Source organism: Mercenaria mercenaria, unplaced genomic scaffold (assembly GCF_021730395.1).
Source record: "Mercenaria mercenaria strain notata unplaced genomic scaffold, MADL_Memer_1 contig_4798, whole genome shotgun sequence".
In the NCBI taxonomy this organism is placed as follows: Eukaryota; Metazoa; Mollusca; class Bivalvia; order Venerida; family Veneridae; genus Mercenaria; species Mercenaria mercenaria.
The window spans coordinates 1-69,088 of NW_026463054.1; the positions used below are offsets into that span (position 1 = coordinate 1).

The 69,088-nt window shown below is 33.9% G+C and overlaps 1 protein-coding gene and 1 long non-coding RNA gene across 2 annotated transcripts; one reads left to right on the plus strand and one right to left on the minus strand.

Annotated features, from left to right (window-relative positions):
* Positions 1 to 1,492: 1,492 nt before the first annotated feature.
* On the minus strand, positions 1,493 to 9,414 carry LOC128554176 (uncharacterized; the record flags this gene model as incomplete). The annotated part of the gene is made up of 3 exons (XM_053535425.1): positions 9,113 to 9,414; positions 2,035 to 2,124; positions 1,493 to 1,588 (listed from the first exon to the last, which is right to left on the minus strand). Coding segments are annotated over exons 1-3 (363 nt in total), but the record flags the coding sequence as incomplete, so codon positions are not given.
* A 39,772-nt stretch (positions 9,415 to 49,186) lies between these two features.
* Positions 49,187 to 51,761, plus strand: LOC128554177 (uncharacterized). The gene is made up of 5 exons (XR_008369541.1): positions 49,187 to 49,261; positions 50,065 to 50,124; positions 50,938 to 50,997; positions 51,337 to 51,392; positions 51,622 to 51,761. It is a non-coding gene; the product is annotated as an uncharacterized LOC128554177 (long non-coding RNA).
* Positions 51,762 to 69,088: the final 17,327 nt, after the last annotated feature.

Sequence of the window (69,088 nt, forward strand, 5' to 3'; positions counted from 1 at the left end):
GAAAGTTGTTGTGTAACGTCATTTATCTCGAAGACATATAATAAATGCTGGAACCAGCTATGATTCATCATGCATATAAGTGCCATCACATGTGTACATTTTTAAAATTTCAGAATTACTATCTTGATGATTAAAATAAATGTTGTCAAATAAACTAATTCCCAATAATACTTTAAACAATATTCAAAATCGTATGAAATTTTCAATTCTCTTAAAACGTAGGCAAATATTTCAAAACCAAGCAAACGAACCTTTACATTTTATTTTATTTTTCAAACATTTATTTATTTTCAACTATGGAAAGCTGTAAATTTTGTATCACGTGAATCACAACAAGAGCTATACGTGCACATGTTACAACGATCATGCATGCACTATCAAGTAAGAAACAACCATTATGACAACCTTTTGGGGGTGGGGGGTGGGGTTAATCATCGCCATTTGGCGACTTTTCAACTTTGATGGTGTAGGAATACCACATGTGCTCTTCCGTGCATTACTTCATCATGAGCGGGCACCTTAACCACTCGGACATGGAGGCCCCTATGGTGTAGGAAAAAATCAAAGGAAAATAGATCCTATTTTTCTCACTCTTTTTGCAAGTTCATGTAGAACGAATGCTTTAATCGCATTTTTTCACTGCTGAACTACATTCTGTGTGAAATGAGTACTCTAACGATGGCGCGTTTTTTTTCCATTTTTTCGTTAATTCATGATATAATCATCATGGAAAACATGTGTACGAATTAGTAATGTCCTATAAAGATATTTAAATTAAACTACAAAGAAACTGGTGTCGTATTTTATATGAAACAAAAAACGGATTTGAATTACTGACTTTTTACCTCTTTAAAGAGTAATGTGGCTTATTTCGGACATGCCTCTTACTATATACACAGATGTGTTACATCACATTCCATTATGTGGATGTTTTGACTTAGACATAAATCAATTTTGTGTATATTTGTTTTATGAAATATGACAGTGCAATACATCACCAGTAATCATGTCATTGAATATACAAGTAAAATCTTACCGCGTTTGTCTTATTTTCTACAACGTGGCAGGAAGAATAAATGCTTATATTACTAGGCTTTAAATGTTTTAGCCATTCTTTGAACATATTTTATAAGGTAAGTTTAAAAATCTAACAGCCATGGAGAAAGGAAATTAGAGGAGAAGTTCTCAATTACTAGGATGACAAACAAAAGTTTAGTGTTATATATTGCACAAAATACAGATCTAGCATGTCAAAGTATAGTATTCGGAATATGTATTTTAAGTTTGCAGGTAAAATATATTTGTTATTTAAATAAAGTAAAGGTCCCCCATTATGATAACTGTTACGATTTAATGAAAAATGAAATGGTACAATAAGATACTAAGAAGTTACAACTGAATTAATACAGTATTTAGATGAGGCGTGTTTAAAGTCCTTTAAAGTATATTTTGACCGTAATCTGCTTTTTCCACAAAAGGGTCTTTAACCTACCGTCTCTCCGTAACTACTATTTTCTCGATCCCAGGACTTAGATTCTTCTGGTTTTAACGTGTTGTTGTAAACACGAACAGGTTCTGCTTCAACTATCTGAAATCCGAAAAAAAAATAAAGTAGTGTACATTAGTGGAAATTTAGCCTTCCGAAGGACAGCATCACTACTTAACGTCTTAGATGGCATGTTTTAGCGATTTACATAAAAAAATAAGTTAGTTTTAAAGAAAAGTTTGCCGTCTAGAAGTCATAGATCTAAACGTTCTACTTTATGTACCGAAGAAAATAGTAAGCCTCAAAACAAATAATACTGACCTGCATATGTTACGGTAACTGAAGGCACAATATGTGAAACCAAAAGCATGCGTGTGTCAATATACATAAAAAACTTATCACCAAAATATGTTCATAATGCCTTAGCAGAAAACATAACACGAAATAAAACAAATATAAGGGCTGGAAAACAACAGTCAACGACTCACATGTTACCGTCATTTAAAATACCTAGGGTACAAAATAAAATAAGATAAAAAAAAAGTTACCTCATCTCTAAAATGATGTAACACGGTCTGGAACACACTAGAACCGTCACCATCACCAGTGTGCTCAAATATATACGTCGTCGGCGGTATCTGGAAATGTGTTATAGATGGTTTCTTACATTTTATTTGAACACATCTATTTTATATAAAACTTTTGAGGTTTTGTTCTTTTTTGTACATCAATGATCATTGAAACTATACCAACATGCAAAAAAGTAAGCGTTGGAGCAACTGTCAGTAGTTTCTTTGCTTTCTTGAATGTGTTTTCAGCATAGAAAACATTGTGTAAATTATGTTTTGTATGCTGGTGTGTGTATATGTTTATACGAAGTTTGGCAAGTAATGGAAACTTAATAATTAGTAAAAATATATATTCTGTTTAATGTGCCTTGTAAGGATACAATTCAAGCGATTTTTTTTGTTATCCGGTGTCACTGGCACCAGACCAGAAAGAAAATGCCTCTGTACATATTATACCCTATCCCTAGGTATTCTATAAGAATCATGGTCATGAAGGGGAAAATATACTAACCCGTTTCAATCCCGCATTTCATATCTAAAGCACGCAGTTCGGTAAATGTGTACTATGGATATCAAACAAGTGGTAATTTATCTTCAAATGTGTACCGGTCACATTTCTTCAATACTTCTTATCTTAAAAAAAACAACGCGTAGTTTATAGTTTTTTTCAACCTTACACAAAATACTTGCTTGACCATTCCGTTTGGCTGTTGCGAAAATGTATGTCAATCGTCATTTTACTACACGTGTTCGCTAATATGTGAAAATGCAGCATAAATGTGCAAAATGAATAAAATAATCAGAACAGATGTAGACCAATGTATGATTTCAAATTAAAAATCAGATACAAGATGAATTTCATTCATTTCGAGTTTTAGTGTAAAATTGTGATTTTTTTTAAATTCTATTTTGTTTGTTTACGTTTCGCCTAACATGTGCACACTGCCGTGACCTCTAGACAGGATGTTCATTAGGGAAGGTCACGCAAGTTTTGTCTGTAACGTTGACGAAAGCAAAAAATATGTTGACAATCTCAACAATATGGAATATTGAGACAGTGCACGTTGGAAGATAAATTATCGCTTGTTCAATATACTAGGTACCCATTCACCGAACCGGCGCTTAAATTGAGAAATGTACGATTGAAACGGGTTAGTATATTTTCCCGTTCATGACCATGGTTCTTATAGAATACCTAGGGGTAAGGTATAACATGTACAGAGGCATTTTCGTTCTGTTCTGGTGCCAGTGTATGGTGTTATGTATTGTTAGCAAATTTTGTTGTTAAATTCTCTTGAAATTGCTGCACAATTTAGAGTACATTTCCATTGTTGCTTTGTTGACATTAACTTTACAAGTACAAGGCCTTAACTAGGAGTCCACCCATTGAAGAGCTGTTTCACAGACACCATACTGTGCTTTTAGGACACCTAGCAGAATTTGGTGGCCGACAGTGTCATATGATACACTTGAGTCCATTGCAATAAGGGTCGTGACTTCCTGTTTCTCCGTTCCACTAAGAGGAAAATTAACCAGCCGAAGCAGCGTAGATTCACAGCAGTGATATGTCCTATATGTAGATTGTTTCTTAGGCAAAAGACTGGTTTGATTTACATGTTTGTTTAATCTGTAAGAAACAGCATTCTAAATAAGTTAAGATACGACCGATAAGTTACTCATAAAACGATAATTGGAAAGCTCTAGCCAAAGACCTGCTTTCGAAGCAAAGGTCTAGAAACAGTTTTGTGTTTGTATTTTGTATAATGAGAGATTCAGCAATTTAGTGCTACTAGGGACAGTTCGTCTACACCTGATTTCAGAATACGTGTTGCAAAATATCCACCTCTGAAGACGTAGTATTCAATTCACTGATGAACATTTTCACTTTATCTTCAGCCAATTCAGCAAACTTGTCTAATGTCATACATCCCTTACTTGAGTTTCAAAGTTTTGGTATTCACTTAGGGATGTACGTATTTTTGAGATATTTTGTCATGAATAAATCATCAAAAGTTTTGGCCAATGAATTATCAGACTCTCCTTGAACAGTAGGCTTTAGTACCTATTAGTTCAGAAACTAATCCATGCAGAGTCCTGGATTCACCTCTTGCATTCTCTAACTTTTTGTTTGTTTCTCTCTTAACGTTTGTTTTAAAAATTGTATTCGTTACTTACTGCTTTACACGACTCAAACTGATCTGTTATACCGTAACGCCTCCAAGTACTCTCAGACTTTCTGACTTGGTGTTTTAAATGTTGCAAAGTTTCATTGAACCATGGTTTTGGTGCTCTCTGAATTATAGTTTTCTGTTTCAGAGGAGCGTGTTTATTCAGAACATCTTCCATTTCCGACTCAAACTCATTCACAAACGTGTTGATATTCTGTGAATCAACGTTTGTTGTACTAAGGTCACTGAAAAACTCTGATTTTTTAAGTTTCTAAATGATACTCTCCTACTAGTATTAGTCTGTTTTTTAACATCTAGAAGAACCTTAACAACACAGTGATGAGATAAATTGTTCCAGGCTCACATTTCTGTACATGAACGCCATAAAATGACTCGGTTATGACTTGATCCAAGCTATGTATTAGCTACATGCGACATACAAACTCCTACCTATGACATACAAACACCTAATGACTTACTAAATCCAACGTTTGACATTACAAACTCGATTGTAGAATTTACTAACCCCTCAGCAGAACATAATGAATACTACGTAGAATTTGCCAGCTTCCTCGTTCTAATTCTTATGTAGAATTTATTAGCTCACGGGAAATAGCGTTGGGTATTATATAATCACCACTTGGATATGGTGCCTGCTTTGTCTTTTGACACTTCCTGTGATATGCAGGTTCCATAACCTCAGACCCACCTTCTAAATTCCATTTTGTTTAGTTATGCCCATTGTTTTCTCGTTTTGGGCAAACCCATTACTTTATCTGGGGACCAAACGCCGCTTTTCATGGAATTACACGCCACAACCCGTGTATCGTTGAAGGTTCCATGTTCACCGTCGTTTGAATACATCTGCGGATGTCTCTAAATTGCTTTTTGTACTTTTAGCATGTGTAAATGTTGAGTTCTGCTCATCCCGGGGCTAGAGGGCGTGGAAGGTAGCATGCATTTCCACTACTGTCCATGAACAGGGTCAATCGAACCGAACCTGCAACATTTTTGTTTTTGTTGTGTTGAACGACCTGTGAAGTTTCCACTTTTTCTATTCTAATTCACAGCTGTGAGGGAAATGTATAGGCTTGAAAACATTTGCGTATTTCTCTAAATTGTATTGTTGGAACTTGAAACATGTGCACATTTTTTCGTTCTGGTTAACTCGCGGCTGCAGGGTGTGGACGAAGGCATGCATTTCATCTACAATCCATGTACGTGCTCAATAGCAAAGTTCGTATGAATTAAAAAATACGCACTTTTGATCAATTGAATGCCACAACAAAACGTGTTTAAAACTTCACAGGAAGAAAAACATTTGATGTAAATACATGTATGAAACTTAAGTTTTAGTTTCCTATAGTCTATATACAGAAGAAAATCTTAAATGTGGTCATCGCGTTTTAGAAATTTTTATGACATATTTGTTTTACTATCTTTATAGTCTGTATTTAAAAGATTTATTACATACGAAAGATCACTGTTATAAATATATGTTTAAGGAGACGTCACGACTGAGATAGTTTAGCATTATTACAATACACAGTCGGTACTGAAGTTGTGTTTCCAATACATGTGCTAATTAGATAAATCCTCAATATCTATGTGAAAACAAGGGATGTGTTTTGTATGATTGCAACACTGTGAGTTGCTCTAATTACTGACAAATGACTGAAACAATAGGAATTCGTACGAGAGATGGATAGACAAAACAACAGTGAGGTAACAATGTAGGGATAATACACGTTTTTTTGTGTATTAACGTCTGCAGAAGCCCGCGGGATTGTTTGTGACCGAGACCGAAGGTCGAGGTCACAAACATATCCCAAGGGCTTCTGCAGATGTTAATACACAAAACAAACGTGTATTGTCGCTATTCTTGCATAAAAATATATTTCACGGCGATTTATGTATTGTTTTCATACGTGATGACTTGACGATTCCGGTACATTTTTTATTTACCATTCCAGTTGTTCTTGGGAACGTTAAACATGTTTTAAATATCCGTATCCAGGGCCCGGAAATAAACAACGCTATCAAAAGCACCTCCTGAAGGTTTTTAAGCGATTTTTTATCTCTCATTATTACAAACATAAAATTACCAATAATTGTTCGTATCATTTCACAATTTGGTGGACTCGATCACAATTTCAAGAATAATAACTTTGCATTCGAGTTATATTGAGTACGGACACGCAGTTGGAGTACGGATAAGTACGAACGTAGTGTCAAGTTTCCAAGCTGTTTATATAAATTCTTCGAGAAATTAGATAAACACATACCGACTGATACTTACCAAAATCATAAATATTATACCTAAAAACGAACAATAGCACAAGTTACACGCGATACTTATTTATTCACAGTTATTTACAATAACTGAACAGACGCTTTGCAAAGGGAGTGAACTGTAAGAGAAGCTAGGGCGTACATTGATGGGGTAGTACGTTTGGGGTTGGAAACAGATACAGCTAAACATACTATGGATTACATTGTATTTATAATGCTACAAGATGAGGTTGTTAAGGAAGAAACAAGACGCAGATGCCAAATATCAGTGTGCGTAAAAATACATACATATATCCCTGGCAAAGCATTTCAAAAATAAAAATCGGGTATTAACAGCACGTGAATTGCCTTGTTTGCACACGATTTTTCTCCCGTTAATACATGGGCGGATCCAGTGAAAAAAGTAGTTTTTATGCAAGAATATATTCTTTTATTGTTTAAATGTATGAGTTGTAAGCTACAATAAAGAATACCCATTTTATGAAAATCAATCTGGAAGTTAGAAATAACAGAAAAAAATTAATTAGGTCATGAGTCATCATATACCTGTCAAAATTTGTCATTAGTTTTCGCGAGCTGTCAAACTTATTTTTATCTCTCTATTCTGCAAATGCATTGTTTTTGAAAGTATCTTGGACGGATATTGTAATGTGCAACTTACTTTATATTCCACATTAATATTTGTGCTTGAAATTGCTTTGTTGAGCTCACCGACGTCACATATGAATGTCTATTGTTTTAGTTTATTGTCTGTTATAAAGGTATCAAATCTCAGTATTAAGATATAAGAATTGTTCCTTTCTGGTAGACAAAGGAAACTATTTGGTTGAATCATGATATAACGGTTTTTGGAAAGAACTGAATATTCTTTGGTTTTTTGTTATTCACCGGAAATTCAAAAAGTGACATCACCTTAATCGAGTTTCTATTTACCGTCAAAAGATATCAGGGTATTTCTACAATATGAACCAAAGTGTAGGTTCTAACTTGTGTATAAACAGAAGCAACAACAACAGTGCTGTATTTAGAAGCTTTTCTGTTACAAAATCCATATGCGCAATATAAAAATGCACGTTCTGTTGAATAGATGTGTCAGTTTTACATGAAAAACCAAAACTGAAAAGAGATCTTCAACCTATTGAAATGTGCATTCTTTCGAAATTTTTTACAATGATTATGTCTACTCTTTGCCAAATCAATATCTAAAATATAGATCATAAGCTTTAAATTGTTTTGAATGCATTATCGGCTTTTGACAAAGAGGTCAAATAATTACACCAAGTGCCACCAATAATATAACACCGTTTCAAAAGATTCATTCTACCGCTTTATAAATCTTGCATAATACAATTATATCTGTTTACTGGTTTGTAATTCATGTTTTCCAAAGGATCTCTTTACCGATTTTATTTATTTATGTAATGTGTAAGATGTTGCACACATCATTTATTTTCTTCATTTCATCTTAAACAGTGGATCTGACTTTATTCCGATGCACTTTTACTTCTCCTTGTAAATCCTTCCATATGCATGTATTCGACAACTTTTCCAAAATCAGATGAGTTTCTCCAATAATCTAATTACTGTTTTTTTTCTACTATGAAGGAATATTTGTATAAAGAACAACATTGAAATCAAGAAATAATTGTTACAAAATTGTATACAACATGCTTTAAAATTACCAAATCATGATTTCAGGGTTATACTTGGTCTTAAGTATTAAGAACACCCTTTATCTAATCTCATTCATTTTTATAATTCAAAATTGTTGTGCCGGCGCCTGAACCAAATTTAAAGTTGATATTCGATTTAAAATGAATAGAATATACGGCGGGTTTGTATGAGGAAGCGTATAATTATTTATTCACACATTTTTGATAACCTTTATTCATTTTGTGATATCTTTAATTCATTTTGTGATAAGTTACATGTAAATGTACCTTGTTATATCTTGAACTATGGTTTATGTAATTATTTCACAAATTATCTTAAACGTATTTTGTGATATCCTTGTATCCCAGATTGATTCAAAGATACCATGAAATACTTCAATGATATAACAAAATAGATTATTCGAGTTTGTATCTCTAAATATGAATATCATTTTTCACATCCTTAATTCGATGTTAAGATATCATACAAATAACATTTTATAGTATCCGTAACTCATTTTAATATATTATCTCAAAATGTGTGCAATGTTATAATATTCTTAATTCGATTAATTTATTTTAGCCTTAAGTATACAATAGTATCATTGTAGGACTTCTACTTAATAATAAGAGATATCGTAAAATGAATTTATGATATCCGCAAATGCTTTAATGATATAAAAACAGAACTTGTGATATCAATAGTAATAAACAGTGAATAAATAGGAGAATGACACTCCATAGGTTTGTTTCAATGTTTTATATTATATACATATGTATAATTTCATCTAATATAAAATTCTCGGGAATATTTTCAATTTTCATGCTGCCAGTAGTTATTGTTATTATAAGCAGCGCGCTACTTTTATGAAATGCTGTAAAGACTCGACAACGATGATATCACTATGTCAGACTTGATATGCAATATTATAAGAAATGACCTACCTTAAACAGCAAACTTAAATCGTATTTCCGAAATTGATGAACGATCGTTTCTGTAAAATCCTGTTTAACCTTGAATGTAAATTTGTTGATATTCTTAACGGACCCTGCTGTTTTCACACAGGAAAGCAAGAACAAAACAACAAAAATATCTCTTTGACAATTGTATTTTAAATTCATAACTTTCCTTCTATTTGCCTTGCGTTCAAATTACCTTATGCGTTTACATTCTTTATATTTACCATTATATATACCTATTTAAAGAGTAGTTAAAATACTCTTTCAGGATTGAATGATAAGTATGTAAACAGACCCGATATAAGGTTATAGGCAATCACACACATATATATATAAAATTTATGTTGTAAAATAGACAATATATCATAAAACAAAAACAAATATTTATCTAATCTCATTCATTTTTCTAATGCAAAATTGTTGTGACGGCGCCTGAACAGACAAGTATTGCACATGTTGGATTAAATTTACATAGCACATGACTTTAACATAAGTATGATAATATCACAGAAAGTTACTTGATATTCAATCTGACTAAAGGTTGAAAACGTGCTATTGACGTTCTGACGTAGCTTCCGCTAGCCAATCAGATCCTTGCTAGTGGAAGTAGAAGTTTAAATAATCTATATTTAGCCTGGGTTTTCGTGTTTATAATTCATCATGACTGCGCCCTCTTGTTTTGAGAGAGGTATCATATGTCACGGTACGGACTTAAGTCACGTAAAGGGAAAATATGTGTCAGGCAGCCGGTTAGCTCAGTCGGTAGAGCACTCGCCCTTTAGGCACAGGGTCACGGGTCCGAGTCCCGGACTGATTGCACATTTATCTCACCCTGTGACATTCGACGCTATTTTGAGGGTTCAGCCAAATCCTTGTTGAAAGGATTCGTCTGATTGATTCAAATAAAAATAGATTTGCGGAAATAAAAATAGCAGTATTGGAAATCCAAATACACAGAAAGATGAATGTGAATGGGTCATCGTCAGATCTTCGTTTAGAAGATCAAGTACGTTCGTCAGATTGCTTGACATTGAACAAGTCATACTAAGATTCATGCACTAGACTTAAGAAATAAGTATTATATGCCAGAAGAATAAAAATGACCAGATAAAATGACTAGATTGACACATTTTCAAACTGCATAAAATGTTTCTTCACAACTTTTTAAAAATGATTAAACGATTCTGTATAGATCTAAAATTTGACTTGACAGAGGTTGTAATGCTAAAATACATCCAACTGATAATTATATATCATTTCAAATACATCAAATAATTTAAATTGACGCCTTGACGCTAAGTCCGACGTAGATAACGAGTATAACATAGCCGTTTATCATATTCAGTTTATCTGCACACCAGCAGCGCTATACAATAGGCAGAGGGAATCCCCAAGAACCGAGTTATCTTGTTGCCTGGTGGGAGAAAAAGGTACAGTGTAGAAAACAACAGTACTAAAATGAAATTCAGATTTATGTTTTGAACGTGTGCCGCTAACGTGTTAAAGGTCCGTCGATTATTTCGAATATCAATAACTCTGATATGATAAATGCCACTCCAACAATATGAAATGTTTAAAACGTACACCGTCGGCACCATAATAAGTCGTCGTAGAAAACAACCTGCACGAGGTAACGTATGAAGTCTGTCCCACCTATTACGTTTACCTCGTTTCTGAATTATCAGTATCGGTAAAGTGGTCCAAAAACATATTTATATCCCATACATCAATATCTCTAGACCTTTTTTTCATTTTTTCAATATAGTGTGTTTTAAAGAAATAATCTTGGATTTTTCTTTTTTCCCCATAGACCGTAATGCTATATATTTACATTCTCCCCATTCTGGTCCATTGAAATTTTTTACGTTCATTTCGTAAGAACAACAAAAGGAAATGCGCGAAAGATATGCCAACGCTGCTTAGTAATCACGGACCGCTGTTTTTACCACGTCCGCGTATAGTCAGTATAGTCAGGGAGAACGTTCCTTAGATGACGTCGCAGTTGTTCCGTCTGGTGAACAGAATGATCGGGAAGCTTTTTTAACGTTTAATGCAACAAAATGTGTACAATTTATAATATATTATTGTTACAAAGTGAAAGGAAATACAATGTAAATATAAGAAATGAAACGTTTTTTTTCGGTATTCATGCGAAATGAACGACAGAATAGGATCGGTAAATTTAACATGAATCGCTCATGGATTTGCCGATCCTGTTCTGTCGTTCATTTAGCATGAACACCGAAAAAAAACAACATTTCATTTCTTAAATGACGTTACGTCGACTTCCCAATATGGTGGCGCCCGTAACGCAATAAACTAGGGGTCAACTCAAAATTAAAATGCCCGAGTTAATATTTGAAAAGACTGTGTTTGTTATCGTATTGTGTTAACGTTTGGGGGAATTCATGTCAGGCCACCTCAATATGAAAAAAAGGAAAAGAAAAAAAAAAGAAAATAGAAATAAACAAACACAAAAACAAGGAGATTTCTAAAAAGAAAAACAAATGTGCGTGCGAATGTCTCGTTATTTTAATAACATATGGACATTCTTCTTATATTATTTTTTTTTCTGTCGTTGAAAGAAACCTATATATAGGAAGTACTTTTATGGATTTAATGAATAAAAGTGGAAACTAAACTTCACAGTCCGTCAGGATATTCCCTTTTAATCACGTCACATTAATCTGAACGGACAGGCAAGGAAAACATATTTTTAACATAAAAAGGTTAGATGTCTACTACACAAAATATTTGCGCCGGTTAGACTTAAAATAGGTCTATACTTACAAAGGCCATCGTGACCATTTCGAAACAGAAATATTGAGTTTTCCTAAATAATCTTGTTAATATTTTTGTATTTTTATGTTATATTTGGGACCCTGATCTAATAAAGAAATATCAGTTTCAGTAAAATTTTATGTTCCAATGAAACGCCAATTTTAAATCCGTGCCCTAGACCACTGAGTATTCGGAAAACATACAGAAAAAACAAACTTAAACACATTTTCTTTAAGACACCATATGTTGCATGTAAAATCCTTTAGTCACTACTGTGGATAAAAAATGTAGAACGGACCATGGTCTCTTTTTCAAAGGTATCAATTTAACGTTTTATTGTTATTATTAGAATAATATTTAATAGCAACATTGGTTAATCGTATAGATTTATATAGGAAAAACTTTAAAAGTCTTCTTGTTTGAAACCTTAAGACATATGCCTATATATTTGGCATATAGCATTGCCTTGTGGTCCTCTACTAAATTTGTTCAAATTATGTCCCTGGGGTGAAAAGCGGCCTCGCCCCGTGGGTACCAAGTTTTACATACACTTATATAGGAAATAACTTTAGAAAATATTTTGTTCTGAAACTCCATGGCCTAGGCTTTTGATATTTGGTATGTTGCATTGCCTAGTGGTTCTTTACCAAGATTATTCAAATTATGCCCCTGAGGTGAAAAGAGGCCCCACCCAGAGGGTCCCAAGTTTTACATTGACTTATATAGAAAAAAATCTTCTTGTCTGAAAGTGCAAGGCTTAAGTCTTTTATATTTGGTATGTAGCATTGCCTAGTGGTTCTCTAACAAGACTGTTCAAATTATTCCCCTGAGTTGCAAAGAGGCCCCGTCCCGGGTTATATGAGTAGTATAGGAAAATACTTCAAAAATAATCTGATCGTATTTCCGAGATTGTTTAATTATAATTACCTGATGACCCCAAGTAATTAGATGACACCTGACTGTGACCTTGACCTACTGACCTATTTTCTTGTTTTTTTTTAAGATACAGCCTTGAAATTTGTTTTTTAAGCTACAGCAAAGAGACTTGTTTATTTTTAATAGATTTCAGTACTTGTATTGAAGAATCTTTACCATGACCTACTCACCTAGTTTTTGCTTTTTGAAGCTTTAGCAAAGAAATTTGTTCAAGCAAGCAATTAAACTGAGGTATCCCGATTTCTCTTTTGAATATGTGAATTTTGGTCATCTGCATGGGACCAAAGCCATAACGATCAATTACATTTTTTATGTAAAAATATATGTCATTTGAACTGTGCATCGTACATTAAAACTTGCATTAGCATTATAGTTTCTTGATTGTCATGCATTTTCCAGATAAGAAATAGCAGTATGTCTTATTCCATAAAATTGTGTCAGCAAACGCCACCCTGAAGTAACAGAAATCCAAAAGTCTCGTACACCAGATCGTTCAAATAAACAAATAAATAGTGCATATTCTAAATCGAACGAAAGCTATCTGACTTTTACAGATGATCATGTATTCATGGAAAAACGTTGTCGTATTAACAAACAAAAATATTAACATTACAAGCACTTTGTCAGTGACCAGTAGCGAATATGCTTTTGAGCTAAACATTTTTCCTATTTTAGTGTTAAAAGTACATTGCTAAGTAATTGCATTTGTGAAATGACATCTAAAATTTCCAAGTTCACATTTGTGTGGATCATAGGCATTGGATGATCTCTGAAAACCGTTTAAGAATTTTGTCTGTTTGGTATGGTTAGCAGTTTAGAAAGCGTAGGTGTTGCTCATGAAATATTATCCATTTAAGCTGATTTATCAAAATCTTCTCTGGTCGTCGTTTACAATAATGATAAAATGCAGTTGTAAGAGATGCTTTAAATTTGCAGTAATAGAATCATGAAAAAATGAAAATTTTATAATGCAAGTTCACATCAACTTTTGTGAAATTGATTGTCTGTTGTCTGTTTCTCATAACAGAAGCGGTATGAAAGGATAAATATTCAACGAAGATGTGCACACTTTCCTCCCCCGCTTACACGAACACACGTGCATACACGCACGCATGCAAATACACATACACGCACACACAAATAAACACACACAAACACAACACACTTACAAAGAAAAACACACAAGGACAAAAATAACAAATAAATGAACTAAGTATGAGACCGCCTTTGAACGGTCAATGGCAAAAACACCACTGGGGAGCTTATACCTGTTTATGATGCACAACGCACCTCAATATGTCCCAAAGTCGCAGGACAGCGTAAACAAAAGTAATCCCCACCATGTGAATCTCTAAAATACGAAATGGCAACAGAAGGCATGGCATGTAAAACACAAGATAGCTCGTGTATAATTATATGAAAAGCAAACAACTCTAGTACTCAATGCCTTTGCAGAACAAAGAGTATCAGGAGAAACATCCTTGAGGGTCCGACAAAAAAGGCCAGAAGACAGAAATCAAATCAGTTCAGTCCTGGTGGGATTTCAAAACTAAGTTTTGCTTCAATTCCTACTCTATCGTGTAAATGATAACGCCAAGTCGGAGCAAAAATTAGCGGTCTTAACTGCAGACGTAAATATTATTGTCTGCATAGTCACCCTAAAGTATTGTTTCAATCAGAATAAGCTATGAAAAAAGAAAAGTTCAGATTTTAAGAATAAGGCGACGGAATTTTGGCGTAAATGTCTATTAATTGGTACATAATAGAATGTCAAGAAAATATTATGACTGATTTTATACGTGCATAATTTTATGAAAATAGTTATAATACTTAAACATTGCACATTCCATAACTTTCCCTAAACAACTGATAAGAGAAACGGTCGACAATTGAAAGGCATGAAATGGTATCCCTTTTTAAATAAAGGCATGGTATTGCAGTTTTCATACATTTTGGGTACATATAAAGATCTAGAGACCTTAGCAATAAAACTTTCAATGGTTCGCAAAAAGAAAAACGTGTCTCTTTTTACTTACAGTGACTAATTTCACCAGATTTGCTTGCCCTGTTAACAGAAAGATTTGAAAGAACCCCAGGTAAATCTTTTTGAGTATAAATGAAGCTGCCTAGCAATTTATTGATTTTACAACAATGGTTAAAATTAAAACTAAAATAATAAGAGTATAGGCTTTGTTTTTTTCCTCAGAAAATAAGTGCCAGAATTGTCAAGTAAATCATTTACAATTCGATGAATTTCCCTTAACTACACCTGAATAGTTGCCCTCGAGCCATACTTCAAACAGAAAAATTCTTAAACTTAACTTGTTTTCCGAACAAATAATATCCAATGAAATTAAGTTGGATGTTATTACTTTTGACACATTCATATTTATTTATTACACAATGAAAATGCAGAATGTTAATATATATGTATAACAGTACCGATAGAAAATAGAATTTCCAAAACATATCGAAAAAACTATCCGCAAAAACTTTTTTGTAAGATTCAACTCAAAAGATTTGTAACCATTTACCAATGAGTAACAGAAAATTAAAAGAACCAACTGAAGGGTCGTCCTAGAAAATATTGCACTGCAACTTGTAAAAGTTGTTAGCAAAGCAGTTTTAGTTAATGTACCAGGTGTCTTTTTAGTTTTTCAATTCAAAGATTAGTTTTCTTATTTCTTGATGCAGGTGTAAATATTATCAATATATTTGGGACATTTCAAGCCAAATTTAAGAATTAAATCTATCTTCAAGACAATCCTTTGAAAGCACAGAATGCAGCCAAGAAAATAATACCAGATTCGGTTTGATTGCGTCTGTTCATGAGATGATATGGAAAGTGCAACACCGCTTACGCCCCCTAGCACCGGCTTAAGCGGAACTCTATTACACATGTACGTATTTAATGGACACCATGATCCCAAGGATGAGAAAAATGTCCGTTTTTTAATGGAAATTAGTATAAAATTCATGCTAGCTTTTGTATAACGTTTTTTTTTTCGCATTGCATTGTGTTAATTTGTAGTTGTAAATAATAGCTGCAGTTAATCATTTCCATATCTTTAATTTTTCATCATAAACTTTTCATATCTTTTTCATACTTTAACCTTAGACCTGTAAGTAATTGATTTTTAGAAATAATGGAAGTAATAAGTGACGTATCTTAATCATGTGACGTATGAACTTAGTAGCATATATATTTTGTATCAGTAGCACGTATTATTTATGGGAGCCCACGAAGGTATGGTGTACCCGAAGGAGCAGTTTTATGCCCTGACTTGTGTTTTGCTATGGTGCTTACCATATGTTATATATTTTAGCTTCTTCCACCAGACGACTTTTACCTGGCGATGATGTCACGACCCGGAAGTACAATATCCGAGGTTAACTTGTCTTTAAACATCTGTGTCACGGAACTGTCAGTGTTAGAACTTAATACTTCTTAAAAAATACTGAGCTCAGAATTTTTTCTTTCTTTCTTACAATAAGTTTTCTTTTTCACTTTCATTTATTCATTGGACATTATCATTTTCTGTAAATAAATTTGTAAATATTGTAATGGGTGTTCCGGTACGTCCATCTTGCCATATTTTGGTAATTATTAACTGTTTTCTTCTTTTTTTCTAACAGAAATACTTTGGTATCCCACATGAAATAAAATTCCTTCAACCTAACAATATATGTCCATAACCAGAAGCTGCTAACTGCGGCCCACATCAGTCTTCTCAGTTTTTTTTTATTTACTTTACATAGTCCAGTTTGCAATTTTACCAGTAGATGTAGTCGTGCCTTGTTGTCTATCGCTTTCTCGACTGATTTTCCGAATTTATATATTATACAGTGGTTTATCTTTCATACGGATGTTTGCAATGGCTATACGTGAATCAAAGGTTGGCTGTGCTGCTGTCAGCCTCCTTCATCAATCAAAAGTACGTTTGCCAAATAATTCAACAATATTTTCAGCCGAGGCCAAAGCTATTGATTTAGCTCTAAATTTTATATAAAAAAGTAAAATTTATTATCTTTTCCGACTCGCTTTCTGTTTTACAGTCAATTCATTACCGAAATATGGAAAATCCATTCATTCAAAATATTCTTCTCAGGTTTCATGAACTATCTTTTAAAAAGTTTATTATATTTTTTTTTTTTGATTCCTAGTCATGTTGGTATTAATGGAAAGGAGGATGCTGATATTGCAGCAAAGAAATCCCTTTTATTATCACAATCTAATTTGAACTTACCACATACTGAGTTTAGGCCCAATATACAGAAATATATTCTATCTAAATGGCAATCGTCATGAAACAGTGCTTCATTCAATAAACTTCAACCTAACAATATATGTCCATAACCAGAAGCTGCTAACTGCGGCCCACATCAGTCTTCTCAGTTTTTTTTATTTACTTTACATAGTCCAATTTGCAATTTTACCAGTAGATGTAGTCTTGCCTTGTTGTCTATCGCTTTCTCGACTGATTTTCCGAATTTATTTATTATACAGTGGTTTATCTTTCATACGGATGTTTGCAATGGCTATACATGAATCAAAGGTTGGCTGTGCTGCTGTCAGCCTCCTTCATCAATCAAAAGTACGTTTGCCAAATAATTCAACAATATTTTCAGCGAGGCCAAAGCTATTGATTTAGCTCTAAATTTTATATAAAAAAGTAAAATTCATTATCTTTTCCGACTCGCTTTCTGTTTTACAGTCAATTCATAACCGAAATATGGAAAATCCATTCATTCAAAATATTCTTCTCAGGTTTCATGAACTATCTTTTAAAAAGTTTATTATATTTTTTTTTTGATTCCTAGTCATGTTGGTATTAATGGAAAGGAGGATGCTGATATTGCAGCAAAGAAATCCCTTTTATTATCACAATCTAATTTGAAATTACCACATACTGAGTTTAGGCCCAATATAAAGAAATATATTCTATCTAAATGGCAATCGTCATGAAACAGTGCTTCATTCAATAAACTTCATGATATCAAACATATTCTAGGGGAATGGTACTAAGGGAACAAATCTGTTCGCAGGGAGGAAGTTGTTCTTTTTCGCTGTCGAATAGGTCATACCCGTTTGACTCATTCTTATTTTTTGAATATAGAAGATCAACCCGAATGTGTACAACGTCAAACACCGCTAACTATTAAACATATTCTAATCGACTGTGTGGACTTTGCTATACAGCGCGGTACATATTAATACGTTCAATATTTGAAAAAGTTATTTGAAAACGTTTCAATCGGAAATATTTTTTCGTTTTAAAGCAGATAGGAATATATCAAAAAATCTAACATTTCATATTTTTGTTTACATCTTGCAATATTATTATGTTTGCGGCTGATATTTTAACACACACGTTTATACATTTTTTCATTATTGTTTTTAGATATGCTTTACATTTTTACATGGATGTTTTAGATATGTTTTGGGTATTCTTTACATTTTTACAACAATGTTTATGCTTTTCAATTGGCGTTAGCAATGTGACTTCTTTTCGGCGATATATGACCATTTTGTGTCGATTCGCCGTAAAACCCAACTCACTTACTCACTCACGTTATACATGATTTTGCCGATGGTCAAATTCATACTTGCATTAATGATATCAGAAGAGGTTAAACATGACCAGTCGGTGTGATTTTGTCGTTAAGTATGTTAAAGTTTTCTAGTCATTGTTTTTGCAGATGTTATTGTTATAACAGTATCTTGTCGTTTGAGGAATGCTTGGCTGAAATCAAATCAAATTCGATTTCTTTAACGATTTTTTTTTGTCTGCGAGTTATTCTGCTCAAGGTCAGGTAAGAATATCGCTTCTAGGTTTCGTCAGTTTATCGCTTTCTTAGTCTAGAAGTGATGAGCGATTGAGTGAGTTGGATTTAACGGAGAATCGACACAAGTATTCGACATGGTACAAAGTTAAGGTTGATCGTTTTTGTTCCGAAAATAAGAATGAGTCAAACGTGTATGACCTATTCGACAACTAGAAAGAACAACTCAATCCATGTGAACATATATGCACCATTTGTGCCATTTACACAGAACAGGTTTATAATCATAAAGTTTATTGAACGAAGCCTTATTCTATGACATATGCCAGTACACAAAATTAATTTATCTATAACTGTTTTAAAATCAGTACGTATACATGTTTGGTAATCTAAATTAGAATATACATTTTCAAAGATAGTGCATGAACCTTTAGAAGAACATTTTTGATAAAAGGATTTTCTACATTTCAGTAACGAATTGGCTGTAAAACAGAAAGTGAGTCATAAAGATAATAAACTTTTCTTCAATATATTTTGGTACAAAATTCAGGGCTTAATCAATACTGTTGCGTTATTTTGGCAGACGTAATTTTTATCGTTGAAGCTGGCGGATCTTTAAATTATGTTTAGAACCGTCTGTGTAAATTGGAAAAAAGTCATTGTCAGTTGCCTTGATTTCATTATACTTGGATTTTATTATTTCGGAGTTAGTTTTTCAGACTTTTCAAAGACAGTTTTCATATCAAAGGGAACTGTATGGAACGTAAGGGCTCATGGTGGTGTATCCAGAATTTAATTTTCTTTTGTATCATCAAATTCAGACTTAGTCTCATTCACAGACGGTTTTATGCGAAATCCAAATGAATTGATCTTTTTTACTCATGCACACAGAAGTACTTGAGCTTAAGGTTTAGCAGTATATCACACAACAACAGATTTCTTTTTAGTTAACGAACAACATCTTGACTAACAACTTGTCTGTCCAATACGTGTTTTATTGTTCTGTTCCATAGAGTTGGATACTTAAAATTTTATAAAGAAGTTGTCCTCCTTATTTATAAAGAAATAAAGGTAAACTATAATGTGTCTGTAGGACACAGGGTGTACTCCCTACTTGTACATTTGTCACAAATAGGGGGCAATAATTCAGATGTTTGCAGTGTTAATGGGGTTTAGCCTAAGCAAACATTTAATGAAAAGGAGTCATTATTCTAGGTAATATATTTTTAGCTATGAGCATTATTAAATAAACTTCACTAATTTGGCTATTTAAAGGGCCATAACTCTGTAATAAGTAAAATGATTCTCAAGAAGAATGCTAAGTGTGCAAGGTCACAAAATGATAAGGAATCAAGCAAGATTTCATGAATTTATATCAAATACTTTTGAGCTAGGCACAGTATTAGGTGAAACTATGCGTTTTGTACTATATCAAGGGCCATAACTTTAAAAAGGGGGTGGAGCCAACCAAAAAATAAGAGGTTTGTAAGTTTATATAATAATAAAGGCTCATACAAGGTTTGGCCAATTTATATGAAATACGTTTTGAGCTAGGCGCGTCACAATGTGAAAATGTGCATTTTTGACTATTTCAGGGGCCATAACTCTGAAATTAGGGGTCGGAGCCAGACAAAAAGTAAGAGGTGCGCAAGTTCATATCATGATAAAGAATCATACAAGGTCTAATCAATTTATAAGAAATTCTTTTTGAAAGTTGCATTTTTGACTAGTTCAGGGGCCATAACTCTAAAATTGGGAGCGGAGCCAGACGAAAAATAGAAGCTACGCAGGTTCATGATAAAGATTCATGCAAGGTTTCATCAATTCATATTGAATACTTTTTGAGCTAGGCGCGTCACGAACTTTGGACGGACGGACGGACGGACAAGACCAAATCTATATGCCCCCATCACTCATTGGAGACACAACAATTGTCAAAAATGATGTTTTTCTTATTTATGTTAAGTGTAAAAACTGGAACGTTGTTGCAAATGCATCAGAACGAAGACATGTGCCAGCTTTTTTAAAAATGGTGAGTTTTTAAGGCGCTGGAATGTCTAGAAATGTGACTCCGTCATGTAGTCCCTTTCCGAAATTAAATGCATATATAAGTAAATTCACAATGGTTTTGTAGAAAAATACACAAAATGTATATATGTTTTAGATGTTTAAGTATTTTGTAAACAGTTCTTTCTTTGATTTGATAATATTCCTACCTTTATTCTCCGAATCATAGAGCTAACTCTTAAACATAATTTTATGAACAGATTTACGTTTGTTTGAAGCCAATCTTAAGCATATTGCACTAATAATTACTCTCTCGTCGATTGTAAGTAGAGGCTTCGACATATAGTGTTTTAACAGGAAATGTTCTGAAATGCACTGAGAGTAATTCGAAGACCTTAACATTTGTAACTAAGATTTTTTTGGCTGGAATCTAGCTTGGATCTAATAAAGCCCAAAATCGGCTCCTCTATCAGTCTCTGAAATTACTTTTAAAACGTTCGATGACTTCAAACATTTTGCTTACATACATTTTATATGTGGTATAAAAGTAAGCTGTTTATAAAAATATTTCACGACGAGATTTTGCTTCGTCAACAAGGTATTTTGTACATTCTAGAAAAAACTCATGATCACTGTATTGTTACTGTAATTGATAAAAGTAAACACACTGATATTTTGATTTAGAAAATTTAAAACTATTTTCCGTGGTCGAGGTTTGAACATTATTCATATCTTTCAAACGAGAACATATAAAATTCATCGACATTATGTTACATATGATAAACAATCAGACCCCGGTGGCAAGCATGTCACGATATTATTGATTTTATTAAATATATGCGTAACCAAAAATAGAATCTTGCGGAAGGTCATGTTCTTGATCAAAGGAGTCATAAAGAGTAGAACAAACATGTCCTTTAAATTTTCGATTTTTTTTTCAGTCGAACAAGATGTTCAGTTGTGCTACGCAGTTTGCGAAATCCGCTTTGAAAGTGTGTTTTAGCCCTTGACATTCTAGATATCTAACTAACCTTAAATTAATCATGCGTTTTAGTGTTTTATATAACAAACTAGTAAGAGTAATCGGTTTGTCAAAATTGGGCCTCGTGTTTCCACGGTACTAACTCTAACTTCTCTCCAAGAATCTTTAAGGACACGTCACAGCTGAGATAGTTTAGCATTATTGTAATACCCAGTCGGTATTAAAATTGTGTTTCCAATACACGTGCTCATTGGATAAATCCTCAATATCTATATAAAAATAAGGGATGTGTTTTGTATGATTGCAACACTGTGATTTGGTCTAATTAGTGACGAATAACTGAAACAATAGGAATTCGTACGTGACTCGGATAGACAAAACGACAGTGAGGTAACAATATATTCTTATATTGTTTTTATTCACGAGTTGTAAGCTACAACACAGAATACCCATTTTTAAGAAAATCAAACTGGAAGTTAGAAATAACAGAAAAAAAATTAATTAGGTCATGAGTCATCATATACCTGTCAAAATTTGTCATTAGTTCTCACGAGCTGGCAAAATTATTTTTATCTCACTATTCTGCAAATACATTGTTTTGTAAGTATCTTTGTCGGATATTATAGTGTGTAACTTACTTTACATTCCACTTTAATATTTGTGCTTGAAATTGCTTTGTTCAGCTCACCTAAGTCACGTATGAATTTCAATTATTGTTTTAGTTTATTGTCTGTTATAAAGGTACCAAACCTCAATATTAAGATACAAGAATTGTTCCTTATTGGTAGGCAAAGGAAACTATTTGTTTGAATCATAACATAACGGTTTTTGGACAGAACTGAATATTCTTTGGTTTGTTCACATTCACCGGAAATTCAAAATGTAATATCACCTTAAACACTACAGGTTTCTATGTAATGTTTTGAGGAGGAGCTCTAATGCTTCTTACAATAAGTGTTTTAAACGTTGATTGTAAATTTAGTGTGGACCCGGTGCAGTATCGTATCGTGACATTTCTCAAGAGAGTCAAATGGTTCTGTAAGTAATAATAGGTCATTTGCTATTCTAAAACCTTATTCTTAAGGTTTCTCTCATATTATTTTCATTTTTTTATAATTTACTTACACCATACTCGGCTGATCACATTGTACAAGTCGCATTCTGTTAGCAGTAATTATTAGACTAAATGATAATTTCCATTTGGATAGGGAATTTACAGAACCTTGCCCATTACTTTTCCAGTAAGTCATTTGTAATCTGATCCTTTATTGTGAAAACCAAAAATTCATAGATTATTTTGACGGTTCTCTTTCAACACGTGATCAATGTCTTTCTCTATCTTCTCAAAATCTACACTTTTGTCTCATAACCATGCTTAAATCTGTTTCATGAACTTTGTTTGTGTATGTCATATTTTCTATTTGAGATTCAATAAAGTCTTTGGAAGCATAAGACGCAACCAATTATCAGACTCGGTAAGATTGAAAAGAGCGACTGATTTGATTCAAGGTGCAAGACCCCTCATCTAGCATCAGCTCAACAAAGCGGACTTTTCTCCTCGCAAAAGGTGAGTGTACTCCATGATCCCAAAGGACTAGAACATATAAAAACACTAAGGGGACTTTTTAAAGCCACCATGACACTTTGAGACTGCTGTTGTGATAGGTAATTTCTCAATTTTATTTCATCTTCTTACTTATCACCTAAGCTCATATAAGGAGTGAGCTTAGTAAGGGTCCTCTTTTGTGCCCAAAGGTCAATGTGAGAAAAATTATATTTTATCATAAGGTTATAGTTGTAGTTGATGTTTTTCGATACGCTACTAAATTGCACTGTGTCTTCTTTAACTTATAACTCGTACACCCATTGCTAAACGCTTTATCTTCACTGTCTATTATAAAAAGGCATAGACACGAAAAGGACGTAAAAAGAGGAGGGACCGAGAGTTGATAAAAGCATCAATTAAGGCCTCTAATTAAGATTCGCAGTGGGTTCATACAAAATCAGCCTATGATTTCAAATGAAAATAACAACTTGAGTCGATATCACAGCGACCGCCTCACGTACACTAATTTAGTCTTATTGTTTTCAGTTTGCAATGAAACTCATTCGTTCCCCTGAAAACTGTTACGTTACTTTTGTATGATAGAAAAAGTGGAAACTCCACAGGTCGCTCAACACAACAAAAACGAAAATGTTGCAGGCTCGGTTTGATTGAGCCTGTTCATGGACGGTAGTGAAAATGCATGCTACCGTCCACGCCCTCTAGCCCTCTATGAACGGTAAATGTGAAAACGCTTAATGTACGAGGGGCGTTCAATATGTAATGTTATTCCGTATGTAGTTCCGTAAACGCTGGACATTTTTAGATGCGGTTTTCGGCACATTATAGAGCAATTTATTGGACACACAATGCTATATAAATTATAAAAATCGGCAGGTTCAAAGTAAAATATAGTTATTTTAGTGAGGTGTACTCAGGTATACTGGACCATAATTATAACTTGGGTTTGTCTTGGGCATCGAGAGTCTCAGAAAAATAGAATAGCTTGTAAAATCATAACATTCTATCATTTTTCTACGAGGTACAGCAATTTGTGATGATTTTGCGTTTGTTTTAAACTTTGTATTGCATTTTTAATTTTACAACACAACTAAAAAATCTAAACTCGAGGTTGATTCTGTTTGGAAAGGGTGTTGAGAGCGAATAATCAAAGTTGTAAGAACTAGTTTCGCAATCGAAAATTAAGATACTAGTATCAACTTAAAATACAAGAATTTTTTAAATGATGATTATCGAACCTGACAAAATTGCAGAGGCTTATTGTACTCACCTTATCATTTTTCGAGTAAAAGTATACACACTCAATTTAAAACTTGTATTAATTTTTTTATTTTAGTTTTCATATGTTTTTGTGAAGGTCATAATTTGTTTTATCTGTTTAAACTGAAAATTGAACTATAGTTCTAGTTGTTGAATAGTAGAATCACGGAATTGCATATTACAATCTCAATATTTTGGACATAAAATTGTCCAGTATACCCGAATACATCTCACTTACATGATTATATTTTAACTTCGATTCTACCGATTTTTATAATTTATATAGCATTTTGTTGCCAATAAATTGCTCTGTAATGTGCCGAAAATCGCATCTAAAAATAATAAGCGGTTACAGAACTACATACGGAGTAACATTACATATTGAACGCCCCTCGTACGATTACTCTATAAATAAAAAAACGATAACAAAAACATCAGAAAAGTTGATTCTGTCTTTCTTGGTAATTTAGGGTTAACTTCGTGGTAAGTAAATTTAAAATAGTACAACTATTTTGTCACGGATAATGGTTTCACTACCCGATTCCTCTTTACTCAGAAATTACATAATCCTGTTATTGTTACAAATACTGTGCGCGACTAATACTTTGTGATAACATGCCCTTGTTTTGACAACGTTCAGGTGTATGACGTCATAGCTGTTCTATCTAGGGAACAGAATAGCCTAGAGCTGTTAAATACAACAAACCATGTGCAATTTATAAAAAAAAATTTCTATGTAAATTGAAGGGAAATGTAATGTAAATACAAGTTATTAATATCATGCGAAATGAACGATGTAATAGGTTCAGCAAATCAATCATTAATCACTAACATTATATACTTAGTGTTTTTGTATCAACCTGTTTTGCCTTTGTAAACGGCAGATTAATTGCCTCGTCATAAGAGTTAAACATACTGGTACTGATGATAAACTAGGACAAATGATAAAGTCGACCACCTTGGAAATATTCGATTGCATCTGGTTATTTATTAAATTGATAACACCATCTAATAGTTTCCACTTACAACACCAACTGGTGTAAGCAAAAAACAAAATTGGTAAAAATTCTGTATGTATTTATCCAAAAACACTGTCGAAACATGAAGGTTTGACATTGGGTAATTTTCATTACTTGATCAGAAATGACTGTTGTAGCTTTTTGGAAAAAGTTTCAATATAATAGTACGAAGAACATTTTGTAAATGACAAAGTGTTTGAATTTATCATCACTCAACGTTCATAGAGTCCCCATTTTACAAACCCCTTTCAGGGCCTCATTTTGTGTGAGTTTGCTAACTAAATATAAATTTAAATTACGTAAAGTTTTCAGCAAATGTTAAGCTTTATTTTGATACAGACCATTTATTACAATTTGCAGAAATAAAAAAAATAATAGTTAGAAAACCTCATTTTCTTTTCGGGTTTATCATAACTACCAGCAGACAACATATATGCAAAGAGACACCAAACTGAAACAATATATGTAAAAATAACATAAAACAAATAAACATTTTCAACAAAAATGTATAACGAACTGAAAAATCAGTATTTATATTTACACTAGATAAGAGTGCAATTTGATCGAATGTTTATACATATGACATTTTCATAAATTTACACTCACTAGTACTTGGATTTAGATAATTATAACTCATAACACAATATTTACATTCGCCCTATTCTTTTCCATTGAAACAATGACGTTCATTTCGTATGAACAAAAGGGAAAGGCGCGAAAAGTACGTCAACGCTGCTTAGTGATAACGGGACGTCCGCGTATAGTAAGGGAGAACGTTCGTATAAAAAGCTTTGAAGGTCAACTTGAGTGTTGGTTAAAAGTACATGTAAAAACACCGCTCACCGCAAAACCGAATTATAAGTAGCGCACAGTATTATGTCGCTAAGAATTCAAAACAAAACAATAACATAGAATTAAGTCAAAACACCTAGAGTCACGATTTAGTCAGTAAATTCCTCGTTGGCTGAGCGGTTATTGCATTCCTATTTTACCTTCTTGTCGGGAATTTGATCCCCATATTTGTTGTTTAATTTGCATTACATACTTTGTGTAAGTTTCTTTTTCTCTAGTTTCTTATTTATTGTATTGTTTCTTATTTTCGTATAAAATTGAATGTATCTGTAAATCAATCAATACTAAAATTATTACCAGGGAATGCTTGTTTTAATGTGAAGTGTAAGACTGTTATATAAGTAACCCGTACAGGTTTAAAATTATAACAGGAACGAATAAAAAAAACATAAGCATGATTAAATCATATTAAAGTTGGTGTGTATTTAAACATAATTACGTGTGAGTTGCGACATTTAATTTTAGTAACCCTGTTATAACTAGATTTACTAGCTCATTTTATCTTCATTGAATTGTAGTGAAAAAAAAAATAAAGGCAAAAAAAACTCACGACGAACAAGTATAATACAAATGCCGTAACCGCACTAAGCCAACGAGAAATCACTGATTACATTTTCTGTACGAAATATTACAGCTGTAAAAGACATGTATTTTCGTTCAAAATTACAGACATGATTATTTCAAATTTACACCTGTAGATTTTATAGAACAACGTAGATTTAACAGCTGTAGAGTTTAAGTTACAGCTGTGAAACGACTGTTAAACAGGTCGAAATATGCAAATGAGATACAGTTGTAAAAATACTTACAGCTGTAAATTGAAAACAATTCATAATTTTAAGGGACGAAAGCAGAGGTACAAAACGTTTATGTATTAATTGTAATTCCTTAGAAAGGGTAGCAATTACTAACAAAACAGGTCTTTTACAACTGCAGTTTAAAAATGCAAGTCTTTTACAGACGTTCTACAGCTGTAAACAGGTACTTTTTTCGTACAGGTGTTAATGTACTAAATGTACTGTGTTAATTGTATATGTGTGTGGTTTTTATTTATTTCAAAGCGTTACAAAAGTGTGCGATATCTATACGTGTGCGCTCTTTTGAAAATCACGTGATGTTTGCTGACGGGAATTCCGGGTCTTTTTATAAACCGGGAAACCCACATCAGAAATTGTAGACGAATGCTTTTAATTTAAATGTATTAGGAAAACAACGATTTTCAACAAAATTTGATGGAAATATATTGTGAGAACATAAATTATGCAGCATACAGGTACATAAAGCAAAAGTTTGATTTTTATAAATCTGACAGCGCGATGAGTTGGTTAGTCACTTTAAACAATGGATCCAGGTTTACTTCAGAAGTAGGTAATAAATAAACTTGTTTTAACATCTAAGACAGGTAGTAACATCCGCTACTTAAAGAAAGTTATAGGTTTCGACAAGAAAACTCTTATTAAAAGTAATAAAGGGAGGTAATTAATCAATGATGTATCTGAATTATTTTTTGAAAAACTGTATTTATTATTTATGTAAGTCTTGGATCTTCGTTAAATATAATTATTACAATAAGAAAATGAAAATTAAGAGGAAAAAATAAGATAAATAAGACTTGTGTTTTTATATTGATAAACTGGTATAAAACCTACTACTCTAACCGTACAACAGAAAGTTATTACACAACATTGACCGTTTGTCTTGCCAAATATACTAGTTGATCAGTATATGACTGTTTAAAGGTGGTAAAGGTGTTTATAGTAGCGAAATCATTGCTGCGTACTCAGAAGCTGTTCTCCTAAGGAAGAGGTGAAGAAAACAACAATACCATGTAAGGAAATACACCAACGTAATCGTCAACATATAACACTAGGGTATATTTTTTGTTCCTTTTAAAGTGTGAGTTTCACGCCCCTAGGCGGGATAAAATGATGTTTGTTGTGTTTCATTCATTGTACATTTTAGTCCTTCCTCATCATTTAACTTGAAAGTATCATATAGAGCCCACATTCCGGATTAGACATTTATCAGAATAATGGTCTTGATAACATCTGAGCGAAGTTTGAAACTCAGTCATTTCGGATGAACAACTACGTAAGTCTGAATTTAAGCACAACCTTGTGTATACAATACATTTCATTCCATATACCAAAACTTAGAAGTCAGTTTCGCATATGGGTCATAATCAGTCAATAATAAGACCACTAAATACAACAATAAAAATTTTGCTCACACTATAAGGACAATGTTTTTTTCTCCAACATTCATGAAACCCAATTAAAATGTCTGTTTGTCTAGGGTCTGCAACCAAGACACCAGTATCGTTATATCATCTTTTGTTCTATCAGTACTATGTACACTGCTTTGTTTGGCGGGGAGTTTCCTTTTGCTGCAACTTTCGTACTTGTATATCATATTCCCCAGTAATTTTATAACTCATGCGCAAAATCGTTATTTACAATTTCTGCGAAGGTGATATGATCCATAATTTCATATCACATGCGCAACAGCATTATTTCATTTTCTGCGCACGTGATATTATTTGTTCATATCTCCCGTCGGGAAATTTATACTTTCGCATTGATTAAAAGTCTGAGTCGATAAATTTTCAGAGGAGGCGCTTATATAATTATACTTTAGGATTAAATTACCCTTTTTTGATGCTCTTGTATGTGCGAACCCGGCTGAAATTTCTTTTTTTTTTAGGCCAAATAGTTCGAAAACAACTTTTCATCCAATATTGAATCGAAACTACACCATGAGATTGGAAATGGTCTAACTAAGAAAATGAGTGCTCACACTTATATGTTTCGTTTAGAAAAAAAAAACAAAAACAAAGTTATCACCGTTTTCCGAATGTTACTGATTGACGCAATGTTGAAATATTTCAATAAATATAGGAGTCAGCAATATGTAAACGTCTCGGCTAAATCTATCAAAAAAGTCTTATTACACAGCAAGGTCGCCAGAAGTAAAGACTCTTTAATTTTGTCTTCATTATTTTGTTTGTAATTACTTTTTAATTTTAAATAAATAATAACGTGATTTTCCAGTAAGTGTTTTGGCCTTTATAGGAATTCGGTATAGAAATCTAATAAAATAAATATTGCATTCCAGAGAGGCTGATATGAAAAATGTTCACCCCTTGAAATATGAATATAAACCCCGGCTGGCGCCTCGGTCGATATTCATATATCTCGCGGTGAACATTTTTCATATCACCCTCTCAGGAATGCATTATTTATATAATATCGTTTTGTCCTATTTGTGATCCTAACGCGTTTCGCTTTAATAAAAACCTAAGTATATGACGCTACAATTTTTGCATAAAACTGATAAATATAAAAGGTATGTGTACGTTCAAATACATAAAATAGATAAGTAAATTCTTAATTAGATCATGCGAAACTTTTAAAACTGTATTTTGAAGGTGTCAAACAGTTGTTAGTATCTTTTTTACTAAGACGTACATAACTCAGTTGTAGAATGTAAGCACGTAATAAAGGGAGCTCATATTCAGATGAAATTTTAAACTGAATTTAATTTAGTAAATTGTCATCTGAGCAAAAAGAAACTATTTAAAATAAATAAGATATATATGAAATCAGAAAGTATTAAGTTTCAATACGTTAAAAGCATATAAAACACTGTATGTGTCTGTATAAATATCTAGTATAATTAATACTTCAGAATACAGTTTTTCTGAATAAAGAATTCATGTTCTAATATAAGTAATTGGCGTTCAAACATGTCTGTTTGAGGAGTCTCTCCAGCTTATCAAGCACTCAGCCAATCTTTAAAAAAATACTATGATACATACATGGTATCACTTATTTAATTGCTTACAGGTCAATAAAAACTATTGCCCAATAGTATACACTAACTGAATGACTTGTCCGCGTGTAAGTAGTAAAAACTACTGAGGCCCGATACGGTGCACTGCATGTTAAAACTATTGCCTGGGATCGGATTGATGACCAAAAGTTTTGACTATTGACCGGCAAACCATTCAGTAGTGTCACATTACGTGACATCAGAAATTTATTTTCAAAGTTTCATTTTATATAGTATTTTTTTTACCTATTAGCCCAGTGAATATGTGATGAAATATAAACAGGCATTATAGAAAAAAAAATATGGACCGGCGATATATATATGTAATGTAATAAACAAGCTAACGGTTTGTAATTTTCTACATGTTTCTACAAATTCTGTGTGGACTTATTGTATAGTCAATAAAAATATATAAACATTAAAACTCATATACAACTGGATTTTTAAAGAGCATTCATTTTTTTTTACAAGAATAACTCCACCTTGGATGTTGATGGTGCTGCTGGAGCTGGTTATTTCAATGCTGACTAAATTTGGTTTCAGTTACCCGTAGCCACTATGACTATGGCGCGTGAGCCAGACTGCTCTGTTATCGATTTCACAGTAACAAAAGTAATTACCACTTCACTTGTTGGCATTTCACTGACTTTTATAAGGGACATCCCTGGCCAGGTGGTTTACGTCGCTGAATTTGAATCACTTGCCCCTCACTGGTGTAGGTTCGAGTAGGGGCGTTGAATTCTTCATGCGAGAAAGTCATCATGTTGGCTTACGGGAAGTCGGTGGAAAATGCACGGATGGAGCACCTTGGGTATTCCTCCACCATCATAGCTGGAAAGTGGCTATATAACCTATAGTTATATCAGTGTGGCGTTAAACGCAACTTAAAGGCTTTTTAAAAGTAGGAACGCGAGGTTGTTCTTAATTCCCTTACTGTACACGTACCGGAAACCAACCCCTTCCTCTGATATAATTGTGGGCATATACTGCCGCGCTTGGTGGAGATCTTGTCTTTTGCATACCATATACTTGCAATGATAGAGGAAATAGAATAAATAACTCTACTTTTTATTGAATACATTTATGAATTTACTTATTCATTCACGCATTGTTTTCTCCTTTTATTATTTTGATTGATTCGTCCTCAGACAATTGTCGGACATCCACAGGTGCCTTATTACGGCCCTCTACGCGTAATCATGGCGATTACGGTGAAAAGTACAGTAGTGTGATGACATGAAGAGTAACGTAAACAGCTACTCATGGGATTACGATGTGTTCAACGTCTCCTCAAGCCCGAAATAAAGGAAGTTAGCTAAGCTAATACTTTCACAACGTGAAGAAAATGACAGCAATTGCGAACCTCTACGTGCACTGTAAATGGAGAGAACACTGGACGCGTTCATCTGTATTTAATTTTGGAACACTACGTGTTATACTCTGAACACCGATTTTAGTACAAGTGTTCTGTGTACGATCTGAACGCTTGATTTGAACGCCAGCATTCAATACTAGCTCGTCTTTCAAGAAAAGTCTAGACATATTTTACTGTATTGAGTTTTACTGAACTAGGGGTAAGTTATTTTACCGATATATTGTTAATTGAAGTTTCAGTGAATGCATAAAAATGAAATAACTATATAAAAACAATGACAGGAAATTTGTTACGAACAGGGGCATTCATTGCATGTTCTAACCGAGAACGCCGGTGTTATGTCTAAAAAAATAATTGAATTTTTCAAGAAAGCGTCTATCAGTACCGTGAGTACGTCAGCAACAAGCGTCTCAATTTTGGCGGAAACAGGAAACTGGAAGGATAATCCGGAATAATTTGTTATGAAGTAATTGTTCTGCTATTTGCATACCTTCTTAGCTTGAATACTTTGTTCATAATTTATATTTAAATTCCACCCTCTAGATCTATAGTGTTTACTAGATAGATATGCCATGTAAATTCAAATAGGCAGCACTTATGTTGTTGTTGTATTTTTCGTTGTATTGCAAATGCTGAACTAAAGAAACATGAATTACTTGAACTTTTATTTTAGGTCACATCTTGAGTAGGTGCAATTGGCTGCTTATTCAAACAGTGAAGCTGTCTGATAGCTCTAAATAAAGCGTATAACGAGCAGGTAGACAGAAACTGAAACAAAGTTTGATTGGAATAAGAAGGGCATATGTCATTTCCAGACTCCTTAAGTGATCACTGAGGTTTGTTTGTTAAAGTTAGATGATATTTCTGTTCTGTTAAACAAACTAGTACGCTAGAATCACTGAACAATACTCTCATTAAGTGCTAGTATGATTTTCTGAACCTTTAGCTGAGACTTGAACCTGCTCTAATAAAACAGAGTGTTTGGCCTTTGGATGTTTGAGTTGAATTACTGCTTTTCATAAATAAGGTGTGTGATATTTTACATCAGCAACGAGCTATTGGCCAGGAAAATGTATTGTTACTTCCAGACATATCACACAGGAAACAGTATTAAATCATAAGCTTTTTATACCTAATTTTAACATAAAGCATCATTGCGCATTTAATAGGTTTAAACATCATTCAAATATCCATCTCTGTACCTATTTTAAAACAGCAAATAGTTTTATTAATGCTCCAATGTTGAGAAATTTAAATGCTGTTTATATAATGAAATCCATTTTTCTTTTGCCAGGCTGTTAAAGAACAGGACTTTGAGGTCATGTTGGAGGTAAAAAAAACCCCACTCCTCCAAAATTAGTGATATTTACCAGAAATGACAAAGCAGAGACAGCCTATTTAGTAGGAAATTGTACCGCCACAAGGTGCAATAGGGAGAGCCCAGTGTTATTTGCAGTTCAGTTATTTGTAACATTCTGTGTTTTCGACATTGGATATCCATTATTAAGCAATGTCTTTAGGATTCTTGCAGCAATTTGTATTTGAAGAACAGTATACAAATGAAAGTTAAGAAAAACTTCTGTGAGAAGTATAGAACAGTATTTAAATAAATGAGTTACATGGTTAAGGTATTGGGAGGATAATAAAATTAGCAGTCATTTGCAAAAATTTCTTTCTTCTGAAATATCATTCTGGTTTGTATTTTGCTGAAATCAAATGCAGCAGCTCAAGATAGGGAATAGTTTTCAGTAATGCTAATATCAATGAATGGCACCACTGGTCTCTTTTGAGCAGATAGATTGACCTTTTTCAAATAATATTACTGGTAGGCCCTACTGGGCTTTTCAAAATAGTATTTTTGGTACTGAGCAGGGACAAAATGGACTTATTGGTACTGAGCAAGTTGATTGACATTCTCAAAATGTTACTATTAATTGTGAGCAGACAGGTTGATATTTTCTAAATGCAATTGGAACTGAGCAGGCTTTTAACATTTTCCAGATGAAATTGTATATATATATTATTGCATATTACAATAATTCATAAATAAATGTGTACTTTTTTATGTTCTGAGCTGTATGCAAGAATAAAATAGTAGTATATTTTTCTATATTATTGTATAAGTCTGTCAAGGTTATGTCTAGTCTAAATGTTGGTTTTATGCCACTGATGAAATAATTAAACTAGTGATTCCAACCTTACCTGATTTATTTGCTTTGGGTAAAAAAAAATATCCTGAATATTTCTTAAGTGCCATTTTATCTTTCAAACTTGGATTACGACCATCGTCTATTTGCAGGAGTACAAAATTCTGTCAATATTTTTTCATTATGGTAATTTTTTACACAGTTTCTAAAATTTTTAGGATAGGGAACACTTATACAGGAAATTATGTTCAAAGCATGGTAGCTTGTTTGTCATGTACTGTATTGATCCAAAGTGTTTGCTTCTTTTCACCCATTTGACGACAGGATGATTTTTATAATACGCAGATTAAATAAATCATTTTGGAGCAAAGCAGTAAAAACAGTAAGATAAATTTTATTTTGAACTCAAGCAGTTCAGCCATACGCTTCAATAAAACAGTTACAATATACACAAAAACAGACTGTGTAACAATGAATATATATACCAAATGAATTTATTGATAATAAGATATTTTGCAGCAGACTAATATCTTCATACGTATTATGACAGTTTTTTCAGGTATGTTTAAAATACAACTAAAGAACACTATACATGTACATAAAAAGCTCATGCTTGTAAAATAGTCAGATTAAATAGTTGCACATGATGTTGGTAGTTTTTCTTCAAAATGTTTATGAAATAAAGTTATTTTTTCAGCAGTAAATGTTATTATGTATAACAAATATCCCTTAGAAAAACATGTCTCTTATCCAGTGTTCAAAACTGAATGCAGTATGTTCAACTAATGCTCATATTCTTAACGTCCATGTCTTTGAACATGTTCTAGGCGTTCAATATCTGTTGCATTGGAATTGAACACGTCTGGAGTTAAACAAAAGACCACCTGGGTGTTCATAGACTGTTTATTTACGGAACTGTAGGTGTTACCAATCTGAACACTAACATTAAAAAATAGAACATCTAGCTGTTCATAAGGTGTTCCACAACAGAACAGCTGGCTGTTCATCGGGCGTTCTTTCTTTGACCAGCTAGTGTTAAAAGTTTGAACACTAGTATTAGGATTTTGAACGCAAAGACGCGTTCAATATCTGTTGCAAATTGGCGTTCAAAGCGTGTTCAGTTCCTTAACACTTACATTTACAGTGTAGAAGCATTTTCTGGAAAGTTTATATCCTGGAAGATATGTTCAGTGTCACATCAAGATGTAGTGAAAACCCTGATTAACGTATTGAAACTTAAAAGAAAAAACACAAAATGATAAAAAAAAAAAATAGAAGCATAATACTAAATTGGCATGTGCAACCACTGCAAGGATGTACAGAAGTTGTCTTTCTCATAAGAATACATGTACTACTGATAAAATTTGCAAAGCAACACGCTTATAAATAACATATCTTTATCAAGGGCACATACTTGTATCTCGGATATAACACCTGAACAAAATAAGTTTTAAAAATGATAGGAAATACGTTAATTTACAACTAAGAAGTTTATCTATGCATTTAAATCGAAACATGTCAATAAAGTGACAGTATTTTTACAAGTCATTCATTGTAAGACATACTCACTTTTCCATTTGTAATTACTCGCTACATAAAAAACTATGTAATTAACCGGTCAAAACATGTTTCATCTTTGACGTTTTGTAGTGTCATTTGATCAAACATTGTTTTCAGTTAAACAAAGATACTTAGGCTAGGTGTCCATTAAGTTTTAGATAGAAATGCAGCACGGTGTAAGATTTAATGCATATAATGCAGGGATGGTAAGAATATTTTACAGTTATGATATTTTCCGTATTCAAAAAACCGTTTTGAATTAACGAAATGTTTTTTCTTCTTTTTTAATTTCCCAGAAAGACATGTTAATCTTATGCTGTGAGCCGGTTGCCCCAACCGTAACGCCAAATAGTGATAATATTATTTTTATAAGAGCGGGGTGGTAAGGAAAATCCGAGGTTATGACCAGGAAAAGGGGGTTTATTAATAAAACCCGGCCCGGCCCGGCCCGGCCCGGCACAAACAAAGGAAATAACCGATTCCGATTATACGGAAACCACCGGCAACTTACGGACGGAAGGCTAATATAATTACGAACGGTTATACCGTCATCTTAGTCGATGCAAATGTGTAATTTACTTCATCATTACAGAACTACAAGATAAGTATTTAATATTGATGAATGTTTGTTCAATGAGGTATTTCACTTGACATACGCAAATACCTAAAATAACGAGATAGTTTAGGTGTTTCAAATAAACTCAATGGAGCTCGGCAATCGACATTTCATTTTGTGTAACGGGCAGACATGAAATAGCACATGGCTGGACACTTTCAACAGAACTTAACAGACTAGTTAATGTTACGTCATTATGAACTACTTTCACAACTACTGTGTGACACTGGGTTTTTTACTACGGCGAAGGGGCCTTTACTGAGTCGTTACAGTCGCCTGCATGTGTTTTTCGTCCTACTGTTTCACAAACTGGCAGGTGGATGGGGTGGGGGGTGGAGAAAATATAAATAAGAACTGTCCTACAATTTTTAAGCAGGTGAAAATCGTTGATCTTGATAAATGCCAGTTAAATTAGAAACTTTGGCTATTGGTCTACAAGAGAACGTGATTATAAATCTATGAATATTAAAATAAACAAATGACTTTAACTTTTAAATATATGTGACAGAATGTAACTTGATATCGACACGATATCATTCGTAATTATATAAGCCTTCCATCCGTAAGTTTCTGGTGGTTTCCGTACAATCGAAATCGGCTATTTCCGTGGTTTGGGCCGGGTCGGGTTTTATTAATACAACCGTAACCGCAAAAAGCCTTTTCCCTCCTGCTTTCCGAGTATACTGACATCTTATTAATGTTTCTACTAGATAAATTAAATGCGCCAAATGGAATAAACAAAAAAATAAAAACAAACAATTCGGTTATGTCCATGACTTGTCATTCAATTACAAATCGATGAGTTTCTTAAAGAAATATTTAGGTTAAGTAGTATTCTACATAATGATTGACATTAAGGCCATTTCCTCATATTTCTGTAAATACTATGTCAGGATTTGACAAATATACGTGTTATCGCTTTGTGAGAATTAAAACCTGCGCTAAGTTAAGTGACAGGGGCCTGTTTCGTATTATGGTCTAGTACGATTTTTTTCACTACAACAGGTAGATCTGTAAAAGCGTTTGTATTCAAATGGTTACTAATAATAATTATAAAATGAAGGACTCCTAAGTACGAGTAATTAATGTGTAAAACAAACTAATGCTTGAAGCTCCATGTAGATGGTCTGGTCTAAAATCTTACCAGAGATACCGGAACTCAGATAAAACGGAAATGGTCATCCATCCATCAAGATTTAGCTTAAATTTGTGGAAAAAGTGCATGGATACAAATATGGTCGCACGCTTTATAAATATACATATGTTTTAGGCCAGTCGTTTGCAGATAATAAGGTACAGGTCGCACAAGGATTGCATTTTGGACCATTTATATCTCAAAATTTTGTGTCTTGAAACTGGTGTTTCACTCTTTTTTATCATAGAAACAACAGAACCCGTTCGTCAGGCTAAAAATGTCACAACAACAAGCGCAACAACAAAAGTTATTTCTTTTTACGGTATGATAAACAATTATTGCGCTTTAGCATAAAACGGAAGAAAGTTATATTTAGTCTCTATCTTGGAATAATTATTGGTTATTAGATTTGTATAAGAATTGAGAAAATACGCTGGAAATATGCTTCGGATATTCGGCGACGTAATGGGTGGAATATTATTCCGAGAAATATGGAGTGCCCATTTCTAGATGCAATACAAACATTTTGTTACATTCACAAAAGTATATTATTTCTATTTTAATGGTACAAATTCCTGTTTATAAAAACTTTTAAACACAATGGCAGACATGAAACTGGTGTCACAAATGACGTCGCAGGCCCTATATGATATTTATTTGGACGTCAACATTATATTAGAAAAATATTGACGTTTCAGATTTCATTAGAACTCATAATAATTTATAGATAGGTATCAAATAACAGACCGTATTTTATGGCTCACCCGTCAGTAAATTTATATTAATGCAGTTCAAAAATGCTTAGAAAAGAAGTAGTTTAGCTTTAAAATGATCACATTCATTCAAATTTGTAAAAAAAGTCCCTTTTTAAGCTGGATATATTTCCAGTTTTTAAAGCTGGAAAAAATTCCAACATTTAAAGCTGGAAAAAATTCCAACTTTAAAAGCTGGAAAAAATTCCAACTCCTAAAATTGGAAAAAAATCCAGTTGGATTTAGATTTTTTTAAAAACCATTTTAAACTGACTAAAAACATCGTTATTCACTATTTATGTTTAAGGGTGTTCATTGATCCTGTTTATAAATGTTTACAATAAATCTGAATTTTTTTCTGAAAATGTCCAATCGGATTTTTTTCCAGCTTTTTAAATGGGATTTTTTTATTTACCATAGTATGGATCTCAAACCAAGACAAAAAGATGGTAAAACACAAAAGTAACACACATATGCCTTTAAATTTGTCATAAAAAATTTATCGTTTTCCGCCCGGAAAAAAAATCCAGCCCGTCAAAATATTGCAAAAATGTCCGATTGGATTTTCAAAAATTCCAATCGGACGCCATATATCCGATTGGAAATTGGAAAAATCCAATTGGCCAATTTTTTTAAATCATCTTTTTAGTACATAAGAAAATTAATAATAATGCAAAACTATATCATTTATTGCTCTTTGGTCCCTAAACTACCATCCAAGCTAAAACAGAAGTTTCTAAGTCACTTAGAAATGGTAGTGAAGTTTGCCAAAATCCTGGTTTTGCAAAGATATCCTGGTGGCTGTTCATTACAAACATTATATTTTTTTTTCCATTTTCTTTTCCGTACACACATTATGTTTTTTAGATTTAGCATGGATCTGAAGTTTATGTTTCGTCAATGATTTGAACTGGCAAGATTTACAATGGTACACGGCAACCTTCTCTGAATGCACTCTTTCCCAATGTTCTTGGAATCTGGAATATCTAGGGAATTTTCTGGTAGTTCATGTTGTTATTGGGCATGCCATACCCTCGGACGGCCGGATAACGTTGCTGAAAAGGAAGAGAAATAATTATATGGATGAATAATCACCCTGCATATTCTGGAATGAACAATCATCCCTTCTTAAATAATAATTAATTTAATCCAGGAGTCGAACCTGTACCCTACTATTACACTTTTTTTTTTTAAGTTTGATAATATCAAATATCAGTAGTTCCTGCACTGGCTGGAACAGATAAAACAAAGTATATAATTATAATGTTTATAAGAAACAGAATTCAAAGTATAGTAAATACTATACCATTTATGGATATTTTTTAATTCGAGCTGATTCAGTCTATTATTAAACGGCTATAATATTATATATCATAGATACAAAAGCAGTTTACATACAGGAATATACAAATATACAAGAAAAGGAGTGCTTCGGGGCAGGAAGCATGCTTAGTCATAATAGGTGCTATCCTAACGAAACTTGGTTTATATATTTAATACTTTTGTACAGATATTGTCAGTATACGTGAATAAACATGGTGATAAATAACAGTATATTATAAATAGATTGCGCATTAACATACAGAAATACGTATATAAAACGCAATAAAAATAAATTTCGGATGCGGTCTCGCACTATAGTGTTAATATCTATGTATTTAGTTTATTCAGGGGGAATATATTTCCCTAGGTTTTATCTGTCTCTCTCGTCTAGACCGTGGGACAAACGGAACTGCTGTTGACTGTACAGGCGGCAATTCTTGTGCAACAGACACGTCGGACACTTCCGGTCGCTGTTGAAGACTGGTACCAGATTCGAGCCTGATATCGTCTGATTCGTATGATCCAGTGACGTCTGCTGTTGCAGCAGATACAGGTTGCCTTTCCGATGGTGGGTTATAACACGGTTTGAGATGGTCTACATGTACATTGATAAAATTGTCGCCCTGTTCTTTTTGAATTTTATATACAAGAGGTGTTATTTTCTGAATAATTTTATAAGGGCCGACCCAACTCATACCGAACTTCTGTTTAGCTTTTGGAGGGTAATACCGCCAAACAAAATCGCCAACTTCAAACGTTGGTGGTTTCAAATTCCGTTCATAATTGGCTTTTTGTCGCTTTGACGCAATACCTAATGCATTATAGGTGAACTGGAACGCATTCTGTGACGCTTGTCGGACCCATTCGATGTACTGTATGGGGCATGGGTCATAATCTTGATCAGGTGGGTTTCCGACCATGAGATCCGACCATATGGGATACTTGAGTTCGCGATTAAGCATAAGCAAGTTAGGGGTACATCCGGAACTTTTCTGTTGTGTAGCTCTGTAACTTGCCATTACATAAGGTAAGTGATCGTCCCAGTCGTCACGAGCATCAGAGTTTACAAATCTGGACAGCATTGAAATAATACTAGAATTCATTCTTTCAATTAAACCATCTGATTTCGGGTTGTATGGACAAGTTTTCGATTTCTCGACGTTAAGCAATTTACAAATATGTGTAAACAACTCTGACCTAAATTCAGGGGCCTGATCTGTATGCAACTGCGTGGCGCAGCCAAACCTTAAAAACACTTCCGTCACTAATTTATCAGCGACAGTTAATGCTGTGTGATCTTTCAGCGGAAAATCTTCCATCCATTTGGTGAAATAATCGCCAATAACTAGTATGTATTCATTTCCGTCTCTGGTGCGAGGGACCGGACCTAATATATCAAGAGCCAGAACAGACATAGGTTGGTAGACATGGAATTGTTGCAGGGGATTTCGGCAAAGTCCTGGACCGGGTTTCGAACGCGCACAAAGCTCACAATTTCTACACCACCTTGCTATGTCGTCTTTCATCCCTACCCAGTAAAAACGTTGTTTAATGGCGTTTACGGTTCGATCCCGACCCAAATGTCCTGCGTACCTTTGTTCATGGAGTTGCTTGAAAATTTTGTTTTGCATTTCTTTCGGTGCTACCAATTGTAATACAACTCTACCTGTTTTATCTTCGTATTTCTTGTATAATACGTCATTTCTGATAAAAAGAACTTCCCACTGGTTAAATAGATGAATAACATGGGGCAATCTTTTAATAACTTGGGATTTCTGTGGCTTTATGACGTGCAACTTTTTAGGTCGGACAATTTCTTGTATTACTGCGTCATTTTCTTGCATTTTACAAAGTTGACTGGTTGTCCAAGATTCTAACCAGTTTGGTAGAAGTACTTCCGGCGTATCCGGATCGTCTTCTACAGCCTGTGTAACAGAATACAAAGTTTGATTTTGTATAGGTACTACGGGATCTGAAGAGAATGTCTCTTGCTCTGGCAACATTTCAGTCACCAAGGGAAATAAATCTTCCGCACTCTGTCCATTATCAATACGAGTTGTCGTTTCTGTCTGATCATTTTCTAGCGAACAGTCACTACAGTCTGGTCTCGAACATTTCTGAGCCGGAAGTCGGCTTACAGCGTCAGCATTCGCGTGAGTTTTTCCTTTCCTGTATTCTATCGTGTAGTCATACGCACCTGACATAGCTAACCATCTAGCCAGAAGTCCCTGGGGTTCTTTGAAATTGTTTAACCACTTTATGGGAGCATGGTCAACGCGGAGTATAAAAGATCTCCCTAACAAATATTGTTTGAAATGTTGTACAAAATACACTACGGTATACAGATCTCTTTTCGTCGTACAGTAATTCTGTTGTGCGACATTAAGTGCGTGACTTCCATAAGCGATTACTCGCTCTTGTCCGTCTTGTTCTTGTTGAAGTATTCCCGAAATGCCGAATCCACTCGCGTCACAATCTAATACAAATTTTCCTTTGGATTCTAAGGGAAATGCGAGAACGGGACTCGAACATAAGTGCAATTTCAGGTCAATGGACGCTAATTCTTGTTCTAAGCCCCAATGGAACTTTACTCCTTTACGCGTTAAGTCTGTTAGGGGTTTCAGCTTATCAGAACAAGCGGGTATCATTTTTCTGTAGTAATTAATTATACCAGCAAAAGCTCGGACTGAAGATTTGTCAGTGGGTCTGGGCCGTTCACGAACAGTTTTAACTTTCTGCGGGTCGCAAGTTATACCTTCTTGTGTAATTAAATGTCCCAGAAACACGCATTCCTCTTGAAACAATTTGCATTTTGTGGGTTTAAGTTTTATTTTGGCGTCACGAAAACGCTGTAATACCTCTTTGAGTTTGGCTAATGCAGAACTAAAATTATCTCCCTTTTTCATGACATCATCTAAATAGACCAAGCACTTTTCGTACTGAAGATTTTTCAGTACTATTTCCACGAGTCTCTCAAAAGATCCTGCTGCATTTTTCAGACCAAAACACATAACTCTAAATTGAAAATGTCCTTTTCCTGATATCCTAAATGCTGTTTTTGATTTATCGTACTCGCTTAACCTGATCTGCCAGTATCCTGAGGCACAGTCTAGGGTATAATAAAATGCTTGTTCAAACTTCTTGTTGGTAACTTTTAAGGCGCTTAGGTCAAAGAGCATACCCTCGCATACCATATAATCAATTAGAGGTACATATCATTGATCAGTACATCGCCGGTCTGGGAAACTTCGAACTTCAACGTCATGTCCAACTCCACCACCCATCGACCCTAGATCAAGCTATTAGTCTCGCAGTAGAGTATTGTACTCTACAAGGGTCATTGGCCAAATCACAAAACCAACTGTAGAACGAAGGGAGATAACCTTCGAAAACACATCTCGACAAGACGACACGATTAACTCCCTTAGACCTTTTAATTTTAAACCTGAGTTCAGCCTTCAGGAACTTGAAACTTTAGTGTCTTCCATGAGGCGATCAGCAGTAAATTAGACGAAATTACCCTGAAAATGGAAAAACAGACAAATAATGAACCTTACAGGGGCAGGTCTCCCGCTCCTAGAAATTTTTCTTCAACACGGGCCAATGATAGAAGAACGTCCCCTGAATCGTCGAGATGCTTCGGTAGAAGGGTATCTCCAGCCCCTTCACCAAGGTCAAGGTCAAGGCCAACTTCACAAATAGTATGTGGCTATTGTCATAAGGATGGTCATGTAGAAACAAGGTGCTTTAAGAAAACAAGAGATAATCAGAACCAGGAAAACTAGTTTCGACTGGTCTAGCGGCCGATAGCCCAGTCGTGAATGAGAATCAGAAGAAAAGGCCAAATGAATGCAATTCAAACTCAAGCTTTAAAAGCACGCTCCCCACAGAAGAACAGAACAGAACAGAACAGAATCACAACCGGTCCAAAGAAGGAAACCAGTCAACACAAACTTCTGAGAACAGTACACAATGTGACACATCTGCACTTACAACCGATTTGGCAGAATCTCTGAATAACACTGAGACCTCTTCACACCCGGAAGCGCATACGTCTCTGTCAAATAGTTCCAACGAAAAGTCATCAATAATTGATGAAAATCAAAAATGTTTGTATGTAAATGCAAAACTAAATAGACTTGAAGGACAAATGCTAATAGATTCAGGCTCTACTTGTTGTGTTTTAACTACCAAAGCCTATAACAAAATGAAGAACAAACCTGAGCTCCAACCTGTTAGTCGTAAACTCGTGGTAGCAAATGGCAAAGAGATGTCAGTTTTAGGTCAGTGTGAACTAACCATTGAAATTGAACACTTGTCATTTTCACAAAATTTTAGTCATAGCGGATGTTGAGGAAAGTCTAGGAATTCTAGGTATTGATTTCATGGATGAATATGATGCTAGAATTAAGATAAAACAAAAAATCTTTAAAACAAATAAGGGTCAAGTTAAGCTTCGCAAGAAGTCTTCAAACATATGCGCAAGAGTAAAATTATGTCAAGCAGAAACGGTACCTTCAAAATCAGAAATTATCGTGAAAGCGTATGTAAATCGTCTCAATGCAGAAGACATATCAATATTAGAACCGACAAAGGATTTTATGCAAAAAGGCATCATGGTTGCAAGAACGCTTATCGATCCCATCAAACCGAAGTAGCAGTATCTTTACTTAACATCAGCGAAAAAGACATACGGATGCCTTCAGATTCCGTCCTAGGTGCAACAGATGCTATTCTACAAGATTCTGCTTCTCATAGTGACAGGGAAAACTCATCCACAAGAGAATTTCCAGAACACTTACGGGGCTTAATCAAGAACACTTCGAAAAAGCTTACCCTCGAACAAAAACAACAACTCACGTCTCTAATAATAGAATATAGCGACGTTTTCATAGGTCCGGATGGAAAAGTAGGCCAAACAGATTTAGTGGAACACTATATAGACACAGGAGATACGAAACCTTTTAGGTTACCAACAAGAAGAATTCCCGTAATTAAACGAAAAAGTGTAGAAGAAGAGGTAGATAAAATGTTAGATCAAAAAACAATAGAAGAAAGTAACTCCCCTTACAATAACCCAATTTGTCTTGTTCCTAAAAAGGACGGAACCGTTCGTTTTTGTATTGACCTGAGAGAATTGAATTCTAAAACTCAATTAGATGCGTACCCGTTACCAAGAACAGACGAGACATTAGAACGCCTGTCTTCATTGTTGGTAACAAATTTGTTCAAAATGGACCAAAAAAATATGACCAGTCAGTGTTTGAGCCATCAAATGTCGCTGGGGTCAGTACCTTTTTATTGGACTGTGAATATGTATGCTGTGGTTCGTATGCATTACGAGATAAGGGGTATGTTTGGGCAAGAAAATTATGTTCTGTGGGTACAAAGTGACTGTGTCCTTGGGGAAGTTGTTGGTATATAGTGTCACTTGACTGTGCGCGTTGCAACCTTTGCGACTGCAGATTATCAAAGGGAAGATGACTCTCCATATGCGTATCATAGGTAGGTATGTTTTGTTCTTCTTTTGGAATGAAGTATGCATTATGTGGCATATGTGTTTGTTGTGTGTACATATGAGTTGCTTTCCCTATGGTTCTATGTGGAGTAAAAGGTTGTTGTGACGTGAAATCATGAACAACTTGGGTAGGCATATTAATGAATGGGTTGGTTGAACTATATTCGTGTGTTTCAGCTATATGTGGCTGTACTTGAGAGTACATGTTAATTTCACGGTCAAAATCTATATAAATCCTCCATAACTGGACACGAATTTCGTGTAATCCGGTCTTCTTTATTCTTTGGCGAATAAGTAAAGGTTTTATCCATTGAGTATACAGTAACGGTAAATGAACAAAACAAATTATTGATAATCTCACGTCGTATACATGAGTGTTAATACAGCCTACGATTTCATGTAGTATACATGAATGTTACTATGACACGCGTGTATATTTTACCCATACATGTATATACAATAAAAAGAAAACAAACAAGGAAAATAATAAATAAGGAAAATATACAACATTTTAGAAGGATTTGTCACGGCACCAATGTGGTGGACGGGGTTTAGGCTCTACCTAAACTCTAGTGGTAGAAAGTTCGAATCCCGTCCAGGCAAAGCCCCGAGATCGTATAGTGGATTAGATTCTAAATTCTAAACTCTATTTTTTACTTACTGAAAGAATACTAACAAAGTTAATATTTAATAAACGGATTTTATTTCATTACCTGTTCATAATAAATGTAGATCTATCTAAAGTAAACTTATCTCATAGATTTAAGTTATTTAGAAGTAGAAAGTTGTTTGGCTGACCAAACGTTCGCGGACGATTTCTCATTGTTTCCCGCCACGAACAAGCATAATTTTGCCTTTTTATTACCGTGTGCACGAGCCAGTGCACGACGGTCGGATAATCTTATCCAATAGTTTCTCTCTATCGGACTTGTTATGTGCGTAGCCATGGAAACCCGACCGGAATATTCCAAGTGGAAATCATGTATTTCCGTAAGCACTCGTGCAGACGACAATTTATGGGAGAGAAAGTATCGGACAGATGACAACGGCTACTACATTATCATAAGTAGGATGACTTTAAAACTTTCGTCAACTTGCATGTGATATGCTCTCGGCCAATGAAAGCGGCACAGTTGCTCGTGTATAATAATGAGTTATGATAGGCAAAATGTTTGTATTGTAATCTGTTTAAAATAACAAAAGCTTCATTCATTCAGTTTGGTTTAGCATAAGAAATGTTTATACCCATTTAGCTTAAGAATATCTCTTTTTATTGTGCAAACAGCTTTGTTATGATACTATTGTGATATTTAACAAATGTAAGATTCCTTTTAATCTGGTGTGTACTCCTTAGCAAGTCTATTATTTTACACCAATGTAGGAAAAGTGTTCCATTACGTAATCGAGGAAACTTTTCCACCAAATGTGCAGGGACAGTATTCCTGATTTGTTCATGACAAATATGACGCTGAAGTGCGTGTTACCTTTCCACTCAATATGCAAGCAAACATCTCACCAATTTGCAGGAAAAGTTTTCTTGATATGTTTACGAGAAATGTTACACTGAAATGTGTGTTAAGTTTTTACTTATAATGCAAGGAAACCTCACACCAATTTGCAGGAAATTGCCCCTGATCTGAATATGGAAACATTTCTATAAACATTTCTATAAACAAATCGGCGAACATTTACCTGTTCTCAATCAAGGAAACATTTAGCTATGCTGCTATCCATTGTAGATGTTTGACTTACCGAGAGATCTATTATTGTCCGTCTACAAGCCCACATTACTGTGAACGTCAAACAAATAAGAATAATATTCGCTATAAATGCGAGCACGTCTGCAAACGCAGTGGAATTTACATCTGAGCTGTCTTTTCCGCAGTGTATTAGATCATTTCTCTTGCTTGTCTGGCTTGTTCCGTGTAGTGTTAATGAAATGTGGTGCACAGCAGTATTGCCTGAAACAGTAAAAGGTAATGTCATTCTGACATTCGAGGTTAAATTAAATCAAATATATAATTTTTGGTGTTGGTTACGTAGTCTGTAAGAAGACTGTAAGAAGACGAAACACACAAAAAAGTGTCAAAAAGAATACCATACCAGATTTGTGAGATAATATTGCTTCGGTAATAAAATCAAAGCCCTGAGATTGAGAAGCGTAGCTGAACCGGTATGCATTTTAATAGAGAAGCCCGGCAAGAAAAGAGTCCATCATTTTGCAGAGATCACTAAATGCTTCTAGTTTTTCTGTATTTATTGAACTAAAAAGTAACCCACATCCAGACCATAGTTAGTAACGGTCACTCGAATAATAAGCTTTGACATAAAAGCAGACTAAGGCTTTAAAGGTCGTCAAACCAAAAACAAAATCAACCTTTGTAAATTTAAAAACAATTCTTTCAAAACTGTGTAACAATTTTTTTTAAAAATCTTACATAAAACAAAGAGAGATGAAACATTCAGTATATAGTAGGCCCAATATTTTCTAAATGTCAAGAAATCCAACTGATTCAGTTAAGACTATTGTGTGCGCACTTGAAGATAATCAGGCCAGACTAGCAGCATATCAACAAAATACAACAAGAGGGTTGGCAAGACTAGATCAGTTATATATAAGAAAGGGGTCCTTTTGCCATTTTTAATTACGAATGACTACTATTTTTTTTTGAAAATGCTTCATAAAAAAATCTCTATCCGTGATTTTCACGTTATAAAGATTGGTGCTACCAACAACTTATATTTTTAGCGGATAAATATGGTTTTCTGTGTGTCACTCATCCTGGTCACATGACAAATATTTACCTCGTAACTAAAGTAGTTCAACGAGTACACAAAAATCAATACATTTTAAAATTTACATCTCACATTTTACTTAAAGCACTGAAATACTGATGGGCGATTTTCTTGTCGGTATGAGGGAAAATTTCGGCTCAAACCCCGCTACCAGTCGGACTGTTAATGATTATCTTCTAGTCCTTTTCATTCAAAAACACGATGGTTAGGAAAATTAATGGACCCGTAACAGTGAATCTCCTTTTTATCTCCTATAAAATGTTTGGTATAATGAATTATCTGCGATTGTTTCATAGTGGTTATCACTTTGAAATTTGTCTATGTTTGAGCTTGAGGAAATAACATAAGTTATACAAAATTTAGAAAAACAAAGACACGATTAAAGTTGTGCGAAACAATGTTAATTTCAAGATTGTATCAAGTTTATGCAATTATCAAATTATTAAACATAACCAGTAATTGTCCACAATATAAATATTACCAGAAATACAGTTGAAAACGGATGTTTAAACAAAAAATTGCTTACCTCTACACCGCCAACCCCTCCCCCGAGGAAGTAAATACGACACAATGCACTTTTTAAAAAATCCATATGACAGATTTATTCAGTATATACAATATTACTATCAGCGTTTGTGAGAATGTTTCTTAAACGAACTTGTTTAGAATAAAACTGCAAAAAAAAGGGGGAAAAAAGCAACAACAAAGAAAAAAATAATGAGTGCCGTTAAATCAAATAATATCATTAGTTTCTATTCTAATATTATTACTTTCTACTGTAAATATAAACATTACTTATGTGGCAAAATAGAACATGTAAGCTGTTTCGGTATAAAAACCGTGGAATGTTGTCATTTTTTCTTCACTTGACTGTGGCAATGCCACGCAGCGCTTACCTCCCCTAAAACCTATAGCAACTAATCTGGAAGTTTTAAAATCTAAGCTTCAGTTTAACATTATTCATATTTTGTGCTCATTATTTCTTGTATTATATGCAGAAATCATACCTTGTAAATGTAACACTTTTATTGAACTTATATAATGCGCAGTAAAATTCATATCGACATTTGTTATGAACGAAGATCTGCTCTGAACCAGTGTTTGTTTAATGACCTATCTATAGATCGAGGTAATAAATCCTGTTTCCGTTTAAACAACGTAAGTGATTATCTCAGTATTTCGGTTAAATTTTAATTCGATATGTTGCATATATTTATGTTAAAAACGTCTTACATTTCTCATTGTTAATAGTTTTATCTTTGCATATTACACACTGAGTGTCTTCTGTCAATGCGTTTTACCTAACAAAAGACGTAAAAGTTCCATTCATAGCTGTGTGAAGTTGGCTAAACAAACGACATACGAAATTCAAATTCAAAAGGCGTACGTAGGATTTATATAGGCAGATGGCCCCCGATTTTTGAAAAATAAAAAGATCGATGACAGTGTTAAAAATCGACAGTTTTCATTAAACTAAACTTTAAACTAACGAACTGTGTCGTTTTTAATATTAACACGTTCTCAATATATTTATGTAAAATGAGTTCAAAGTACGAACGGTACTGGCATTTTGTGTTAAAACTGCTAAATTCGGCCATTTCAGACTCAAAATTCGCTTATTAGCAACCCTTGCTTTGATTAACAATTTATAACAGCTATTACATTTGTTAATTCCATTTAATATTTTCCTAACCAGAAATCAAAGCAAGGGTTGCTAATAAACGAATTTTGGAAAAAATGATAATATTTGTCTGGCCTTTTTCACGTATACGAGTAGCCTCCCTTGAAGCTAGGTGCTCGTTGCCAGGCAATATTATAGGTGGATGTGAAAACGAAAGTAGATTATTTATCGTGGAATAATTACAACTGCTTACCTTTCTACGTGGAATTTATATGGTAAGTGGATTAAATGTCATTTTGTTGTGTTAAATAAATTAGAAGAGTATTCATTCGATTCTCTTTCAATGGAAACCGAGCAGAATTATTGCCACACAAGTGTCACAACGGTACAGTTATCTGTGACAGTGACACACAATCAACGTAACAATGATTTGCAGTTGTGAATAGAGATATTCAACACTTCTGTATTTTCGAATGATTTTTTTCAGCACTTGATTAGTAAATTTGACATCGTTAGAGCTTCGGACATACCTAGTAACCGGACGATGTTTATGAAGACGACAACAATAATGACATTTCATAAATTAAATGGACTGGGAAGGGGTGTCTGTTAAGTTATTAACCAAGGAACCCTTAAAATGGTGATGTTTTGGTCATAACTCTCCACCTTGATAAGACTGCAAAAGAAAAAAATTCTGCTGACACAGTGTTTACATATTTTGCATTATTTTTCTGATTTGTTTACAACAGTAGATTCAACCTGATGGAAGGTGTGTACTCATTGAATACATGATCTCTATTAGATCTTTAGAGTCTATATGAATATTTCATATTTACTGAAAGTAATGAAGCAATAATTTGACAAATACAAGCAAGCAGATATTGTTTATTGATTATTAAAATGTGGAATATTTTTCTGATGTCCTTCACAAATGAGACAAACCCCTCAGGTATAAAAGAATGCTTCACTGTCTGCTTTATTCATGTCAACAGAATATGACTGAAATTGTAAAGGTCTTCTCATCATTATTACTGTGATGTCTTGCACTAATCAGTGTTTGTTTTGTATTATATTTCAGGTAATGGTATGAATTGAGATGATTTATTTAGTTACCTTCAACTGGTCAGTGGTCAACAAGGTATGTCTTTTTGAAAATTGTAAATAATTTCCTTACACACTTTTTCTTATGATTAAGGCTTTCCAAGTTAATCCCCACAGTTCTTTAACTATCTATCTACTTTGATTAAACTGAAGGCATAAACACTTTAAAATATTTATTCTATATTCTGTATATCCAGGGTTGCAGTGTAATACAAGGTCCTTTTGAAATTTCCTTGACCTATATTTTCTAGAATAAAAGGAAATGTGTGCCATATTTATGCAAGAGCAACACTAGATCAACTATAAGACCCAAAATATGGTAGTGGTGTTATGACTTGTGTTCTCATGACACATTCTATTCAGTGAAAGAGCAGCTGCTGTGGAATGCCAGTCTTATACATGTACCTGTCAGGATATTTATTACCTTTTAATTCAAGAAAGTTGTTTGAAATTCATTTTGTGGCTTTATATCTAAAGGACGGACATATTCATAAAGCTTCTAACATGATTTTCATCTAAGATGTTCAATATTTTCTTGTATTTTCATCTTAAGTCTATATTTTCATCTAAGATGAAATGTAAAATTTTATTTGATGACTATTAAAAAATGTTCAGTCATATTTTGCAAAACTGTTAATAATTTATTTCTATGAATTTGCCTTTGTAGTGTGATGAATGTTGCTTATATGAAGGCATTGTTTTTATTCTTATTGAAAGTGTTAGTGACTTGAAGTTGAAATATTTTCTGAAACATTATGGATATGACATTTGTAATTAAATTAATCAATGAATCACACAATTATGCATATTGGTTATGTCATAAATTATTCTTTGATTTTTTTTATTTCAGAGAGTATTATGGTGTGTCTTGAAGCATTGAATGAGCCAAAACAACCAGTATGATAAGAAGGTAATTTAGAACTCTTTTCCTAGCCTTTCACAGAACCTGTAACTGTGGAATTGAATTAGCTAAGGAAGATCTGATTAATAAATCTTCAAAATACTAATTATATACTAGTATGCTCTGATGTACACACAGATTGTACCTTGCATTTTTGTTTTTTGTAAAGATGAGAAGATAGTACATGTATATATTTGTTTCTGCACAAGATTCAGAATCAATTTTCTATATACTATGACAAAAGCAGACAGATTTCAATATATGTCATAACAAAATTCAATACTTCAGTCACTGCATTTCAAAAGGATATATTAAAAATTTATCAAGTTGCTTTATATTACATTACAGGCCAGAGTATACAGCTTCCCAAAATGTTGAAAGACTAATCTGTTTTCTAAGGACTTGTAAGTATTTTGAATGTTTGATTTCTCTTTTTAACCCTATGATTGAATATTTCATTTCAATTAGTGATGGCACTTTTCCCAGTAATTTGCATCTATCTTTCAACATGTTTACAAGAGACAGCAAAATAGAAAAGTATTTTTTCTTACAATTTTAACATTTAACATTTTTTACACAAAAAGCAAAATATTTTAAATACTTTGAAAACTATTTTTATTTCTTTTATTCTAGGTATACCATTTAGATTGAAATTAGCCATGGACAATGAATTTGGAGGTGCATGCAGGAGCATCAGAAATAACAGACTTGGAATACATAATTTACATAATCACGATGTATGATCAATCCTATATTGTTGGTATAAAAGTCGCGTCTTCAACTCACTGGTGCGTACAAGCACCTAACTTTTCCTATTAGCCATGGATAAACAAGATAAGTCGGAAATGTAGTGACCTTATTTATCATCCCTTTATTCTTAAATTCGTCTTTATTTCATATCGTGGATGGTTTTACGGAACAAATCGAAGATGTAAAAATGTAATCGACACAGTATTTTGCCAAACTTTGTATCCAATGTATGAAATAAAATGTGTTTTCAGTTTCATGTCATAGCAGAGGAAGGTAACATGTGTGTTGAAAATGCATTTAAAATACGAATCTTGGTATTTTGGTATTGTTTGGATGTTTAATTATATGGTATTTAATATTAGAATGCTGTTTATACATAAAAATAGCGGAAATAGCTTCTCGCAAATGCAAAAATCTTGCAAAATTTAGTTTTTAGTAAGTCAACTATATTTTTTGTATAAAGGCACCATTATTATGCCACAAATATTTCGTCCCAGAGCTTAGGAAACATTAATTTTGGGAGGTATTTGTGAGGGGCGACTGTTTCTGGCTGGAAAAATCCTTCCTTTATCCTTCGGCATATAGGCCTATTTGTCAATACATGCGCGTGCCATTTTTTAATTTTTGTATAAGACCTTGTTTATTATAGTGTCGACTTATTGAATGGTCAAGTCAAATTTGGACTATGAGACACATTTTCTCTGTGCGCATTACCTCCCGAATCCTATCCTTGTAGGTCAGGCGGCCTGACGGGATTCGAACTTCGATCTGCCGCTCTGAAGGCGGACGCTAGGTCAAAGGAGACGCAAACTTTGTATGTGTGTTCATTGGGTGTATCTGAGTAAATGTAGATATAGCGATCTCTCTTTTTCTCTCTCTCTCTCTCTCTCTCTCTCTCTCTCTCTCTTTCTTTCTCTCTCTCCCTCTCTGTCAATTTTAACCGCCTCGGTAGCCTAGTGGTAGAGCGTCCGCTTCGAGTGCGGGAGGTCGTGGGTTCGATTCCGGGCCGCGTCATATCAAAGACATAAAAATAGTACTAGCAGCTTCCTCGCTTGGCGCTCTGCATTAAGGGGATAGTGCTAGGACTGGTCAGCTCGGTGTCAGTATAATGTGACTGGGTGGGGTATTATGCCACGTGTCTACGGCGTGATATTCCAGTGAGGCAACCCTATAAAGTTGGGCACTGTGCTCACTGCTACAAGTAGACACCGTCGTTTATATAACTGAAAAAGTGTTGAAAAAGACGTTAAACCCGAACACACACACACTCTCTCAATTTATCTATCTTGATTCGCAATCGAGAACAAATAATACAATGTTGTATTTCAGTTGTATTAGTATACATTATACAAATTTTCATGATCACATTGATTAACTTAATAGTCCTTTTTTGGGCTAAAAATGTTCTCCCCGATCTACATACAAGCTTTGCTATTAAACAGTTGTTTACATAAGGCAGTGTAAACCTATATATACAAATGTATGAGGATAGGCTAAGAGTTTATGAGCATGAAATTTACGTTAAAACATGCTTAAAGTTAATAAAAAATTCCTTAATGAAAAAGGCAATGACGAAAAAAAGGCGTTTTATTTACCATGTTTTGAGCTTAAATCATTCGAGAATGACAACGATATTTCCTCCATGCAATGGTTTAATCAAAAATGGCGAACAGATAATGAAGAATTCAACGGCAGACATGTAACTCGCTATTTTAAGTAAAATAAGTAAGCTAACAACAACATAAATGTATATATTTACGTATACATTTCATGTCTCATAAATACTTTCGCAATCCTAGCCTGTCCTCATGGGTTTATCTGGAGATACGGAACTTTCGGTACCGTGATCCTAGCCACTGCATTACATAATGTAAACTTCTCAAATAGCAAAATAGGCTATTTTTCAAACTCGTCCTTTGGTGACACAGTCTGTTTGTTATGTATACTGGGTTCATATAGAGTATGAATGCTTAATATAATACAAGAAATACAAGATACATTTCCCGACCGAATCTCTCGCTTGAACACCAGCGTATATGGTACATATTACGACTAAACCATGACTGCCTCGTCTGAAACATCTAATTTACAGAAAAAGTTTGCGTAATCCTGTTACATGACATTTAAATTAAATTGTTGCCCTTCGCCTTCCACAGCTTATATCGCGCAGTCGCCACGCAGTTGTCCTTCCTTACACTCACATTCACCTCTGCAACAGGTTAATGTCAAGATTTTTTACGTAACTTTGAAACGACATTTTCACAAGGTTTAAGAATACTGGTACCCTCAGCACAATTAGTTTCTTCAACACAAAGTGTCTATTAAACAAATCATTTACTAGCATTCTAAATGCACGGACTATATTTGTGTTTCATACAGTAGATCTAACTCTGTAAATAGTGTGATAAGCAGCGGTACAAGGAAGAGCGTAGCTGCGTTTTTCTAAGTTACCACATCTACACGGTCTGTCAATGATCTTCGTTTTGGCGTATGGAGCCAAAGTAGCGATGAACGCCGCTTACCAGTCTTGGCACTGAAAAAACAAAACATATTTGCTAAATATTACATTAAAATTTGGAAAATAACGGAGGTGCCTCAATTCAGTGTTATACGTAAAATATAGGTGCTTTATATTTTGATGAAATCGTGTTTTTAAGAGTATAAATTGATTTTAAAAAATGGTTTCTTTTCTTTTACTGTTTCTACGGATAAAATTTTAATATATCTGTACGAAATTGTGCCCAAAACATCACGAATCTGTAAGGATTGCAATAAACGATTTACTTTTGCGTCATTTGTACAGCAGTACTCAAACTGTAACGATTATTTAGCGAAAACTGCTGAAGCTTTTCATTTCGTTTTCATGCAGGTGGAAGCTTAGAAGTTACTTAAGTTCCGTGATAACATAAATAAAATCAACTTACGTCTCTAAAATCGTATTTTTCCACGTACTCGCCTCCTGCTCCGTAGCATGTTTACATTTTTTGTACGTAAAAGTTCGTTGCTTATACCAAAAAGTGAAAGCACCGCAAGTTTTGTACCAAAAATATAGGATTGATCATACACCGTGATAATATACAATTAACATTTACTGAAAAGTGACAAATGTTTATGTCAATAAAGTGCAATATCCATTTTTGTAACATTTACATGGGGGTAATAGTTACAGTGTTGAAAGAGACTGCCAGTGTTACATTTCAATCTAAGTTACAATGTGGATGCTAATTTAAAATTCTTGATAGTCAAGTGTTTTTAATAACTTATAGATACTAATTATGTATCAAACTGTTTAATTTATCACATTCCTACATCATTATATTACATAAAATGTTTGTGGTTATATAATATATGTTTATATGGTAATAAATTTTGTTTCTGTGTAAATATCTTGGTTTTTGAAAAATGAAAATGAAACATTCAGTGACCATCTTCTGTCAACAAGTTATTATATGAGAAAAAAAGCTGATATATACAGTCTAGAGTCTTCTAGTAAGCTGCATAATTATGCTTGGAACTAGCTCCATATTTCCTTTTATTTGAAAACAAAGAAAAATATCAAACAGGGAATGCCACGCACCAAAAGCGCAGCCTCCTCAAAACGAACCCCCCAGCACGCAAACGCGTGCACCACACACACACACACTCAAAGCTTACACATCAGGACAAAACGAACAACACACACACACACACTCAAAGCCAACACATAAGGACAAGACGAACAATAAGCATACACACGCGCGCAGTCATAAACTTTACTTCATATAAAATAGCCAAGTATCACAATTGTATGAATACACAACTGAAAAAACACTGCATTCAGTTTCTAAGGTAATAGAACTTTAGCATTTGGTTATTACACATATTTGGCTTTCAATAACTGGAAAGGTAATAAAAGGAATTTGTGATTATACACAAAATATGGAGAAGACTGAAAGAAGTAACTGATCATTCCAATAATAGCAGAATACTTTAGCTTATGATTGTCAAAATTCATTGTAGATTAGTAGATGATCTCTTTCTTTAAGGTGCCAGTAGGTTAAATGTCAATATCACAGTGACCCTAAGACTGAAATATTTTATTATCGAAAGCTGAATGATACTTTTGCCCATGGTCACCAGGCTTTAAGTCATAACAGATGAATAATTTGGGGTAAGTAGGTCAAAGATAAAGGTCACAATTAGATACACAGTGATTCAGGTTATTTAAGCTTGAGAACACTTTGACATACTATGTTCAGTAGATGACCACTTTAATAATTTGGCACATAGGTCAAAGTTCAAATTCAAACCATACTGAAAATAAATGAGCCGTGCCATGAGAAAACCAACATAGTGGGTTTGCGACCAGCATGGATCCAGACCAGCCTGCGCTACCGGATGCGCAGGCTGGTCTGGATCCATGCTGGTCGCAAACCCACTATGTTGGTTTTCTCATGACGTGGCTCAAATGTAAGTTACATGCCGAGTCACCACTGACGGACCATCATGGGAGATATATAATTTTGTCTTTTTTTCTGTTGCCATTGTTATGAGATCAGCGACCAGGTCTTAAATTGGCTCTCTTCGAAATTGTGCAGTTTCTACTTGTTTTTCTCCAGTAAAATAGTACCTTAACCTTTGAATCCTACATTTTCTCTTCTGTTGCCATGGCAATGAAATATTTTTATACCTTTGTTTTCGCGTGCAAAACAAAGTGAGTGGATTAAATCCATGTTATCACTGCTAACAGTTTTATCTTTATAATTAAGTTGTGATAACAAATGAAGAAAACTTACTTCCTAAAGAAACATTATTAAACAGATTACCAAATGACCTGTTACCATGGCAGCTGAAAGGCTATTTTCTGCTTTCTTTGCAAGCATTGTGAATTGTCAATTGTAACAGTTATAAGCCCATAAATGTCCAAAAAATAAAATAAATTGAAGCCATAACATGCAAAAAAGTTAAAAAATTCTAAATTTTAGCCATGTTGCCATGGCAACTAACAGCAAAAGTACACATTTTATATTCACACATATACCAGACCAAGAATTCTTCCTCTGTACATGATTTTAAATCATACTTTGAAACGTAAACAAAAATAAAACAATAAAATATTGTTTTTTAAGAAAATTTTAGTTTCAGGATTCCAAAGAGTTATTTCCCTTAGTTAGAACCGTTTCTATGACAATTCTGTTATCGGGTTGTACATGTTTGAATAGCCTAATGTGTTTACATTAATATTTTGATTAAAGATTTGTAACAGTAATCATTTATTATTTTGTTTTTCCAGTTTATTTAAGTATACCCCCAAGATACGCTAATATTTTCTTTCACAACAGCATATAATGCAAACATTAAATTTTCCATAAATAATTGTCCTTGCAGATTTGAATGTTTATTTTTGGAAAATACATGCATTTGGGTAAAAAATGGTATATATTTTATCATCATTTTGGTGGGGGCCAAAATCGGCCCAAATCCTACGTACCCCTTTGTTGAATGTCGTTCAGTGCGAGACATAAGACATACGACATTTGAAAAAAGTTGAATGTCGTGCAAATAACGACATTGGATATACGACATTCGAACTTCGACATGCAAAATTTGAATGTCGTTCAGTACGACATACGACATTCGAAAAAAGTTAAATGTCGTGCAAAAAACGACATTGGATATACGACATTCGAACTATGACATGCAAAACTTGAATGTCGTTCAGTGCGCGACATACGATATACGACATTCGAAAAAAGTTGAATGTCGTGCAAAAACGACATTGGACATACGACATAAGAACTATGACAAATAATCGAATGTCGTTCAGTGCGTTGAAAAAAGTTGAAAGTCGAGTTAGGCCAGCATTTTTTAATTTTCTGGTTTACGGGAGCGCCGACCCTACTTTTTGACAAAACAAAATAAAAATAAAAGTCATTTTCAGTATTTTTATTTTCATTTTACCCGCCGACCGTCCATAATTGGTGCTGCCAAAAATAAAAGTTTAACTGTATGGTAGAGGTTTTTAATCTAGATCAGTAGACGCATGAAAAATGGCGGCCTACATGAATGTACATTCTGTGAAATTAAATAGGAAAAATATACAAGTTTACAGACAATAATCTTTGGAATAAGTTGGCAGAGATAACAAGTATTGTAAACAAATTGGATCTGAGTAGAAAATACAACATCTAAAGCTCGACATTAGGAGTAATCACCTACGAAAAAAGACCTTCACCTGTCAACGCTGTCCAGATGTTGAAAAATCTGGCGTATCACATGTACGAGATTTGTTGTCTGTATATTATAATTGGACAACGATCAAATTCATGTGGGACTGTCAGAAAAATACCACAATTCATAAAAAAGGAAAGAAACAAAGAAATGGTAAGACGGAAGAGCAAAAGTGAGTCAACTTGCTAAACACACTTTTTTTTACTTTGAAGTCTTGAGGGATAGAGAAGAAAAAAAACAAACTAATGCCACAATTTTCAGTAGTTCTGTTCTATATAAAGTGCAATTTCAATGTAAAATGACACATGTACCTGCAATTGCTTGACAATGATAAATGTGATAAAAGATTCAAACTAGTCAAAATAATTGGACAGTCCGAGTGGAACTAATGGCCATATGAAAAAGATTCTCTCAATATTTCCTAGAACTGCGTAAAATTAGTTTGACTAAAGTTCTAGCCAGCTACTGTAACTCAAAAGATAATTATCAGACATGAAACTCCCAGCAATATTCTCATGTTCACTTAAGTATATCGATAAAATCTGTAAGAAGACCCTTTGAAAGTAAGTATGGGATGAACATTCATACACTATATGCCACATGTGCTTTTGACACTGAGGAACACATAATGACATATCAAGTAATAAATGTTTTTTCGGACTCATAACTTAATAATTCCAAGTCCCATCTCAGTGAAGGGAAACTGGCTGAGTCAGACCATGGCTGATTCGGCCCAGGCTTATTCGGACCAAATATTTTGGCTGATTCGGACCAAATTCTTTGAACAAAAGTACAAAATAACCATATATTTTGGCTGATTTGGACCACAAACATTGATTTAAGAGTCAATAAGGACCATATATTTTGGATTTTTCAGCAATGTTCAGGAAATAGTCTTGATTATAGGGATTTAACTTGAAGTCAAGACATTTATATGATAAAATATACACCGTACAAGCAGGTAAGAAGTTTTGACAAGCTAAAATGCATCAGTTTTGCATTTAAATAAGCATTTTAATAATTCTTTGCATCAGAAATTAAACTTAATACTCATTATTTTTACTCATGATATTAGTGTCAGGAACAATTTGGGCCGAATAAGCCAAGTAAATTTGGGCCGAATCAGCCATGGTCCGAGTCAGCCTGTATTCCAGTGAAGAGTCTTATAATCTCAGATAATGTTGTTTGAACATCAGTCGAGTGGTAGTTATTTTGTACACATTTTAACTGAATCAAAATTCAGATTGATTTGGCTTGTCGTACAATATAGGTGGCACTGACAGTCGGTAAAATATAAAACAATATTCAAGCCACTGAAACTTTACCAAAGCAATTTAATTTTAAAGTCAGTGTGCATAATATTTATCAATTCGTAACTTTTCATTTCTAGTATGACAGTGCCTGTCTTTTAAGACTGCATCTCCAGCGAAGTAATATGCATGTATGAAGGATGCAGACCTAAAGTAGTCATTGTATATCCCCATTTTAATAGCAGTTTTTATTCATGTTTATATAATAAACATTATGCAGTGTTCTTATGATATGACAATGTCAACTGTGGTATATGTATATTTTATTATGAAAAATGTTTCCATATGTCTATTTTTACTACAAAATAGATACATACAAAAACACAAATAGTGGTATCCTTGATGACTTTGAAAATGGCATTATTCATACAAGCTACACATAAAGAAAACAACAGTATACTGAGATGATGAGATATAAACCAGTTCAGAATAGTTCATTTGTGAGCGTGTATGCAATTTAAGCTTGCAAGCTTGTTTTCTGTGGTTTACAAAAAATAAAAAAATTGTATCCTTTTGGACGTTTTATTTTTATTTATTTGGTCGGCTGCTCAAAATTGGGACTTTTATTTTTATTTTTATTTGTCCCCCCCGACCCAATTTTTTTGAAAAATCTCCCGTAAACCAGAAAATAAAAAAATGTTGGCCTTAAATACAACATTGGACATACGACATTCGAACTTTGACTGAAAAAATGAATTTCGTGAAGTTCTCAACATACGACATTCAAAAAAAAATTGAATGTCGTGAAAAAAACAACAATTGACATACGACATTCGAACTTTGAGATGCAAAATTTGAATGGCGTTCAGTGCACGACATACAACATTCAAAAAATGTTGAATGTCGAGCCAAAAACGACATTGGACATACGACATTCGAACTTTGACATGTCAAAGTTTTAATGTCCTTCAGTGTACGACATACGACATACGACATTCGAAAAAGTTGAATTCGTGAAAAAACGACATTGGACATACGACAATCGAAATTTGACAAAACAATTTGAATGTCGTTCAGTGCGCGACATATGACATTCGAAAAAAGTTGAATGTCGAGCCAAAAAACGATATTGGACATAGTTACGACATTCGAACTTTGATATAAAAAATTGAATGTCGTTCAGTGTGCGACAAACGGCATACGACATTTGAAAAAAGTTGAATGTCGTGCAATAAACGACATTAGACATACGACATTCGAACTTTGACATGCAAAATTTGAATGTCGTTCAGTGCACGACATACGACATTCGAAAAAAGTTGAATATTGAGCCAAAAACGACATTGGACATACGCCATTCGAACTTTGACATGCAAATTTTGAATGTCGTTCAGTGCGCGACATACGACATTCGAAAAATGTTGAATGTCGTGCAATAAACGACATTGGACACACGACATTCGAACTTTGACATGGAAAGTTTGAATGTCGTTCAGTGTGCGACATACGACATTCGAGAAAAGTTGAATGTCGTGAAAAAACGACATTGGACATACGACATTCAAACTTTGACATGCAAAATTTGAATGTCGTTCAGTTCGCGACATACGACATACGACATTTGAAAAAAGTTGAATGTCGTGCAATAAACGACAATGGACATACGACATTCGAACTTTGACATGCAAAATTTGAATGTCGTTCATTGCGCGACATACGACATGCGACATTTGAAAAAAGTTAAATGTCATGCAGAAAACGACATCGGACATATAGCATTCGAACTTTGACAATAGAAACTTATACTTAGACTTTTACTTATAACTTTGAATATCACTAACTGATTTCAGTCTGATAAGTATTCAGCTGGTACGATGACAGGAAAATACTCGGATACTGCAATATTCGTTGTTTTATAAATGTTACCGGACCCATCGAACTGTGTACCGGTTACATCATAATTGTCTCTCATAGAAAGAGATTAAAGAGGAACAGCTATCGTCTAAGGTAACGACTTTACTTTTTTCTGCAAATGGCAAAATATCTATTAGTAAAAGGTTATAAGTGATTTCTTATTTTCAGGTCTTAGACAGAATATTCTCAGTGTATATTGCTTTTTGCCATGATAGGTATTCCGGCAGTGTATGAATTTGTAAATTAACATTTCTGAAGATGAAATGAATTCTATTTGTTCCTTAATATTAAATTTCATTGTTTGATTCAGGCACTAAGTTCATTATAATTAGATCAATGTTTTAATGTTTTCAGAACTTAAAAAAAATAAGCATAAATACGATATTGTCGGCCATACTGTGTTTTAATAACGGCATATCAACAATAAATGATTTATCTATTTAAAGTTGCCTGAAGTTCCATGAATTAATATTTATTTTATCTCATATCATTTAGTTACATACAGTACATGCAATTTTCTTTTGTTCCCTGGTTATTATCGCTTTGTATTCTAAAATGTATTGTTTGAAGATAACATTATGCATATAAAAGTATAACGTTTAAAACAAATGCTAATTTACATATCAATTTATATCTTTTCAGCAAAAATATAAGGCCATCATTTTGAAGAGAACCATCCATAATTTGAAGAGGTGCAGGTTGGAAATTATTATCCATACAAGCTTGTTAACAAAGAATAATTAAGGTAAGCATTTAGCATCTACTAATAAGTAGTAGATAAAACATAAGAAGACGTAGAGCTACAGTGAGTTTAATACTCTGTATACTTGTATGACAACATTCTCTCATCAGCTGAGTTGTTTTCTTGGTCGAGTTCAAATCACTTGACCTCACCAATGTGGTTGAGAGCCTGACGAAGCCATTCAGCTGGCTTACAAAAGGTTGGTGTTTGAACCCAGATGACCGCCCGTGATGAAATAATGCACGGCGTGGAGGCAACCGGGAAGTAAAACTGTGTGGATGTGACGTTTAACCCTCAAAACACAAAAAAATGAGAATATTGCGACCGAGTTCTACCGTGATCTTTTTTCGTATTTACTTCACAATTTTCTTCAGAAGCATTAAACAACATAATGCATTATTGTTTAGATAGATTCTTTTCACTTTAAAACATGTTTATGTAGTTGCATAATATATTTCACGACCCTTTCAGTTTTGTTAAAGACATATGCATATACCATCAGTATACAAATCCGTTTTTAATTTCCCGGATCCCAGCGGGATTCGAGGTGCCAGGTTGACTAACTATCGGTTCGTTTTTGCGCTTAAACGCATGGCAAGATCTTTAGGGAGTCGCAGTAATTGATTGATATAAAGTTTCAAATTTGATTGAATTGGCGTTTTCGTTGATTAATGGAGTTAATATAGAGACCCGTTCTGTGGAGCTTACCTTTGATAAAACTTTGAATTAATAATTGAAGTAAGATTATATAAGGTAAACTTAAGGTAACGGTAACTAATTACACTCAAAGTCTGTAAAAATGTCCCATATATGCATTTAAAAAATAAACCTAAAAAATTTCTTGATGCATATATTTATGAAATATGCATAATAAAAAGGAGTATGGTGGAAGGAGACAGTAAACTTGAAAATTCCACAAACTTTCGTTGATTTCGTTGATACGTGTTCGAGAGAAATTTAAAAAAATCAATTTTGAGAAATGTCAGGAAATTGTAGAGCGGGTGTACTGTATGTACTTAGCACATCAGGTGGTATTTTCAGCATGCCGATCCGGCTGTGTTTTTTAAAAAGGAAAAAAAGAAAGAAAAAGAGTACAAATCCGGTGGATCTAGATAAATGGATGACCGTTTTCTGTTACCTCACGTAAGATTTTAAGCCTGACACGGACTTATGAAAATTGATCATTTTTCACAACAATTTGTTGTCCGCAATAATTTTTTTTTCTATAAACATCATATATAACTAGCTGAATAGAAAGGCCTTTAAAATAAATCTACCTATTTTATTCAAAACAACGTACTCGGGCCACAATACGAAACTGGCCTATGTCATTTAAAGCATGAACACACTAAATAGCTGGCCTTTTTAGCTCACCTGAGCACAAAGTGCTCAGGGTGAGGTATTGTGATCACTCACCGTCCGGCGTCCGTCCGTCCGTTGTACGTCCGTCCGTCCGTCCGTCCGTTGTACGTCCGTCCACACTTTCTTTTAAACAACATCTCCTCCTAAACCAACAGGCCAATTTTGATGAAACTTCACAGGGATGTTCCTTGGATGGCCCCCTTTCAAAATTGTTCAAAGAATTGAATTCCATGCAGAACACTGGTTGCCATGGCAACCGAAAGGAAAAACTTTAAAAATCTTCTTCTCAAAAACCAGAAGCCCTAGAGCTTAGATATTTGGTGTGAAGCATTGCCTAGTGGACCTCTACCAAGTTTGTTCAAATCATGATCCCGGGGTCAAAATTGACCCCGCCCCAGGGGTCACTTGATTTTACATAAGAAAATCTTAAAAAATCTTCTTCTCAAAAACCAGAAGCCTTAGAGCTTAGATATTTGACATGTAGCATTGCCTAGTGGACCTCTACTAAAATTGTTCAAATCATGACCCCGGGGTCAAAATTGACCCCGCCCCAGGGGTCACTTGATTTTACATATGAAAATCTTCAAAAAATTTCTAAAAATAAACCAGAAGGCCTAGAGCTTAGATATTTCACATGTAGCATTGCCTAATAGACCTCTACAAAATTTGTTCAAATCATGGCCCCCGGGGTCAAAATTGACCCCGCCCCAGGGGTCACTTGATTTTACATAGGAAAATATTTAAAAAATCTTCTTCTCAAAAACCAGAAGCCCTAGAGCTTAGATATTTGACATGTAGCATTGCCTAGTGGATCTCTACTAAAGTTGTTCAAATTATGACCCGGGGGTCAAAATTGACCCCGCCCTAGGGGTCACTTGACTTTACATAGGAAAATCTTCAAAAGTTTTCTAAAAATAAACCGGAAGGCCTAGAGCTTAGATATTTCACATGTAGCATTACCTAGTGGACCTCTACAAAATTTGTTCATATCATGACCCCTGGGTCAAAATTGACCCCGCCCCAGGGGTCACTTGATTTTACATAGGAAAATCTTCAAAAATTTTCTAAAAATAAACTAGAAGGCCTAGAGACTAGATATTTGACATGTGCATTGCCTAGTGGACCTCTACAAAATTTGTTCAAACCTTGTCCCCCGGGGTCAAAATTGACTCCGCCCTAGGGGTCACTTGATTTTACATAGGAAAATCTTAGAAAAAAATTCTAAAAATAAACCAGAAGGCCTAGATCTTAGATATTTGACATGTAGCATTGCCTATTAGACTTTTACAAAATTTATTCAAATCATGACCCCTGGGGTCAAATTGACCCTGCCCCATGGAGTTACTTGATTGTACATAGAAAAATCTTCAAAATTTTCTAAAAATAAACCAGAAGAGCTTAGATATTTGACATGTAGCATTGCCTAGTGGACCTCTACAAACAGTTTTCAAATCTTGTTTTTAAAGTTACTTAAAGAAAATTTCAACTATATTTTCTCATAATTCTTTTGATTGATTTCTATTATGATCTTTTGATCTTGAAGACTTGTCCTTAAGTGCAATGATAACAGGTGAGCGATATAGGGCCATCATGGCCCTCTTGTTTATTTTAAATACAATTGACAAATTTCCAAAGGCCACAGCACACATCAGGACCCATTTTAAATGTTTGCTACTTAAATTTTCTTGAAGAATATTTTAAAGAACTGGGGGTAATGCTTAATGCAAGAAAACTATTTTCAGCCAAATACAAAATGCAGAAAAGGAGAACCATTATCGACAATCACTTCTTTCCACACCATTTCCCTATTTAGTATCTGCATACCTTACGTAGGAAATTTGGCTGTGCTAAACGAAGCTAGATTTCCGTTCATGAAAATTCGCTGAGGCCGTTACACCATTAAAGGATATAAACAATAACGAATTTTCGAACGATAAAAAGATAAATTTAATATAAAAATACGTCGTTGGTGACATTGATATTATTTGAAACGTTCACGTGGTGGTGTCAAACACAGAACCTTCGAAGTATAATTTCAGTGCCTCTCCTATGCCCATATAATTGGCTGTTTGATATTTTCACCTTACAGCGTTTCGGTAAAAGATCATGAGAAGAGCCCACTTTCGAAAATAATAAAAGTCAATACTGATTTTAATGAATACATCTCTGATTTAATAAAAGATAGGAAATTTTAAAAATGTTATTTATGAATTTTTAATCGACTTTAATATGTAATAACATCTTGTATTCATAAATGCGCGTTGTGTATTTTGTATAACGTGAATTACGAACAACACGTGCAACCGTAATAATATACTTACAAAGAACATTTGTTTCTTCAGACTGACACTGATATTTTCTAAGAAAACCATTTTCTCCCCAGGCTCATCTCAACAGAGTGTAAATTTTCCAAGAAATTGCTATTAAAGAGGATTTTAATTATAGTAGAGATATTTGTGTTTGAAGGACTCTAACGATTGGTGCAAGTCTATCAGAAACAAAAACGATTACCTTTTTATGTATCACAAAATAATTCACCGTACCTGATAAGATTTAATAAAGTTTCACTTTATTAAGTACGAGTTCAAAAAAGTACGGACAAAAACATTGTGTTAAAAGATAAGCCAAATGCATATTTACTGTAAGTCATGATTTATACTAATTATACCATGAATTAAGAATAAATATGCATATTTATTGCTACCTGTCATACTGTACGAAAATACTGTTTATCAGTATTTGCATTATATACAGACATGCCAGATTATGGAAAATAGTAGTATGTTTCAAGGCTCATAATGCCGTATAAAATGTGGCTGCGACATTTTTCGTTATTAATATGAAACATTTTAATTTCTTTTTAAATCCTAAATATATGATCATTGATTTTTACAATGTTTGATATTGATGAATATATAGGTATCGCACAGTAATAAGGCGCTTTGAAATGTAAACAAACAAAACAATATCATAAATTTAAGTCAATACACTATATTTACTGTGCAAACAGTAATTCCTCGTTGGACGAGCGGTAACGGTATTCGTGTTATACTCTTTCGTCGGGAATTCGATTCTCAGTCCCGTAAAATATTCTTAAAATTGTATTTAATTTCTTTTTTTCTCAATACGATTCAACGAAAACAAAACGAGTTAGTTAATCTAGTACTATCAAATACGCTTTGTCTTTAATTTGATCTAATGTTTTTGAAGCGTTTGTGAATGAATAAGAAACCAGACAAGAGAGTGCTAAGTCCTTATTGTTTATTTATATGTTGCTAAAAATAAAAACGCCATTATACTATAATACTGCGCGGTACTTATAGCAGACGATTTTATTGAATACGTTGTCTCTGATTACCTGAATGTGCAGTTTTGAAAGGATTTTTTTCTAACCAAATAATTTGCATAACATCTATGTAGACAGCTGTTCTTTGTTTGTATTTTTGTTCGGTTATTAACATAAAATTTTAAGCCGTAGTCATCAAGATAATTTCAAAATAAGAATTTTTACTATTTCAAAATTTTTTATTTAGGAATGGCGAAAAATTGCTGGATGTAGTGGCATTTCTTCCCCAAAAGGTAATACAGGTAGAAATATAAAGTTTAAAACAAAAACTTTATCATCACCCAGTACAATCGTTACTTTGAAAAACCGGACCAGTAACGCATGATCTCGGATCACATACACATGATTTGGTGTTTTTTGGTAAATAAATAATTTTTTCTGTTATTTATAAATTAGTGACAAGGGCGACATATGGCGCAAGATGTGCTCCCGACATTGTGGAATACTCGTTGCTACTCAATTTCCCGCAAATCTAAGCACTTTTTACAATTACCCCGGAAAACCATGTGAAAATAGCACGTAAACAATGACGTGACTCAGAAAAAAACATTATTTCCAGTACACTCTCGGGAAAAATACAACATTACTACTTCCTGGATATCACTGATACATTCCTGTAACATGTTTGTGTCATAAATGATGAATTAGATTTCTTGGACGAACGGCATAAGGTAATTCATGACCGAACTGACCGATAACGCAGGAGCTAAAGGATCAGCAGTAACGTAGGAGCTTCGGAATTTTCTTCTGTGCTCGTTTTCATCTAATTTCAAGGGAAATAGACCTTTGTTCACTTCATTTATCTATCAAAAACAGTGATTAGTATTGTTGGCAGTATAAACAGTGGCGTATTGCCGTTTCAGTCTGTTATTTCAAACCATTTTGGTACTTCATTCTGCCCAAACTCTGTGTACTAGTATAGGTGTTACGATAGGCACTCGTTCTCAGTAACTTTTTAAAAGACCTAAAATGAATTACATCCCATGTATGAGATTTCTAAAACCGAACCAGGTCAGATAAATAATAGTAACATTCTTACAATCAATATCAAAATATGAAATCTGAAGTATATATTTGCCGAAGCATAGTATTAACCTTCATTAAAACTTCTTTTCATGTTAGGTATGGCAAGGAAGAAGACGCAACTGTTCCTTTATAAAAGACACAAGAAATGATATCAACGTTTAAAAGAAAAGTTATCCCAAATGAATCTTCTAAAAAAAGCACCATCATTAAAAATAAAATTGTATCAACACCAAGAGCAACACCATCAAAAATATGTTTGATGCCCCATTTCGGAAAGACGAAGAAAACACGACTTAAGTCACAATATGCCGCTACTTAATTTGAAGAGCATGAAAACTGGGTAGATATTGATATTTCGGATACCGAACAGGACGACTTCAATTTATTTAAGGAAGTTAAATCAATGCTGATCTTCCATGACTTTTGGGAATTATTTTCTGTTTTCTTCAATCTTCTAGTAGAACACAGATATCCAGTAGATAATATAGCGTTTTTACTCTTTTTGGACACCGTAAATTCTACAACTGCCAGACAACAACCCAAATGCAATATTTCAGTCAAACTAAACGATTCTGAAAGGCTGGTTACAGACCCTTTCATGCGAAATTTTTATATTACATGGGGGACCTAAAACTATACATCACTGTTCCCAGGACACAGAACGAGGAATTTACTCACCAGAAACAGCGAGAATTAATTTTGCCGTACTAAGTGTCAATACCATTGAGAACTTTGATATATGTGATGTAGACTTACCAAAGAAAATGCAAAATGGTATTATTGAACCAGTTCTAAAATCAATACCTAACTTAGTGACAGACAAGCGGCTTATGCTTTGTGCCGACTCAAAAAAGATACTGCTGGAGTACATAAAGTAGGTGGAGATGTGGACATTTTTGGGTTCGAAGATGGAAAATTACAATCAAAAAAGAAGAGAGAGGTTAGAAACAGAGCTAACAGTTTTCAATGACACGGTTCATGACTTGGAGAACGAGTCAGCAGATGCTGTATTAAAAATTCTTCGCAACTACTGTACTTTACTAGGGAAATGGATAGGTGATGCAAGAAAAATTAAAGCAAGACAAGACTTTGGTTTGCAGAAATTCATGTCACTAGGTGGAGACAAACGGAGAGAATCAAAGTATGTATATGCTATCAGTGCTTTACATACATCACGTTTTCAGTTGAGGGATTTCATATAAAGAGCTTTGCGCATTGTTTATGATATTTGTCAATATGCTGGTGTATTAGGGAACTCAATTTCCATTGTTCCGGAATTCAGGACAGTTGTAGATCAAGTACAACGAGAAAACATGACTTCTCTCAATCCTGATTACGAATCAGTCATACTTGAACCAAAATTTATCAAACAAAGGACACCACTTTGGGCACAGGTTCGCAAGATGGCACCAGTCACAGGGAGCACAATTCACAATGCCATAGGACTGCGGGGTCTAGAGGCACAGAAACAACAAATAGTGAAATGTCTGTATCCTGAAT